The sequence below is a fragment of the Talpa europaea genome (assembly GCF_964194135.1).
Source record: "Talpa europaea genome assembly, chromosome: 14".
Classification (NCBI taxonomy): domain Eukaryota; kingdom Metazoa; phylum Chordata; class Mammalia; order Eulipotyphla; family Talpidae; genus Talpa; species Talpa europaea.
This window is the reverse complement of record NC_140082.1, coordinates 4,997,149-5,068,493: the sequence shown is the minus strand read 5'-3', so window position 1 is coordinate 5,068,493 and position 71,345 is coordinate 4,997,149. Positions and strand designations below refer to the sequence as shown.

At 47.7% G+C, this 71,345-nt stretch overlaps 2 protein-coding genes across 2 annotated transcripts; one reads left to right on the top strand and one right to left on the bottom strand.

Annotated features, from left to right (window-relative positions):
- Positions 1 to 22,326: 22,326 nt before the first annotated feature.
- Positions 22,327 to 32,254, top strand: HVCN1 (hydrogen voltage gated channel 1; the record flags this gene model as incomplete). Its single annotated transcript, XM_084254400.1, has 5 exons — positions 22,327 to 22,566; positions 27,374 to 27,478; positions 29,711 to 29,942; positions 31,797 to 31,909; positions 32,189 to 32,254. The coding sequence occupies 5 exons, from the start codon at positions 22,327 to 22,329 to the stop codon at positions 32,252 to 32,254; spliced, it is 756 nt and encodes a 251-aa protein (XP_084110526.1).
- A 1,110-nt stretch (positions 32,255 to 33,364) lies between these two features.
- TCTN1 (tectonic family member 1) lies at positions 33,365 to 57,243 on the bottom strand (the record flags this gene model as incomplete). The annotated part of the gene is made up of 14 exons (XM_084253845.1): positions 56,947 to 57,243; positions 53,548 to 53,668; positions 50,020 to 50,150; positions 48,859 to 49,010; positions 46,813 to 46,900; positions 43,313 to 43,422; positions 41,634 to 41,654; positions 39,164 to 39,298; positions 38,535 to 38,660; positions 38,070 to 38,172; positions 37,396 to 37,534; positions 36,025 to 36,187; positions 33,902 to 34,027; positions 33,365 to 33,508 (listed from the first exon to the last, which is right to left on the bottom strand). The coding sequence occupies exons 1-14, from the start codon at positions 57,164 to 57,166 to the stop codon at positions 33,365 to 33,367; spliced, it is 1,779 nt and encodes a 592-aa protein (XP_084109971.1). The 5' UTR covers positions 57,167 to 57,243.
- Between the last annotated feature and the right edge of the window lie 14,102 nt (positions 57,244 to 71,345).

The window sequence follows — 71,345 nt, the reverse complement described above, 5'->3', positions numbered from 1 at the left end:
GGGTCCTCGCCTCAGAGTCATGTTTTAAATGCACACAAATAGAATGTGTTGCATTACAAAGGACACCAGTTATCTTAAAATGCGGGCATCGAATTATTTTTTAAGTTGGGATCAAGTAACCTAGGATGTTAACCTTCTAGAACTAATAGCTGGTTTAATAACTACTGTGGTTTCGAAGCAGCGGCGGGCATAGGTTGTGAGCTGAGCTAACCACTATGACTGCGTGGTGACTTGAACATCTGTGACTTTGATTGATGACAATGTCGTGAGTACAACTGGGACTTGCTTCCTATGCTCATAATTGAAAGAAATGCTAAAATTCAATTGGAGGCTAATGGAAATGAAGGTGTCACTTCCCCCCCCCACACACACACACATTGCGGGGCCTCTTGGATGCTTTCTGTGAACCACAGGTGACTCCGCCCTAAGGATTAAGGACCTCAGCTCCAGAAAGGGCCAGTCACACCCCTGGTGTCCAATGTGGGGTTTCTTAAATTTTCTAGATAGTCACATTGATTACAGGTGAGAGTTCTTCTCTTTTCAATCTTTGACTTCAAAGATTCAATGCTCTTGTCCTTTGTCCTGGGTTACTGTATTATCTGGGCTCTTCAGTGCAACGTCGAACAGAAGGAGGACGGTCGGTACCCTTGTCTTCCTAGACACGATACTCATTTATTAATTTTTTTTAAGATTATTTATTTATTTATACAAGCAATGGGCATAGTCAGAAGCGCGGGAGGGTGAGAGAATTCACCAGAGCCAGAGCGGGGAACAGAACAGCCAGACTGACAAAGTACACTGCTGAGGGGAGCAGCGGGCGGCAGGAGAGGTCTGCGCGCCATGTGGGACCCTCGCCAGTGGCCAGGGATCGAACCGGTGCTGCAGAGGCTGCAGGCAGCTTCACAACCCAGCGCTCAACCGCTGCGCCAACAGGGGAGGCCCTCATTTATTAATTAATGCCACAGGAGCGCCTCCCTGGTGGCACAGGGGGTTAAGCACAGCACTATGAAGCTATCCGCAGCCTCTGCAGCACGAGTTCCATCCCTGCCTTGCCAGGGAGATAACCCGCATGGTGCAGCAGACCTCTCCTGACTCGCGTGCTGCTCCCCTCAGCAGTGTATTTCGTCAGTCTGCCTGTTCTGCTCCCCAGTCTGTCTCTGGTGAATCCTCTCACCTCCCTCACCTCTGGCCTGTACCCCGGTTCTTGTATGCATAAATAAGTAAATCTTTAAAATAAATAATTTATGCCATAGGAATGTAAGGCACCTACTGTGTGCTAGAACATGCTGGGGAGAAAGATGAAGTACAACTAGGTTTCTTCCTGTCTGCTGAGTAGTACCAAAGGGATTTCGGTGCAAATAGCACCACCGAGGACATCAGTGTTCCCCAGCTGGCCAGCCTGCTCCCTTAGCGCCTTGATTCCTGGAAGCACGGAGGTGGGTCCCTGCCATGGCCCCAGTCTCCAGGACATGGGAAGGCTGGCAGCTGCCGGCTTCCCCAGGACTACTGCAGCATGGAGCAAAGGGGCAGCATAGGGGGGACAAAGTGTGACCCCCAGCCTGAGTCAGCCCGAGCCCAGCCAAGGGCAGGGCTAGCATTTTGCCTTAGTAGATCCACTGAGACCCCACCTGTCTCTGCTAAGCTCATAACTACAGGCAGGAGCCCCTGTAACAACTAACAGAAAGAGGGTTCCAGCTTGGAGGGGGGCAGTTAGGTGAGGGGGTATCTGATGCCAGTTCCCTCTTCCAGCCTCAGGGAGTGAACTCAGAGGAGAGGCTATCAAGAATAGCTCATGCACCTTCCCCACTGTAAAGCTGGTTGTCTAGGGACATTTTTAATAAAATATAAGGCTGACATTTAGACGGACCAGCATAGGCCTTAGGGACCGGAATGGAGCCGTTGTAATAACAGCCTGTGACTGAGAAGTCGGATCAGCCAGAGATGCTTTTGAAGAAAGCCTGCTACGCAACAGGAGGTGGGAGACAGGTGGGAAGAACAGACGCAGCGGAATGGGTAGGCACAGTACTGCCCCCCATGGGCACCTCCTAGTCCCCAGCACCTGTGAGCATGCCCCCTGCATGGCCGCGGTAGGGAGCTAAGGAAAGCAGGTCGCCTCTGGGAGCTAGAAAGGCAAGGAACGGTCCCTCCTGCAGCCCCTCCACTCCGCTGCAGCTTCCAGAAGGAACGTGGTCTTTGATTCTTTTTTAATTGATTCATCTGTCATTTCATGCAAAATTAGGTGATACAAATATAAACATGTAAGACCTCAGACCCATTTGGTAGACATGACAAAATAGCTCTGCAGAGATGGACAACACAAGCCAGGCGAGCCTGGTATAGAGTTTGCGACCTGATTAGGAAGACATAGGACTTTTAAAAAAGATTTATTTATTTATGCATACAAGAACTGGGGTACAGGCCAGAGGTGCGGGGTGGAGAAGGGGGGGTGAGAGGATTCACCAGAGACAGAGTGGGGAGCAGAACAGGCAGATTGACTGAAATACACTGCTGAGGGGAGCAGCGGGGAGACAGGAGAGGTCTGCCGCGCCATGTGGGTAGCTCCCTGGCCAGCTGGGGATCAAACACGTGCCGTGGTGGCTGCTAATAGCTTCATAGTACTGCAACCTAACCCCTTGCGCCACCTGACACATAGGGTTTAAAAAAAAAATTGGTCCTTTTTTTTCTTTTTCCCACTTAATCTCATACTTCAATTAAACTCATTCTTTGACAAAGTGATGGAAGGAGCAGTGGTTCATAACATGCGATAAATTCCAGGGGCAGGGCACTATGTTTCAGCACGCGTGCCCCCTGCAGTAGGATCACCATCACATGTCCAGCTGCCCGGACCACAGCCCGCGCCGTCACCCAGCTTCACGAATTCCCCGATTTCCCCATTCCTTGCCTCCTCCTCCTGGCAACACCAGCCTGTTCTCTGTACCCAAGAGTTTGTTTCTGTTTTGTGTTGTTTGTTCATTTGTGCTTTTTTTTACCTCCCACGAGTACAATCATAGGGTGTTTGTCTCTGTCTGTCTCACTTATTTTAGATCACATCCTCAAGGCCCACCCGCAAGGTTTCCATCGCTGTGATAGTGGCGTGACATGACGTTGTCTCGAGGCCACATCGTCACCCTTCATCCCCGTGGCTGTGCTGTCTGCCGTGGGCCCCGGGGGGCAGAGAGCTTCCCTCTCCTCCACGCAGATGACCAGAAGTCCTTCCCGGAGTCACCGGGTTGTATCCAGCACCTTGATCTTGGTCCTGTGAGACCGACCCCACCTCTGACCTCCAGCGAGCAGACAACACGTTGGCTCAGCGCTGGGCTGGCGCCTGCTCCGCGCGGGCCTGGGAGGCAGAACTCCAGGGAGCTGAGCTTTCTCCCGCCCCAGCCCTGGCAGAGGCCGCGGGCCGGTTTCTCTCCGTGGAAGCTGGAGACCGGGGCCTCTGGGGAAGGCGGGCACGCGCGCTCCCACGGGCAGGGCTGCCCGGGCAGGGGTGCGCCTGAGCCGGAGCTGGCCGGGCCTGGCGCGCAGCCCCCGACAGGGAGACTCACCCCTGTTCCCCGACCAGCCCTGGAGCGGGCGCCGCGCTCGACCCCCAGCCTCAGTGCCCATCCCGGGGCGTCCCGCCCGCCGTCCAGCGCCCGGCAGGGAGGCTGGCAAGGCCGCTCGGGGTCCCCCGAAGTAACCCCGAGTCTGGGCCTGGGGGCGGCCGAGGCAGGCGCCCTCCCGGGGCGGGTGGGGGGTGGGTCCGCCCCTGCATCCAGCGGGAGGAAGGAAGTGGCTCCCTCCTCCCACCCTTCCCGGGCCCGCCGGGCCAGCGCCCCGTGACGCGCGGTCGGCTCCCCCGGGCGGGGCCGCTGTCGTCTGCGGGGCGCGGGGGGCCCGCGGGGCGGGAGAGGGGCCGGGGGCGCCGGGCACCCGCGGGGCGGCGGGCGGGGGAGCCGCAGGGGCCGGGGGCGGGGCGGGCGGGGGAGCCGGGGCGCGGGGGCAGGGCGGGGGGGCCGCAGGGGGCGGGGGCGGGGGCGGGCGGGCCGGGGGGCGGGGCAGGGGCGGCCGCGGGGCGCCAGTTGCTGCGGTGGCCGCGGGCGGGCGGGTGCAGGTAAGTTCTCCGTCCCGGGCGCCCCGCTCCCCGCTCCCCAGCCCGCGCCCTCGGAGGAGGACGGACCCCACCCCCGGTTGGGCCGCCGCCCCCGGTTCTAGCCACGCAGCGGGCTGTGCCTGCTCGGGACCCCCTGCCTGCCCTGGGGGTGCTGGGGGGTGTCAGGCATGGCGCCTGGCCTCGGAGATCTCCCCTTCGTATCGGGAGTGTTAACATTTGAGCTGCCCTTTGGCGCGGAGGGCTCCCCGGGGCCGGGTGCCTTCACTGCCGCGGGCGCCCTTGCAGCAGCCGCAGGTGAGGCAGGTTCCCTCATTGTCTCCCTCACAGGTGGAGAAACCAAGACTCAGAGAGACCAAGCCAGGGGCCTCGGGGCTCACAGCCAAAGGAAGCAGAGCCAGAAGCACACCCAGGTCTGCGTGAGTCCCTAAATCGTTTCCATCCCTCCTCACCCCCCCCCCCCCCCCCCGGGAAACTGCCGTAGAGGAGGCGGGCAGGGGGTGGGGGGCAGTCAAGGCACCGCCTGCATCCCAGGAGAGGCTGCAAAGAACACCTCTGGTCACTGCAGGAAGACCCCCCAAGGCAGCAAAGCCCACACCTGCAAACACTTTAAACACGCACCTCTTGGGTGCCCAGGGACAAGAACCATTTATCCCACCAGATTAAACTCTGGGACCCGGGGTGGGGGGAGCAGTGCAAGCCCCGGGAACTCCTTGGGGCTTTTTACCCAGCACCTCCCCTGGAGACAAGGGCTCCTGTGGGCTAACCACAGACCTCACCTCTCTGTGCCTCAGTTTCTTTGTCCCATGCGTTGAGCATGGAACCTGCCTTCCAAGCTTGCTGAGATTAAGTGAGACGGCTGATGTAAAGTTTAGTCCAGTGCCCGGCCCCGGGTTACTACCTGGCTGTGCCCGTCTACACCATGCCATCACTTTGGAGTCCCCAGAAGCCAGGGCAGGTCTCTGCCCCGGGCACCTTTAAGCTCAGTGGTTAGAGCTGTCAGAGAGCTGCAGTGTTTCCGGAGAGCCCCGCTGGCAGCTGGGAGCTTCTTGAGTAAGACCAAGTCTGGAGGTGCAACTTCTCCCCCTTCAGCTCCTGGGGTAAAGCTGGTAGCGCGGGGTTTTGAAAACCTCTGAGCTGAAGCTTGCACAATTCCAGAACTGCTCTGCAGCCCCCGAGCCCTTCCCCACCTCTGGTTTAGCAAGAAGGAGGGAACACAGCGTATTCTCGCTCCCGACCTACTCCTCTCGGGGCCCCTCAGACCTGACACCTGGGGGCTGTCCCCACAGCTAGCCCACAAGTTCTCCTCCTGGCAGACTGTGATTGTGGCCCCCACTCTGCACCCCAACATCCAGGCCACCACCATCTCGTCATCGTCTTTGCCACCACCCTTGACACCCAAATCCTCAGCATCATCTACCAACCCTTCTGCATACTCTGACCCTGGGGGATTCTGACTCAACTGCCACCATCCTGTGCATCCTCAGCAGCCACACGAGCCCCCTGTTCTTTCTTGGACACGCTGCTCCCTCAGGGTCTGTGCAGACGCTCTTCCTTCTCCCAGGAATGCTGTTCCCGGTGATATTGTGACTTAGCTTCCTGCAATTGAGGGACAGCTGTAAATGTCACCTACTCAGAAGCCCCACCTAACCCTCCCACCCGAGGAAGACTCGTCGCCTGCCTCCACTGCATTGCTTTTTCCTTCTTTCCTGGGCTTAGCCCAGCTGAGGTTACCTTGCTTGTATTTCCTTCATTCCTCATTTGTGTCCTGTTAGATACCAGCCCTGACCTTTTTCTCGCCTCTTCACTTTGAGTTCCCCAGAACCCAGCATGGGGCCTGGCCCGTAAAGTCCAGATGGCTTTGCACAGTTGCCAGCAGACTGGGCAACCTGCAGAGTTCTACTTTCTCCACGTTGCTTAATAGCACCAAGAGAACAGGCCTGCATTTCTACAGACCTCAGAACTGCCTTTCCTCCTGACAGCCTGCTGCCTGCATAGTATCTGTTCCAGGTATTAGCCATCATATCCAACTTAGCTTTATTTTTTTTTAAAGATTATTTATTTTTATACAAGAGCGGGGGTACAGGCCAGAGGCGCGGGAGGGTGAGAGGATTCACCACAGACAGAGCGGAGAACAGAACAGGCAGACTGAAGAAGTACACTGCTGAGGGGAGCAGTGGGCGAGGCAGGAGAGGTCTGCCGCGCCATGTGGGACCCTCCCCGGCCGGCTGGGATCGAACCCGCATTGCGGAGGTTGCAGACAGCCTCACAGCACAGCACTCAACCCACTGTACCACCGGGGAGGCCCCAACTTAGCTTTAAACATTGTTATTCAAGCTGAACTTTTTTGGCAATCAAATTATGTGAGATGTAGTTCCCAAATGAATGTGTTCAATGTGAAGATAGCATTGTGAAGCCACATGCCACTTATCCAGGTGACTAGCGAAATTATCCCTGGTGAGGAATGAGGTTTGCCTGCAGCCCCGCCAGCATCAGGATTTTTCATTTTTATTTGTTTTGTCTGTTTTCATGGGGAGGTCATGGTAGGTTTACGTATTCTGTAGCTTGAGAGAAATGAAGCTGGGTGTTGTTCTGTGTTTGGGCTACTTCTGTTTCCTGTCTTGTGAAGGAAGGAACTGTCCCGGGCACCTTAATTCTTCCCTTCACCTTCTCTTGTGATGGTTCCAGTTGAGTCCACGAGAGAACAGGGTGAGGTCCCCTAGGGAGCTGAGCTCTGGGGGTTGCAGAAGCTGCTGCCACTCAACCAGCAAGAAGCTCTCTGAGAGGCCCTGACATGCCCTGCCTGGTGCAGTGGGGAGAGAAAGTGTTCTTTTGTTTAAGTTTCTGTGAATGTTTTTTTCTAAAGTGGTGATTTTTTTTTTTTTTTTTGTTATGAAAGAACATACCGTGTGCAGGGTCACTCACTAGAACATGATGAAGTCAGTCAAGGAATACATTTGATCTAGAATGAACTGACCCACTCCTGGGATACTTCCTGAGTCTCCCATGGCCGCTGTGACAAATGACCACCGGCTTACTATCTTACAGCCCTCCAGGTCAGAAATCAAAAATCAGCCTCAGTGGGCCGACTCCAAGGTGTGGAGGGGCCGCTTTGCTCCTGGAGGCCCCAGGGGACGGATCTGTTCCCTTGCCTTTCTCGCCTTCCAGAGGCTGCCCACATTCCTGGGAACAGGACCCCTCTTCTTTGCCAAAGCCGGCAGCACAACCTCTTCACACCTCTCTGCCTCCAACCTCTGCTTTCCGGTTGCATCTTATCTCCAACTCTCCTGCTTTATTTCTAAAGACCCTTCTGATCACATTGGCGCCACCTGGAAAACCTCCTGTCTTGTGAGCCTTCATTTAATCGCATTGCAATCGCTTTTCTAATATATTCACAAGTTCTGGAGATTAGGGTGGCCCATCTTAGGGGGCCATCATTCACCCTGCCACCCGTAAAGGGAAGTAAGCACCTGAGCTGTGTAAGGGCTCAGGTTTGTCTGAGAAAACGAATGTGTCTGTGTTGGGGAAGGCACAGGATACCCTGGAGACCATGTGAGACGCCAGGAAGAGCAGGTGCTTCTGGGAAGAACAGGGGTCGAAAAGAGACTGACTTGCCACAGCACATTTTTTTGTGTTACTTAAATATTTACTACATGCGCTCACATTAGGTCACTCACATTGCAAATAATTTTTTTTTTTTTTATAAATTTTATTGTTATATTCCCCATACAATTGCAGCCCCCCATTCTGACCCCAATCCCTCCCCTCCCGCCCCCGCCCCCCTAAAAGTGTCTCTGGTTCATAGTTTTTTGTTGATTTTGATTTTCACTTTCTTATAGTTATTCATTTTCCTGGTCCCTTACATTGCAAATAATTTTCAAGAAGTAACACCATCAATATAAAAGTTCAGACCTTCTGGAAGCGAAGAGAAGGGAAACGCTCACGCACCTGTAGATCACTCTCTTTTCCCCAGCGACAACCACTGTGAAGCTTTTGGCTTCCAGTCATAGACTTTAAAAAAAAAAATGCGTATGCAGGTTTTTCACCTGGGTGGGCTGAGGAAGACACACTCAGCCAGAACGAGGTTTGGCTCGCCGTGTGGCTGCGCCTTTCCACATACACGTGTGAAGACTTTCCTCACCTCTCCAGGCTCAGACGTACCTTCGCTGACGTAGCCAGACCCTGTTGGTCCACCTTCAGATTCTCGCTGTTTTGCCAACACTAATGTATGTTTTTTAACTGGAGTGAAATCTGCATAACATAAAATGAACCATTATAAAGTGAACAGTTCCGTGGCATTTTGTACATTCCTGATGTCACCCACCTACTCTGCTAGGGCCAGAACATTTCCGTCCCCCCAAAAGGAAACCCTCACTCTCCCTGGCCACTGGTGATCTGCTCGCTCTCTGCCGAGATTTGCATATTCGGCTATTAGACATCAACGGAAGGCGTCACATCGACTTCCTTCGCCACGTCTTGAGGCTCATCCATGGTGTGGCATGGATCAGTGGTCCGTCCTGGCTGTGGCCGGGTAGTATGTAGTAGTATGTAGTATGTAGTATGTAGCTTATGCGAGGCTCGGCACAGGCACGGGGCGTTGGCGTGCTGGTGTTTGAGTTTGAGTGCCTCTTTGCAGTTTTTTGGTCTGTATCCTGCATACGCTTCAAGCTTCGTCTTCTTTTCAGACACTAAGTTAAAAATGATTTGTGGGGAGGTGCAACAGGGCACACGTTCAGGTGCGTGAGACCCTGACAGCAGATCTGGACTTGTGTTTTCTTGTTTTCCAGATCCAGAGACACCGGGAAAATGGCCACCTCGGACGGAAAGGTAAAGTGATCCTGGTGGGCTCTCCCTCCGAAGCGCTTCTGGTCCTGAGAAGGGAATTCTGTTTGGCGTTATTAACGGGATAGAGGGAAAACACCTGTTGTGTATATGGGGTGGGGGGGTTAAAGCCCCACAGGTGAAAACGCAGGAGTTTAGCAGCCTCAGGGTGCTGGCTTGAAGCAGCCCATTCCGATCCCAGCTCTGAGGCCTTCCCTCGCTGAGCCCGCGTCTCCTTCTCTGGGAAGTGGAGCAGCAGGCCGTTGACCACCTCGCTCCTGATGCATTGTCAGCAGGAGGGTATGTTGTCCTCCGACCCATCTTCTCGGAACGCGGGGCTGGCCCCCGGCTGTCAGGGGCTTTGCCTGGCCATGCGTTCTGCAGATACAGACACTCGGGTGCACAGAGTGAAGATGGTGCTCAGGCCTGCGCTGGTGGGGTGGGCCCACCTGGGACTCTCCTGGCCTGACTCCAAGGGAGAGCTTGACCCCTTGAGCGGGATAGATGAGCTCCGTCCTTGAGATCTGGGGGCAGGCTTGTTGGGGTTGGGAGGACCTCGAAAAGATGTTTGTCGAGGTGATGGGGGCAGAGTTGGAGAAGCAAATGTGGGCGGTGATGGGATGGGAGGACGGTGCTGGAATCTGTGTTTCACCCGTTGGCTGCCCCCGTCCCCGTGAGGGTGACAAGGTGGGAGGAGGGCATGGCTGTGGCATGTGGGGGGTGTCACCCGCTCTGACTTCAGACATGGTGACATAGGGGCAGTTTGTGGGGGCCAGAGGAGTAATAGTGACTCAGCCAAGGAAGCCTCGGAGAACTCCTTGAGGGGGGCTGCTGTCATCACACAGATACAAGGCGCTGACCCTGCGTGTTGGGAGCTGAGGAAGTTGGGACCAGAACCACTTGTAGCAAATAAGCCTCTGCTGACTGGAAGACATTGTTCCTTTTCATTGTCCAGCTCTCCTAGTTTCTAGAGGAAACCGCCGTCTGGGCAAGATTAGCTTTGTTACCAGCAGACCTGGGTGGCAGCGTGCAGCCAGGGCCGAGGGCCGCTGCTTACAGGGAGAGCAGGGCCTGCCTCCAGGGGCCTCGCCCCAGCGGGGCAGGAAAGGGGTGCCCGGGTCTCTTTGTACCATCCCTTCCCCAGCTGAAGTGTGGCTAAGACACGGGGTCCGGGGGTCGGGGCAGTGGCCCGGGGCTGCCTGTGCACCTGACTTAAGTTCCCAGTCGGCGTGGCTGCTGTCAGACTTGGGACAGGACCTCCGCCTCCAGGGAGGCGCCCGGGAGGCAGACGGGGCTCATCTTCCCCATCCCTGCGTCTTTCAGACTCAGGCGATTGGTGAGCCTTGAATCCGTCAGTGGCGCCATCCACCTTTTAAGCAATGAAGTCAAGGAGGCTAAAGAGGCAGGCGTGCGTGCGGCAGGGTCTTCGGAGGCGCGCTCGCGTCAGTGCCTGCGGAGAGGCGGGGTGTAAAGTGTGCTTTGCATTGAGGACCGCGGGCCTCTCGCCCCACCCCGCACTGACCCCCAGTAAGCCAGGTCCTGGGTGCTGTTCAGAGGAGGAGGGGGCTCTGGGCCCGGCAGCTGGGTGGGGACCCCAGTTCTGCTCCTTACTGTGGGACCTGGCCTCTCTGTTCCCCGTTTCCTCCCGTGTAAATGGACATGATTCGGTCCCCCCCTCATGGACGTGTCGCTGTTTTAGGGTGCTGTGCACAGAGCTTGAAAAGTAGCAGGTGTTCTGGGGATAGTTAGAATCAACGGGGCTTCCGCTGCCTCGCCCCAGCTCCACCATCCTTTTGCCGTCTGCAGACTCATCTTGTCGAGACGGGGGATCGTGGCCCCACAGGAGAAGGAGCTGAGGGTCGGAGGGACAGCTGGGGGCAGGGGAGGGGACAACTGCACTGCCGGGGGCTCCTCAGTGCACAAGCAGGTCCCCCTGCCCCAGGCTGGTCAGCCGACACTGTGGTTGTTTTCATGAACCTCAAACTTCCTCCCCACCCTAGAGAAGGAAAAGCTGCCACGCTTATTTAAAGACTTCCCTGATTTTAAAAATAGGCATTCCTCAGAACATAAATCCCCAGGGGGCGCGTGGGGGCTGGCACTGGGGCAGGTGAGCTTGCTGCTGGGGGTCCTCCTGCCTCCCCGCAAGGGGAGGTTTGCTCGAGGGTCATTCTACCCTCCAGGTGTGTTTAACAGGAACCTGCTCGCAGGTATTGAGGAGACCAGGTGGGCAGGAACCCACCTGGCCTCTGCCCTCATGGTGGCGACAGACTCAAACCATCACAATGCAGGAGGCCCTGACCCCATCGGAGAGGGGTGTGGGCCTGAGCACCCAGGGCAGTGCCCGGCCAGCTCCCTGGCTCTGGGATGCTTGAGGGAGACCTTTGGTGGAGGAAAAGGAGAAGAAGATGGGTGACAAGGCAAAAGAAGGTGGACATTCCAGACCACATGTGCAAAGGTCCTGTGGTTAAGGAACCGGTGGAGAATGGAGGGCTGGATGGAGGCCGTGTATGTGGATGGAGCAGAGTGACAGGCAAGGTCAGCCCGGCAGCCCGAGGCCCCAGTGTGCACGATCGAGGAGGCCTTCTGGAAGGCACTGGGTCTTTCTCCATAAGAACAGTAAGAAGCCGAGGAAGACTTTTAAATAAGGGAGTGTGTCAGAGGTCCCCAAGGTCCCTCCAGGTTAAGGGACTCCCTAAGAGTTTTCATAGGCCTGGGCACACAGATCCCTTTTTTTATAGCAAAAGGATATAAATTAAAATCAGCATAGAAAAAGGCACATGAGTTCAAGTCTGGAGATTCCACGCATGAGCTCCCAGAGCCTCCCCAGGGAAGCTCTATTTCTGTAGCCAGGGGTGGTGACCTGCTGAGATGCGGGGCCCAAGGTTTTTACTAGGCCTGGTCTTTACTAGGCTGGATTGTAGGCACTGTCTGCATGGCTCTCACAAAACTCCAGACTCCCTGACAGAGAACAGGTGTTCAGCACAACCCACGCTGTTTATACAAATGATCTAGGCAGAGGGAGCTGGTCCTATCAGATGTGCTGGGAGCCCTCCCCAAATCCAAGACCGCACATGCCTGCCAAGGAGCAAGCAGGCCTTTTCTGCACAGAGAGTGACATGGTTGTGTTTTGAGGCGTGCGCTCTGGCTGCTGGCAGAGACTGCAGGAGGGACGGGAGCAGCAAGTAGCTGGTGCACACACCCACCCCACACACACCCGGTGAGAGTGCAGGCTGGGCCCCAGCTGCAAGGGAGAAGTGGGTGGGTCATTTATATTTTAACATGAATGCACTGGGCTTAGTGATGGGTGGGCTCAGGGGGAGGGGATATGGGGATTCTCTGACCCTGCCTTGGTGAGTTCAAAGACCCTGAACCAAACCAAGAGACTCAGTGTGAGTCTTACAGACTGTCCAGTGATGGGGAGGTAACCATGTTGCAGGGCCTCAGTTCCCCATTTGGTAGGGCACGGAAGATGGCATCTCAGAACCTTGATGCCACCTCTTACAATATGACCCTTGTTGCTTTCCCCAAAATCAGCTTCTCTGCCACTTCCCCGCCCTTGTCATCAGAGTGTCTTGAAAAGAACAAAGCTGGCGGGCTTGAGTTCATAGGCTGGCCCAGCACTTGTGTGTCTTGGTTTTTTAAGAACTGCACGTTAACAAGTTCTCTGTAAGAAATTAAACAGGCATCTATTAGGCTGAACCACATGGCACTGTCAAATTCTACCAGTCTTGACTTATAAAAATAGTGGGTTTTTTTTTAAAGTCTTATATTTCTGGAAAGTTGTCTTGAATTACATCTTCTGCTGTTTGTTCTGTTCCATTGCTCTGGCTTGTTTGCTTAGGGATTCCAGTTATTTAAAATTCTTTCTTACCTTTTCCCTCCAAATACTTCATCCTCCACACCGTTCTCTGTGGGCTGGATCTCCCTCAAGAAAAGGCAGTTTCTTATGGTCAAACCTAATAGAATAAACATTTCCCCTTTTAGACTTCTCCCCCAAATACAACAATTTGATTTGAGGTGTTGGTTTTGTCTGGTTTTAACAAAAATGGAATTATAGAATACATTCTGGCCATCATATGTTGGTTTTCACTTAGATGTAGTTCACACAGATCAAGGACACCTTTCTGTGTCAGAGGTAAGCAGGCCTCCTGCTTCTTAACAGCTGTAGAGTAGTCCACAGTACAGCTCTACCGTAGGGTATCTGCTGATGGACTCTGAGGCTGTGTCCATAAGGACTTCAGTGAATGTCCGTGTGCTCCTGTGTGATTCCCTTCTCAGATAAATAACAGGGATGGTTTAAATTTTGATAAAATTTGGTTGAAGCCTGCCCCCCACTTTGGCCCCATGCCTGGTACTTTGGAGCAACTCAAATATTTTTTCAAAAGATGAAAAAAACTGCCTCATCACCCTCCTAAAAAGGGCCCACCCATTTACAACCCACCAGGTAGCATACAGGTGACCCACCAGGTAGCATACAGGTGACCCTTTCCCTAGGCCTCTGTCAGTTGGCTACAGTGTACCTTTAGGCAAGTTGTCTCACCTTCCCATACCTCAGTTTCCCCTTCTGCCCTCTTGTTTCTTAGGATTGTGACAGCATCGAGTGAGAGCCAGAGGGGACAAGGAGGCTTGCATGCTGTGAACAAAAAGAAGCAGTTGGGGTTAGAGCAGCTGGAGTTGGCTGCAGACAGAGGCTCTGGCCATGTGGTTTTGTGGCCTCTGAAGGAGCCAGGACAGATATGTGGCCATGAAAAGGAAGGGAGAGAAAACACAAAGTCTGTGGGCTGCCCCTCAGAGGTTGCTCAGGCACCTGCTTCTATATTAGCTTCCTGGGGCGCCATACCAGATGACCACAACCCAGGTGGCTAAAACAACAGAAATTTTCTCAGTAGTGAAGGCCTGAAATCTAAAATCAAGGCATGGGCAGGCTGGTTCCTTCTGGAGACTCTGGGAATCGATCTGTCCCAGGCTTCACCCAGCTTCTGGCAGAGGCTGCCATCACTGGTGTCCTTGGCTTGTGCATGCATCTGTGCCTCCATCTTCACACTCTGCTCCTCTTAGAAGGACACCAGTTTCATCTCAAGAACTTTCATTAATTACATCTGCAAGGATCCATATTGCAAGTAAGGGAGTCTGCTGAGTTTTTTTTTTTTTTTTTTCCTGTTCCTTTTTCTGTGATTGTTGGATGAGCTGAAATAAGGGCTTTCCCTCCTAGATGGCAGCTTCAGAGTCTGCAGAAATAGAAATGCACAAGAACATTTTTGTCCATCTCTTCAAGGTCTGTTTTTGTTGTTTCTCCCCCTCTGTCCCAGAGAGCAGCTTTTCTGGTGTAGTATCTCTTGTGTAAAAGAGAAGTAGTCACTATGTGCACCTTTCAAGGGGTAGCGCCTGCAGTTTTGTTGCTGTTAAATCCACTTATTAACTATTCATTGAGCTCCTTCCGCCCTGCGACTGAGGGAGAGTCTCTGCAGACCGGTGCAGGAAGCACAATGGGGAAACAGAGGAAGGCAGTTAAGGAAAGCCTCCCGGGGGAGCACTAGCTCTGGATGTGTGACACCTGAAGGAGAGCTGGGGTGACACAGAGAAGGGCATTCCAGCCAGTGGAAACAGACTATGCAAAGTCCTGTGAGCAAGAGTGAGCATAGTTCATTCTAGAACCAAAGGCATTAGGTGTGACCGAGGTGACACCCAGGGCCTGCGGAAACCAAGGCAGTTGTGAAGGTGGAGGGTGACAAAGGGGGGGGCGGGTCCTGTGATTCTTGGCTTGGGCAGCAGGGTCAACAAGACACCGTTGCCAAAGAGGCACCTGGAAGGAGAATGGATATGGGGGAAGCTAAATTAATTGTGACTTGCAGGCTACCAGACATCCGGGTGGATGTCTTTGTTTTGCCCCCAGTAGTGTTAAGAACACACGTGACCTCCAAAGAGGCAGAGTCATCCTGGGCCAGAGCAAAGTCAAGACAGAGGTCTCCAGGAGCCCAGAGGCATGGGGGCAGGAAAATGGCCCAGGAGGCTGAAAAGACCCGAGTTGGGAGAGAAATCAGGAAATGAAACCATCAGCCAGACTCAGTCAGCAGTGAGCGAGGACGCTGTACAGTCACGCAAGTGGGAACCACCGTCGTGAGCACTGATTCGAAAAGGTGACCCCGGAGAAGCTAGTGTGAGGTTGTAGAACAGGGGGTTACTGCGGGGGTTGTCTGATCAGGGGCTCTACTGGTCAAGATTCTCGGGATTGCCAGGGACAGAAGCAGCTCAGTGTAACTAAAGCCACATCGGGGTTGCAGAGGCAGGAGACGGGATTGTGATGCAGTCGGAGGAGTGGAGATGAGCGGAGGCGTGCAGAGCCCGAGTGGGAGAGAGCACAGATCACTTTAAAGCGTATTATCGTGTAATAATAATACTAGTAGTGCTTGCGGGGGGCTCTCGGCGCCCCCAGGTGATGCTGGGAGTAACTCTGAGTCAGTCCTTCCATCCCCCGGCAGAGTGGCGAGCCTGAGAGGAGCAGCCAGGGTGGGTGGTGAAGTAGCTGAGGCCCGCGGCATTTCTGTCATCAGCGCTATCTTTGTCCTGTTCTGGAACTTCTCTGCTTCTGGCATGACAGATTTTTGACTTAAAACCAGAGTTTTCTGCTCTGGTGGGTACCACAAATATTTCATCCCAAATTACTGAAAGTTGCTTCTTGACTGGTCGCAGGGTTTCAGAAAGAAAAGTTTCCTCTTCTATGAAATGCAATTGTGGTTTTTGCAAAGCCTGCGCCCCGGTGCTCCCACCATGCTGAGCCTGAGCACAGGCTTGCAGCCCCCAGGTGAGGTGCTTGAGGGGGAATCATGGCCAGTAGTTTCAGGTCAGCCGCAGGCCCTGGGGACCCATCATTGGAGGATCCATCCCAGGACAGGCCTAACGGGTGGGTGCAAGGGTCCCAGTGCCCTCTGACTTGATGGGCCTCTGCTCTCCGTCACAAGAGACCCTGGGAACACAGACCCTTTCTCCAGGAAGCTCAGATGCAGGTAAGGAGGGCGGCAAAATAGATAGGCAGCACGATAGATAAACACATGAAAAATTTTCTGATTAAAAGCTGTTAAGGATTCTCAAAGGAGGGCCTCCCTGGTGGCGCAGGTGCTTGAGCACAGTGCTGTGAGGCCGTCCGCAGCCTCTCTAGTGAGGGTTCAATCCCAGCCGGCAGGCAAGAATCCCACATAGCGCAGCAGACCTCTTCTGTCTCGCCCGCTGCTCCCCTCAGCAGTGTATTTCCTCAGTCTGCCTGTTCTGTTCCCCACTCTGTCTCTGGTGGGCCCTCTCACCCTCCTGCACATCTGGCCTATACTCTGGTTCTTGTATAAAAATAAATACATCTTAAAAAAAAAAAAGAATTCTCAAGGGAAAAGTGAAACAAGAGGTTCTAAAATTGAGGAGTTTGATTTAGATGTTAGAGGTGGCAGGGCCTCTCCAAGAAAGCGACATTTCCCTGAGTTTTAAAGGATGAGGACAAGGGAACCAAGCTCAGAGTAGGGAGAACATTCCAGGTTGAGGGAAAGTCCACTGGCAGCTCGGAGGGGGTGCGAGGGAGGGACAGAAGGGTGTCCTGTGTGGCTGGACCGTGGTAAGCAGGTTGTGGGGAAGGAGAGGAGGCCAACCCCACAGGGTCAAGTGCATCATGTGAGGGGGTGTGGTCAGAGGTTAGCCCGCTCAGACGCTGGGTGGAGAATGCCCTGGAAGATTCCTAGTGGAAGAAGAGAGATCTTCAAGGAAGCTAATGCAGCCTCCCTGAGTGAGCAGATGAAAGCTTGGTCTCGGGTGGAGGTGGGAAAAGCAGTAGACAGGGCAGGCAGGGAAAAAGCCGACAGGCCCCGGGGCTGTGGATGCAGAAAGGAGCAGAGGATGTGCAGCGCTTGTCAGCTCTCCCAGGGCCTCTCGGCTTCTTCGGTCAGGAGCGCCCCAGGTACCTGAACAATATGGAAGACCGGGCAAGGGAGGCAGCCTGGAGTCTAGACCCTTGGATTCCTGAAAGGGGATTTTGGAGCACCTGTACACACACCTGTCACTCATAACCTCCCCCACAGTCTGAGAAGTACCAAGGACTTCAGGGCCCCTAAAAAGAAAATACTGGGGTTCAGGAGCAGCTTGTGAATGAGGTGGTACCCTTTGACTAAATTTGGAGCTTGGAGACACAAGACACCATAGAGCAGAGGAAAGGACAGTAGAGTCGGGGACCCATTAAAGAAACTGAGCCTTTCCCCAAGTACATGGCTGCCGGCCTCCTGAGCTGGAGCAAACCCTCCTGTCTCCAAAAGTGGTGGGGAGTCAAATTAGGTTATGACTTTTGGCTCCACTAACCTTTCCTGTGCTCATGAGACCCATTAAGTAAAAAATCTGAGCATGCACCAAATTGCTTTATTTTACTTGGGAAAATGTAAAAATACAAAAGAATAAAAATATTATCAGGTATTTATATAATCATCATCCTGAATTGACAGCTATTAGCATTTTTGTCATATTCCCCTCAAATCTTTTTGTAATTTAAAAAGATGTTCAGATACTCTTCAAGTACTTCTTGATTTCCCCCACTTTTGCTCCCTGAGGCAACCACTCTCATGAATTTGCTGTTGTCTTCTAGTCCTTTCCTTTACATGTTTGTCCTCCCTGGTGTTCGTTGAGCTTCCTGGAGTGACATGTTTATATCTTCCCCATCAAATTTGGAAAACTTTTCATTGTTTGTCCAAATTTTTTTCTGCTCTAATCTCTCATTTCAGTATGGAATTCTCGGCATATGTTATCTTAGGACACTTAATATTGTCCCTGAGGCCCTGGTTTTTTCTTTGAGTATTGTGTTTGCTTTTTTCTAGCCTTTCTTTCTCTCCATGCTTCCACCGACTATTTTTTGTTGCTTTGTTTTTAAGTTCACTGGTCTTTCCCTTCTGTAGAATCTAATCAGCTGTTAAACACCTCCAGTGATTTTTTTTTTCATTTCGCTTATGTATTTTTCACTTCTAGAATATTCATTTGGGATCCTTTTATATAGTTTCCATGGAGGTTCTCTGTTCATTCCCTCATTAAATTCATGTTTTCCTTGGAGTCCTTTGATATTTTTATAATGGCTATTTTCAAGATGTTTTATTTTATTTATTTATTTATTTATTTATTTATTTATTTATTGCCAAAGACTGTCCATTTTGAATGGGCTATAATTTCTCTACTGGTTGTAGGCCATATTTTCTGCTTCTTTATGTGTCCAGTAATTTTTTATTGGATGCTAGCCATTGTGAATGCCATGTCGTTAAGAGTATTTTGTTGTCTCACCTAGTAGAGTATTGCTTTTCATTCCATTAAGCAGTTTATTTACTTGGGGATCATCTTGATTTTTTTTTTTTTTTTTTGTGGGACCCTCGCCAGCTGTCGGGGAATGAACCGGTGCTGCAGAGGCTGCGGGCAGCCTTACAGCCCAGCGCTCAACCACTCTGCCACCAGGGGAGGCCCCATCTTGATTGTTTTAATTAATTTATGCATACAAGAACTGGGGTGTAGGCCAGAGGTGCAGAGGAGATTGTTGAGGGGCCGGTGTTTGAGAGAATTCACCAGAGACAGAGTGGAGAGTAGAACAGGTGGAATGACTGAAATACACTGCTGAAGGAAGCAGTGGGCAAGTCAGGAGAGGTCTGCTGGGCCCTGTGGGTCAGCTCCCTGGCTAGGGATCCATCTTGTGCTACAGTGGCTGCGGATAGCTTCATAGTGCTGAGACTTAACCCCTTGCACCACCAGAGAGGCCCTTGAGGCTTATTTTTAAGCCTATTTTTAAGTTCGAATGGGTCTCAAGTAGTCCATACTCTAGGGCTAGATTAGTCCCAAGCATGATGTTTCATGGCTTTTCTGGAATTCCTACTGAATGTTGAGGGTATTCAATGTAATCTCTCTGTTCTTTCTGTTGAGAACTCATATATCTCCAAACATAGCTCGTGTAACCTCTGCAGTTGGTCATCCATTTAGAACTCACACAAAGCCCATTTTTTTGCCCAGAAAGCAGAAAATCAGGGTGATTGTGTGACTCATCTCATTTTTATACATTCCAATGGCAGTATAGGATATATATATATTTTGCATATATCTTAAAATATTTACGTAAGTGGTTTTGTTCATATTCTTTCATATCTTCCCTTTATACTCAATCTGTTTTATTTTTAATTTTTATTTTACGGGGGATACATTTTTGCTCTTCCCTATGTGCTTAAGTTCCACTCACCTCCACCAAACCACCCATGCCACGGGCTCTACCACCCTTCCTCCTGTTCCCTGTGGTAACCATTATGTCCTTTCACTGAGTTCAAGATTTATTCCTACTGTATCTATCATCAGTACTATATTCAAATATTTAAGTATTTTTGAGGATCTATTAGGCACAGGGTACTGGGTCTACAGTTGCATAGATGAGAAAAATCCCACTCTCATGGAGCCTAGAGTCTGGTGGGAGGCAGATAATAAACAGATAAACAAGTACATATATAATGTCAGACAGCAATAGATGCAAAAAAGAAAAATGAAGCAGAGTAAGGGGATTCAGTTGACTCAGGGAAGGTGACCAGATATGGTCTCAGAAGTCGTGTTTGAGCAGAATCCTGACCCAAGTGACTGTGTGAATGATGCAGGGGAATGTCAGGGGAAAGAAGATACCAGAAAGAGAGAATAAGTATGCTGTAAAACTAATTCAGGGTCTTAAGAAAAGACATGACAGGCTCTCATTTAATGTTTTAGAAAGTTCTTTTTGGATACTATTTGGAGAATAGATATTTGGAAGAGGCTGGGAGGCTGCTGCAGTAATCCAGGCAAGAGATGCCAAGAAATGATTGGCTTGGAAATTACAATGGAGATAAAAGAAGTAGTCTTACTTGGAATATATTTCAAAGGTAGAGCCAAGAAAATCTACATTTAGGCAAATATTGCATGCAAGAGAAAGAAGGATCAAGAAAGATGCCAAAGTTAATGGCCTAAGGAATGTCATGAATTGAGATGGGGAAGTGTTTGAAGAAAGGAGTGATAGAGACATAGTTCACTCATTTTAACTGCTATATTGTATTCCATTATGAGTAGAGAAGATCCACTGTCTCCCAGCATTAGGGTGAACGTTCAGAGTGAACATTCTTTAACATGTCACTAATTTGACCAAATGTAAATGAGTTTCTCTTTGAAGACTATCTAGGGATGGAATCACTTGATCATAAGAGAGACACAACTTCAACTTGACAGAACAATGCCAGTTTATTTTCCAAAATGGTGGTGTATCTATTCCTATAATCAGTGTAAAAGAGATGCCATTGCTTCACACCTTCATCAGCATTTGCTATTATAGACTATGAAAAAACCTTGTCAGTCTGAATGAAAAGGTGTGTGATTGTTACTTCAAGTTGCATTTTCCTGAGTACTGTTGAGGTCGAGTATATTGGCCATTTGAGTTTCCTCTTACAAGACCTGCCTTTTAATATCCATTACCTAGTTTTCCATGGAGTTGTCTTTTTTGAGGGAGTAGAGATACAGATTTCTTTATATATTCTGGAGACTAAATTTTTGTCTGTTAAATACATTGCAAATATTTACTTCAAGTCTGTGGTGTGCCTTAACTTCATAGGGTTGTGTATGTGTGTTATGTGTAATATAAAAACATAGTTTTGATAAGTCAAATGCATTCATTATTTTGTGTATTGTAATTTTTTTTTATTAAAGATTTATTTTTATTTATTTATATAAGCACTGGGTACAGTCAGAAGCACGGGGGTGAGAGAATTCACCAGAGCCAGAGCAGGGAGCGGAGCAGGCAGAAAGACCAAAGCACACTGCTGAGGGGAGCAGCGGGCGGTAGGAGAGGTCTGTGTGCCATGTGGGACCCTCCTCTGGTGGCCGGGGAGCAGCCGGGGATCGAACCAGCGCTGCAGAGGCTGCAGACAGCTTCGCAACCCAGCGCTCAACCGCTGCACCACCGGGGAGGCCCTATTGTGACTTATTGAAGCAATCTTTTCCTATATCCTAACATCATCAAGATTCTTGCCTATATTTTGTCCTAAGAGTTTTACTTTTTTCTATGCATTTATGTATTTATGTTACTATATCTGAAAGATCTATTCCATGTGTGGTGTGAGGTAGGGATGTCCCCCCACCCCGCATTGGGAAAGCCAGTTGTCTAACCTCTCCAGCCTTTCCCACTGAGCTGGGACTGCCAACACCAGCTTTCCATGGGGACCTGGGTCTATTTGGGCTCTCTTTTCCTGTTCTACTGATTATTTCCTCTATTCTGGTCCTCATACCCAAAAGTTTTCATTATTGAACTTTATAAAGAAATGGATAGGGCCTCCCCTGGTGGCGCAGGCGGTTGAGCGCCACACTGTGAAGCTGTCCGCAGCCTCTGCAGTGCCGGTTCAATCCTGGCCAGCTGGCGAGGGTCCCACATGGTGCGGCAGACCTCTCCTGTCTCGCCCACTGCTCCCGTCAGCAGTGTATTTCAGTCAGTCTGCCTGTTCTGTTCCCCACTCTGTCTCTGGTGAATCCTTTCATCCTCCCGCGCATCTGGCCTGTACCCCAGTTCTTGTATAAATAAATAAATAAATAAATAAATAAAAGAAATGGGTATATGGTAGGATGAGTTGATTATTTGCTTTTTGCTTTAGTCTTCTGTGTCTTCAAACTGTCCATGTATTTAAAATGGCACTCAGGGAACTTAGGAAAGATCCATTTGCCACTCACCTTTCAGTAACTGATCTGTCACATGAAGTCCCCAAAAGGAGCTATTCTGGAGACGATACTGCAAATAAACCCCCCCCCCAACCAAAATAAACCAGTTCCTCCCTGGAAACAGAGAGAAGTGCTTGCTTCTCCCATCACTGATTTTGTTCTGGGGTAAAATAGGAAAAAAAAAAGTTTTATTTTGGCCTTCACTCTTCTGTGACACTCTGGGTACTTTTACTTTTGACTTCCCCCCTCCCCCACCTGCCAGCGCTCACCTTGGGTTTTCAGGTTGTGATGTCTCTGAACCGTGGGCCCGTCTTCCGGTTCTCACACGTGGGCCTGTAGTGGGTATTTTGTGACTGGGCTGCAGTACCAATTCCGTTGGTTACTGCCAACCAGACCACAGTGACAGGTCTGCTGGGGTCTGGGGTTTCCTGTTGCCTCACAGGCCCTAGGACCCTGGATTCCAAAAATAAAAGCACAAGAAACCACCGTGACCCGGCAGTCTCCAGCTTGCTCGGTGCCCTGAGCACTAAGACTGCCTCCGCCCCTGTGGCCCGGCCCAGCGGGGGGCCCTGCTCCCCACCAGAGCAGCGTGGGGTCGGAGTGGGCCAGACGGGCTGGGCTGGCCGCCCTGCCTGAGCGCTGGCCGTCTGTCCCCTCCCCTTCAGGCTGTCACCCGCCGGCCCAGGGTGGCTCCTGCTGAGAGGATGAGCAAGTTCTTGAAGCACTTCACTGTCGTTGGAGATGACTACCACTCCTGGAACATCAACTACAAGAAATGGGAGAACGAAGAGGAGGAGGAGGAGGAGGAGCAGCCATCACCCATGCCCGCCTCTGGCGAGGAGGGCAGGGCCCCCGACCCAGCTGCCACCCCCGTGCCGGCTCCCAGGCCCCTCCTTGACTTCAGGACCACGCTGAGGAAGCTCTTCAGCTCCCACCGGTTTCAGGTAGGTGGGCAGAAGCCCGAGATGCCGGGGTGGGGCAGGCATTCAGCTGAGAGTCACATGGCGGGTGGGGCTGTCCCTGCACCGGCTCGCTCACTGGGCACATGTCTGTCCAGCACCGACCATGTGCCAGGCACCCCGTGTAGAGCCCTGCATCAGAGCCTCTGTCATCAGAGGTCAAATAAATCACAATCCAAACACCAATGAAATGGCCGCCTGATAAATGATGTACAGAATGTGGTGTGTCCACACCGAGCCTTAAAAGGGAATGAGGCCCTGCCCCTGGCTGGGTGGTGGAGGGACCTTGGCAGCATGAAGGAGCAGGTATCACGTGTGGGTCCATGGATACCGAGTGTCCAGCGTAGGTGAATCCCTGGAGACAGGAAGCAGCTTGGTGGTTACCACACACGGGAGGGAGGGAAGAATCTGGAGAGTGACCGCCTAATGGACATGGGTTTCCCTTTGGGGTGATAAAGTGTTCTGGAACTAGATGGGGGGGGCAGTGTCGTGAATGTGCTTCCTGCCACCAAACTTTCTGCCAATTTTAAAATGGTTCAATGGTAAATTTTATGTTATGCAAATTTCCTCACTCACCCATAGGCGTATACACAAAGAAAGTAAAGGGTAAAGTGAGGCGGAAAAAAGATCCATGTGTTTGTTCAGCCAACACCGAGTGTCTGCCTGGAGCTGCCCAAGGCCAGGCGGGACCGTGCTGTGGGCTTCAGGCTCCTCTTTCCTGGAGTGATGCCAAAAAGATCTGCTTGGCTTAACCCACTGCCAGCCTCCAGGTGTGTCTGTGGGGAGACCCTGGGAGGATGACGTGGCTTCAGAGAAAAGCAGAGAGTGGAACTTTCTTCCTTTCACTGTTCTTTCTTTTCTTTAGAGTAAGGGCAACAGTTTTATTCAGAGATGCCACTCTCTGCAAGGTTCATCTGTCATGAAATCTTACAATGTTGAAGGACAAGTCCAGGCTTGGAGTCCTTCTGAGAGGGCAGGCAGGTGTCTGGGAGCAAGTTCCAAGGCCCAGGAGAACGCAGGAAGCCCAGGACATGAGGGAAGCGCACAGCATCCCCTCATCAGCCCAGTTCCCAAGTGGAATCATGTGGAGCCATTTGGGGGGGGCTCTGCTGCAAGTGACATTTTCTACCGAAATAAACCAGTTCCTCCTGGAAGCAGAGGGAAGCAGCCCTTGCCTCTGCCATCACTGACTTTGTTCCAGGGTAAAATAGGAAAAAAAATATTTTGGTCGTTTATTCATTCTCTGGTGGCTTCGAGAAGCAGAGCAAGCCTAGCAGGCCAGCCCTCCCTCAGCTCCGCTCTTCCCCGCGGCTGTGACATGAAAGGAAACGTGGTATTAAGTTGTTGAGGTTGAAATCCCAAACCCTCAATTTCAGGAGCAGAAGGAAGAAACCAGCTTCCTTCCAGCTGCAAGGGGAGCCCTGGACCCCCCTCAAGGAGGACCCCCTCTTCTGACTGGGTCACGTGGCTCGGGAGGCCCTTCTGAGCCCTCCCCCACCCCAAGGGACGTCTACTGGGGAAAAAAGAAAATGCTAGTAAAATAAGTAGAGGAATTTATTCCTTCACTCAACAATGGCTTCGTAGTAGCTACAGCGTGGACAAGGCCCAGGAGAACGCAGGAGGCCCAGGACACGAGGGAAGCGCACAGCATCCCCTCATCAGCCCAGTTCCAAGTAGAATCACGTGGAGCCATTTGTGGGGGGCGCTGCTGCAAGTGACATTTTCTACCAAAATAAACCAGTTCCTCCTGGAAGCAGAGGGAAGCAGCCCTTGCCTCTCCCATCACTGACTTTGTTCCAGGGGTGAACAGGCCCTCAAAGAGGATCTGTGGTTCTTGGTGGATACTGGGCCTCCCAGCAGCCAGATGCTGCTACAGGGGGGCAGGGAAACAGAGGGGCCCTAAAGAACCGGGGATTGGAAGTTGGAGGAGGTGGCATTTCACCTGACACCTGCAGGCTGGGCATGAGAGACCTGTGTGGATGGAGAGGAAGGAATTTTCCAGGTGCAGGGCCCAAGGTTGAATTGAGAGGGCGCCTGTGTAGCAGGTGGAGGGATTGCTTGGCAAGAGAGAAGGCCCTGGAAGGTTCTGAGTGTGTGTGTGTGCAGTGGTGGGCGGCGGGGGAGGTATGTGACCAGATTTGTAGGGTTGGAAGCAGGAAGGCCGTATTGGAGCAGGTGCTGCTGGTTCAGAGCCGTTGAGTTTTGCCAGTGAATCAGCATACCAGAAGATTCTGGAATCCCTTTCTTGGATGCAGTCTCCACCTGTTCCTGTGGTTGGAGGCAGCCAGAGTGTCGAGATCTACAGTTACTGCTGTCATCTCTTACAGAGGGTGGCCCAGCCCAGGAGAGAGAATGTGGGGTGTGTCAGTCTCTGCGGGAGCCATGGACGGACTGGGGTGCTGCGCTAGGGAGGACAGTGTAGAGGTCCAGGGACCTTCCTTCTGTTACCTGCTCACAGGCTGGGCCTCTGTGCTTTTCACGCACAACTTCCTGCAGCACTCCCGTTGTTGCTCCAGGGTAGAGAATGCCCTGGGGGGCAACCAGCTTGGGATTAGTGTCCAGGCCCGGCAGTACTGCGAGGTGTGTGTGGTCCAGGCTAACAGGCTGCTGGGAGCTGGCCCAGGGCCTGCACTCTGCACCACTCTGTGCTGCCAGCTCAGGATTTGGAATTAACGAAGTTTCCCTGAATTCTCTGCATTTTCCCTGGTGACATGACTCCCCTTAGAAATAGTTCTGCCTTGATTCAGGGCCGTGGAGATTAATGTTCATAGAGGTGAGGGTTGGGGCTGGGCCTCATGGTTTTGTGACCTTGGATCTTGCCTTTTTCCTTTTTTCAGTGAGATTCACATAAAAGAGTTAATCATTTTATTTTATTACTTTTTACATTTTAAAAGGACGGGTTTATTAGGCAAAGGAGAAAGAAAAAGAGAGGCACAGTCACCTGCACAGTCACAGGCAGGCAGGAGGACTCTAGAGTTACTCGTTTTAAAGTGATTTATCAATCAGTGGCATTTATTGGCACATGCACAATGTGGTGTGGCCATCAGCACGGTCTGGTTCCAGAACATTCCATCCCCCCAGAAGGAGATCCTGTGCCCATTACAAAATAATTCCCCCGCCCTCCTCCCTGCCCCCAACAGCCACTAATCTATTTTCTGTCTCCAGATTTGCCTATTCTGGACTTTTCCTATAACGGCCCCAGACAATCTGGGGGCTTCAGTGACTGGCTTCGGTCACAGCCTCATATCTTCTGGGTTCGTCCACATGGCAGCAGGTGCCGGCACTTCGCTCCTTTTTATGGCTGAAATATTTGGTTTGTGTTTAATATCCCTGTGTCTTGGGTTCAAACCAGAGGAGTGCTCAGACCCCTGTAGCTCGCAAAACTGAGGGTGAAGAAAAAACCCACCAGACTGTTGAACCTTCATTAAGCTGCTGAATTTGGAGACATGGAAAAACTTCATCACAAAGCAGTTCACCATGTGTTTCACAGCAGCCCACATCAAGTCCTCTAATTACCGATATAATTAGTCACAAGTTGAAGTGGTCAGAAGGCTTAATAGTTCCTTCTTACATCGACCTGAACTTGTTTAATTTCAACTTAAAACACCAAGATAATGGCAGGTGACTTTTCAGAGGTCAAATCTGTCTCCCTGAGCACATGACAGGCAAGGCCCTGGGAAGCAGGGGGTGGTCCGGATGGCCAAGGTAGAGAGGGCTCACATAGTGTCCTTTGGGGTTCCTCCCATTGCCACCACTCCCATCACCCCAACTCAGCCCCCCGGTCTCCAAAGGCCATTCCCTCCCTCCCCCCACCCCCCACCCCCCGCCATCAGTGCCCTTGCTGTTGTCACCACCTGTCATCTCACCACCGCCCCCTCGCCCTCCATGAGATTACCCACCCTGCCACCAGGCCCCAGTGTCCTGCTTCCAGCTCGTCTTTCCCATGGCAGTGTGAGGTGCTTTGGAAACCCAGGACCACACCTCCTTCCGCCCCAGCATGCATGTGGCGGTTGGGGCAGGTACTTCAGGTTTCTGAACAGAAGCTGGTTTTGTTCACAGTCGACATCAATGAGACCCAAGTTCTGCGGTAGCCAGTCCCTGCAGGTCCTTCCACGACTCATCGCTGAGGCTGGATTTTTTGTTGAGCATCTGTCCTGGGCTTACTCTGGGAAGAACAATCCCCAGAAAAATTCAAACTTCTAGAAACTTATTTTCTGTCATCTTGGAATTAGTAGTTTGGTTTAAGAGATGCTAGGAAATGGTGAATGGATAGGAAAAGGCAAGCTATGGGGGCCTGCCTGGTGGTACAAGGGGCTAAGTCTCAGCACTATGAAGCTGTTCGCAGCCTCTGCAGCATGAGTTCAATCCCCAGCCAGGGGCTGACCCATGTAGGATGTAGCAGACCTCTCCTGTCTCCCCCTGCTCCCCTTAGCAGTGTATTTCAGGCCTGCTCTGTTCCCCACTCTGTCTCTGGTGAATCCTCTCACCCCCACACCTCTGGCCTGCACCCCAGTTCTTGCATGCATTAAATAAAAATTTTTTTTTTTAAAAACTAGCTGTGACTGAGCTTCAGGACTTGAGCCATTCAGAGGCCTCAGGAGGGCAACACTGCCAGAATTGACAGGCTGGAGGGGGCTTCTGTCCAGGGAGCTGGCCCCCTCTGCCCTCCTGAGGGTGGGGCAGTGGCTTCCCAGCTTTGGCACCTTGACCCAGTGATCTCAACTGCCAAACCAGTCCTAACGTTGAAAGGTCTGGCTGAGGCCTGATTCTTGCTCCTTCTCTTGGTCTGCAGGTGATCATCATTTGCCTGGTGGTTCTGGATGCCCTCCTGGTGCTCGCTGAGCTCATCCTGGACCTGAAGATCATCCAGCCCGACGAGAATAAGTACGCCGTCCAGGTAGGTGCCAGCAGCCGCTGCGTGCTTTATTAACAGTTCCCGTTACTGGCACTGAGGATGGCAGAGTCAGGCAGGTGGCACCCCCTTGGGTCTCGTCTTCCTTTCCAAACTATCAATGAGGCTTTACTACCAGCAGCCATCCTCATTTCCCAGGACTGGGGCACCTCCCCGACTCGAGAGGGAGGCTCTGACCGGAGGGTGACACTTTCCCCACGCCCAGAAGCAGGAGAGCCAGGCTCCTGCACCCTCCTGATGTGGGCCCTCTGCTGTGGCCAGCTGGGGACCTTGCCCCTCCTTTACCCCCTGATGCACAGTAACTGAGCCATGCAGCCATTTGCCTGAGAGCTGGGGACCCACCTCAAAGGGCCCCTGGGGCCCATCCTCACCCCTTTCCTAAAAAGGCAATTGATAATGCATCAGCGTCCTTCCAAGTGCTGTTAAAGGGTGAGAAGAAAACATTCAACCTCCTGTCCTGCATCGCCCCTGCCCAGGCAGCCTGACATTCGCAGCTGTGGCCGGCCCGCGGCTGCCCGTCTCGTGCCTCTGTTTTTCTCGACTTTGTATTATGAAAAATGGAAACACACATTTGGCTATATTTGCTGCACCCACAAACACCCATATATTTTTGTCTATTTAAGAGAAATCCCTAAATACTTCATCATGTTGAAGATCTTTCTCCTCCAGAACCAGGATTGCATTCTCATATCTTAAGAAATTATCGATGATTCATAATAACCAGTTTGTACTGTACCTTCTTCGTTTGTCCCAATAATGTCTTTTTTTTAAAAGATTTATTTATTTATGCATACAAGCGCTGAGGTAGAGGCCAGAGGTACCGGGGATGAGAGGATTCACCAGAGACAGAGTGGGGAACAGAACAGGCAGACTGACTGAAACACACTGCTGAGGGGAGCAGCGGGTGAGACAGGAGGGGTCTGCTGCAACATGTGGGTTGCTCCCTGGCCCACCGGGGATCGAACCCATGCTGCAGAGGCTGCGGACAGCTTCATAGTGCTGTGCTTAATCCCTTGCGCCACCAGGGAGCTCCCTGTACCAATAATGTCTTTGTAGTCCTTGATGGTTGCCTGAGTCGGTGAATACCCAGGGGGCTACAAATTGGTGATTTCTTTCCCTCTTTCCTTTGCGTCTAGTGGTTGATATTCTTTTTATAAGAGACTTTCCTTTCTTTCCTCTATGTGCGCTTGTGTGTACGTAGCACTATGGACTTGGGAAGGTTTTTGTGTTCAGCGTATTTCACCATAATCATTCCTTTCAGTGCTCAGATTGTCCTGCTGTGGTCACTGTGAGTCTCTTCAGTCTCCACAGTCTTTGAGCATTTCCTTGCTTTCTGGCCCACCATGTCCCCTCCCAGTGCCCTTTCCCTGCCCCAGAACGGAAATGGCTACTTTAGTTAAGACTAGTACTTATAGGGCCTCCCTGGTGGCGCAAGGGGTTAAGTACCACACTGTGAAGCAATCCCCAGCCTCTGCAGCATGAGTTCAAACCCCCAGCTGGCCAGGGAGCAACACATATGGTGCAGCAGACCTCTCCTGTCTCGCCTGCTGCACCCTTCAGCAGTGTATTTTGTCAGTCTGCCTGTTATGTTCCCCACTCTGTCTCTGGTGAATCCTCTCACCCTCTGCACATCTGGCCTGTACCCCAGTTCTTGTATGCATTAATAAATAAATCTTTAAAAAAAAAAGACTAGTACTTATAGATTAAGATGTGGGCACTCTCTCCATTTACCTCTGCCTGGATGATGATTTTTAATACAGTCAGCCTTGGTCTTTTTAACAGTTGCATAGTGTTCCACATGGAGGTACCATCATGCATTTGACAAGTGCCTTCTGACGGGTATTTCTATCTACAAACACTGTGAAGAGTGCTTGGTTCTGCATACAGTGCTGCCACCGATCACCTTCAAGGTGTCTTTGGGCCCGTGTGAGCTTAGCTGTAGGGTGTATCCCTAGGCGTGGACCCTCACACGCCTGGTGAATAATCCTGCCACTTCAGATGTGGCCATGGCCCTTCAAAGAGCAGAGCAGACCCTTGTCAGCGGCGCTCCCAGCTGTATGCCCAGCCGAGAACAGCGACGGGTACCAGTGGGGGTGTGAGATGGGTGAGCGGACAGGTGCCCTCAAGGCAGCTTGTCTGTGCAGCCTGCCACAGCACATGACGAGCAGCATGTGATGAGCCTGGCTCTTCCCTCCCATGGCCTGTTGTCCCCTTCAGGTATTCCACTACTTGAGCATTGTCATCTTGACCTTTTTCATGATGGAGATTTTCTTCAAAATATTTGTCTTCCGCCTGGAGTTCTTCCACCACAAGTTTGAAATCCTGGATGCCATCGTGGTGGTGGTGTCTTTTGTCCTCGACATTGTCCTCCTGTTCCGGAAGCATGAGTTTGAGGCTCTTGGCCTGTTGATTCTGCTCCGGCTGTGGCGGGTGGCCCGGATCATCAATGGTACGTCCCTGCACTCCCAGGTTGGGGAGGGGTAGGGGGAGGACAGAAGGGGCAGAGAGGCGGCGGTCATGCTTTTTCTTTTGGAGCAGAGAGAACAGTGGTCTGACCCACTATCTGTGTGGTCTGGCCCACTATCTATGTGGCTACCAGCCGACATGGAGTCACATGCTCTGCAAGGCTTTATGTTCTCCTTGAGGCCACACTTCTGTGATTATTGAGAGGTTTGTGGAGAGGGTTGACTGATCCCTGATTAGTCCCTCCCAGCTTGGCCCTCAAAGTGCCTTTGCTTTTAAATTTGTGTTCCCTGAAGTGTGCCCCCTTGGAAGGGGCACCATCCGGAAGGGGTGCAGATAGGCTGAGAAATGAAATGCTGGGCACTAGTCCTGCCCTTGGAGAAGGTCACGGCATGCCTTAGTGTGTTAAAAGCTCCAAGAACTTCAAGAGTTTTCCAAGTTGATCATTTGACACTTCTTTGTGGGAAATAACAGCTGTTAACATGCTATGCTGGGGACTGTGGCTCTGGAGCACATTTGGGGAAATGCTGCCTCGCCATACTCTGGGTAAACCTGTTCCTCACGCACGCCCTGCTGTGCAGGACCTGTGTGTAGGCTGATGTCAGGGGCCCGCTGCCTGGCTCATTGTTCTGCTGGCAGAGAACGTGTCCGAGTTGCCCACGTCTGTCTGCAGGCTGCTGCATCAGTCACCTTCAAATCTGGTTTTATTAAATGGAGAGTGATGCAGAGGTCTGGGGGTATCTTTCGGAGCGCTCTCAGGTGCTTCAGGACTCCCTAGACTGGGGGCCAGAACCACAGGCGCTGTGGGTTGTTATAAGGAAGGCCCATCCTGAGGCCCAGACCACCTCTTCCCTGTGCCCCAGACAGCAGTAACCTGGCAGGTGAGGAGCATGTCTGCTAGGATGCAGGACTGTGTGGGCCCTACCTGCAGGGTGTCAGGCCCAGATTGGAGATGGTGATTAAAATCAAGCTCATTAAGAACATTCTCTGCTGTCACTGTTGAAGATGCTTCCGCTAATTGCTTCATTAATAGAACAGAAAACGACTCTGTGCACAGGTTATGCACAGGGGAGGTAGGCGAGCTAGGACTGATGATGACTCATCAACACCCATTTACTCCTGCCTCTCACCTCTGTGAGGTTGGCTTTTACAGGGGCAACAGAGGGTGAGTTAGCTATTTTCCTTGTCTAAATAGAGCACAGGACTGGCAATGCCTGTTACTCTTCCTCTCAACGTCAGTAGCATGACATGAAGGCTGAGGAGGTGCTCAGGGGCTGCTGCCCCAGGCACCAGGGCTGGGCACCAAGTCCAGACATGGTCTCTTCCTGGGAAGGGGCCAGAGCATCCCCGGCTACAGCACGCATCGCCTTTTGAGGCATCATCCCCTCTGGTGTGGCTTTTGGGAACCATCCATGAGGCTGATGACCTATTAGCACCTGGCAGCCAAATTGGCCACGGCTGGGGAGGCAGTCAGGGCAGCGACCGTCTCAGCCTCTTGTGTGAGCTCGTCTGGCCCAGCACTCCCGCGGCCTCTGTGTCCACATCTGCTAAGCAGCGTTACCTCTTGAGCAAGCTGCGTGTTGAGGAGCTCACCGCTCATCTGGCCCGTTGTTATTTTTAAGAATTTCCCAGCCCATACCAGAGAAAAGTACCTCACAGCTGAGTACCGCGTCGCTCAGAAATGGAAAATCTGACCCTCCGAGCACCGATGCCTTTAAGCAGTGACCTTTCATCTTGTCTGGCTCCCCAGCTCTTCCAACTTAGGAGGAAGAGAGGGGGATTATTTTTCAAGTGATTAAATCACAAACCAATATCACTGGGACCCTCAATTATTTTTCAGGGATAATTATCTCTGTTAAGACACGTTCCGAACGGCAACTGTTGAGGTTAAAACAGATAAATATGCAACTGGCCGCCAAGATCCAACACCTGGAGTTCAGCTGCACGGAGAAGGTAAGAGGCGACGCTTGGGAACACGCTCCGGGCCGCTCTGCGTGCCTCGGCCCCCTGCCGCTCAGCCCGCAGCGCTGTCCTTGTCGTCGGGCTGAGGCTGTCCCCTCAGATTCAGCTTGGGCCTCCTGGCTACACCAGCAGCCTCTCCCCTCGGCCCCGGGACCCCCGCTGCCTGAAGAGTCTCCCTCAGCTGTGTCCTGGGGCTCCCGGAATGATCATCACGTGCCCGGGGAGGCTCACAAGGTAAATTCAGGTATCTGTCTGCTTTTGTAATAACAGGAACAAGAAATTGAAAGACTTAACAAGCTGTTGAGACAGCATGGACTTCTCGGTGACGTGAACTAGACCCGGAGCTGCAGAGCCTTGTGCCCGTGGCAGCGAGACCGCGGTCCTCCTGCGCGGCCGGGGGAGAGGGCTGGCTGCGCCTCTGCCTCCCTCCCGGCCTCTTCCCTGACAGGAAGCGCGCTGGGAACCGCGAGCTGGTCCAGCCTGGCCCCGCCCCACGCCGTGTAACAAATGTATCATAAACTCTAAACTCTATTTTCTCATGTTAAAACATTTTACTCTTGCTTGAAGATGAACAGGAAAACTGGACAGATATCAGTTGTATATAAAATGTCATTTCATCTGTAATTTGCAAATTTTGCGTGTGCATTGAGGAGCCAGTGCATTCCTGAAACACACAAGAAAAAAGTTGCCAGCCCATTCTAGAGAAGTCTTTCATATTGCAGAACTGTTCTAAACAGCTTCTCAGTTTCCCCCAGGAAGGTTGTTCTCAGTTTCCCAGGCCTCTCCTCTGCCTCAGCCAGCAGAGCTGGCTCCACCTAGCTCTGCCACCTGACAGCATTTTTCTCAATTACTGTACAATTAATGTATAAAATAAACTCTCGCCTTCCCTCGGGCCCTCCCACTATATTCTTTCCAGCTTCAGCTGCTCTGCGGCATCGCAGCCCGGCCCACTAGTTGGAAAGTGAGCTCCAGCGCCTGGCACAGAAATGGCAATTAGAGCGGGACCCACTGTAATTAACACGACACTGGGGAAGCGCCCCTCACGAGGGCCTATCCATGTGTGATTTTGTGCGATATCTTGCTATTCTTGTACTCATTTCAGAAAATCCTGAAAAGAAAACCTGAACTAAAAACATTATTTTTTGAGTACCTTGCATTAAAGCGGGGAATGAGGAGACTGGATACACTTCAAGACCAGCCCCTTTCCTGCCCCTGTCACGTCACCATGAGACGCCACATACAGCCCAGGCATCGAGGGCGCTGCATGACCAGGACCAGATGCTGCCCCTTCTACGTCAAATCAAGTAGAAGAACATTTCTCAAAGGACAACGGGGAGGAGGGAGGGGAGGTGTACTGTCAGGGGGCTACCTCTTCCGGTGATATCTCCAGGGGCCCCGGGGCTACACTCGCACTCCCTTCTAGAGACATAGCACCAGGGACTTACCTCAAACAAACGGGAAGAAGAAGTTAAAGGGCAGCTTGGCGTTGATGGTCGGCCGAGCTCTGAAGCCGGGCTCCGCAGGCGCAGACACATCCGTAAAAGTAACCGCCGTGGAAATAAGAACCATCCTCTCCTTTCCTGAGTCGGTCTGAAACAAGGTCATTGGCACAGGGTCGCAGAAGCCAGATCAGCTTTCATTCTCCTCGACCACTGCCACCCTGTGAAGCCCATCAGCTCCTCTGCCATTAACTCGCATGAGAGAGATGGTTTTTACCCTGTTTTCCTACTGCGTCACTAGCAACCACAACTCAGTTTTCCCAAGGATTTGAAAGATCAGATCTAAACGAGAATGTTCATGTGAATAAAACCATTGTCAGGGAGATTTTTTCCTCTGAAGATAATGACTGCTAACTTTTTGAAAGAATCCAGATTGTTTATCTTTTAATTCTCTTTCACAACATAATAAATTTTACCTGTCACACCTGAGTTTTATCTGGACTTGTATCTCAGCCTATTCCTTTAAACCAGAGTTAGACCTCACCTCAGGCAATGAGGATGAAATCAGATTCGCAGTCACGTTCACGATCTTAGCCTGTGGGTTCAGTAAGGACCCATATTTAGTCCACTTCACCTCTATCACCAAAGCCACTGGGAGCTGGCAGTAACCCTGCAAAATGAAATGCCATTAATCAATTTGAAAATTACACAATCGCAAGTCAAACTTAAGCTGCAGTTCAGAGTTTTAATTATAAAATGTTTTACTTATTACAAAATGTTCTGAACAAGAGAATGAATAGACTCTAGAAGTTTGGATAAAAACAGCTTAGACAAAGCACATAGTTTCAAGTAGTCAAGGCTCCAAAAATATTTTAACACCTAAAGCCTCATTTTCCATCCCCTCCTGTTTCTAAAGGGGGTCAGCATGACCTTGCACACCCAGCTGTGCCAGCTTCAGGGGCGTAACGGCACTGACTTCATCTAGTTTACATCTAGCTCGAGCTACTTCAGGAGGGGAACTGGAGCTGGATGGGGGGAGAGAGAGAAGATGGTATAGACAGACGGAAATTAAACCTGCCTGCATGCCATGTGAAAATGCACCGAGGAGAAAAGGGCATTTCAGTGCTCTCTTTTCACTTGCGCCTTCATCGGGGGCAGTGGAGCTGTTGTTACATGGGGTGTAGAGTCTGAAAGTCCTCAAAGATGCTGTCCTAGCAGAGAGCTCTGGCAGAGGGCAACGCAACTGAGTTCAGGTTGGATGCTGTGGGAGCTGAGTCCAACGCCCGCCCAGGACCTTGGTTTGGTTGTCCCCAAGGGCAGAAAGGGCAAGTGGACGCTCAGTCTCTTGGGTAACCGCAGTGGTGAGTTTCTTAGCATGTCTCAGGTTGGCAGACGTGCTAACTGCTTCAGCTACTGCACTATCGGTCAGTGGGTCTTGTTCTACTTTTGTGTATGTTTGAAATTTTCCCACAATATCAAACATGCACAGTACATCTCTTCAGGACGTGAAGAGCTAGCAGGCCTGCTAAATTTAATGCCTGCCAAATGGCACTGATGGAATCTCTGTTGAGAAATTTGCAGGTTGAAAATCCCTGAGACTCTCCAGGTATCAGGAGAAGGTACAATACGCAGCTGGTGTGACCTGAGCTTGGCAGATGCTCTCAAGGCCAACTTCTCCCTGGATTTCCTGGAAGGTGGGTTCAGAACCCACCCCAGGCTCTCTGAGCTCCCTGGACCAGCACAGAGGCTGGCAACGCTCATGTTCTCACCGCCATCTCTCCTCCCAGCCTATGTTTTTCCTTTCTGAGGGGCAAGTAATAACAGGATGTCTTAACTCATGTCCGAGAAGCCAGAAGCAATCTCCCTGGTTCACTGAGACTTAGCAACTGAGCAGCAGGGGCTGAGTAATCATGGGTCTCTGCTGGGGACTCTGTGGGGAGGGCAGGATCAGAGCTAGTGAGCTAGTCTTCACCCCCATTATCCCCGGCTATAAATATGCTAAGCAGATAATGAGAGGCCTGAAGAACTGTGACAAGAAAAAGCCGGGCAATTAAAGGATAAGCTGGAGCGCACGCCTCCAGCGAAGGGGGCCGGCCCACACTCTGACGGCTAAGACAAAAGAAGAAGGTGGGCAGAAGAATCACATGGGATCAGGAACCTATTTGTAGGATGTCAACTTCATTCAACTCTTGGGAACTTTAGAATTGAAAGCTCTCACATGTGGGCTGCCTTTCCAGACCAGGGAACAAGGGAGCAGCGGCTGTGTGGAAGGGAGGGCGCCTCAGTTTTTTGGAGACAGTCTTCACACTTGTTTATCAGATCACAGGGCCTAGAGGCCTGGCGTCTCACCCACAGTGACAGTAGTGACGGCGGTCACCTTGATGGAGTGACCACGCAGCACGAGCCTCGATGGGGGTGACTGTGACTGTCAGTCCCATTTCATAGATGAGGAAAGAGACAAGCCCATAAAAATCCCCAGGGAAGGCTAACAGTGCTAATAAGAGGCAAAGCCAGCAGTCAGGATCCTGGCCTGGTGCAAGGCAAAGCTGGAGCTCCTGGCCACAGCCACCACCTCCCGGAAAGGCTCCTCCCCCAGCTGCCTCGATCTCCCCACTGGGAGGAGGCGCTCCTGCGGGGAGGAGAGGCCAGCATCTCCTCCCCATTTACCTTCACGTTGGATGTCTGGGTGACGAAGTGGACAGGCACCCAGTCCAGCACATCCTGAGCCCGGGTATTTCCAAAAGGGGCCACATAATCTGGGAAGCCCTGGCCCCTCAGCAGGCTTTTCATCTTCTGTTCTACCAATCGGCACGTGACAGCTCTGGTCAGCCTTTGGGACGGAAAAGAGGTCACTCATGTGAAGCTACTGTTCAGAGCAGCAGTTTTTACAGGCCCAATGCCTCCCAGGCTCACTCTAGTTTCTTTTCCCTCACTCTCCAAAAAGGGCATCTAGAAGGAGCCAAAAATATGTCTAAATGTGAAATTTTGGTTGTCCAGGGAGGTGCATTCAAAACAGTATTTTTCCTGAACTGATCCATCGAAAGGCTCTGTGCCCAAAGGCCAGAAGACAGCCCTGCTCCCCCAGAGCACAGTGGCCCTCAGAGAGGCCCGACAGTAAAGCATCACGTTTGTTTATTTCTCAAACATACTAGAGCAGGGACCTAGCCCTGCTGACATCCGGGGGCCCCATGTTCCATGGAACCCCCTTTGAGAATGACGGTCAGAATGTTGTCAACGGCGAATACTATCTAAGCGCCAGGGTGACAAGACCACCCCGAGGATGTGCTGGTTGAGGAGTCAGCAGGTAGTGGGGAACAGGATGGAGGGGAAACAGCAAGCCTTCACCTTCCACAGGGGGACGTCAATAAATAAGTCATAAAACCAAGAATTCAAGAAGTAGAATTGTATGTTGGTTATTTCAAGATTTGGGGAAATCTTCCAGACAATCAGCTGTGAGAGTTGAAAGTGATGGCTCCCAGGGTGGGGAAGGGAGGGCAGCACGGCCCGTCTTTATACCAAATCATGCAAAGCTCCCGACACTGTCCATGCCGTCCAGGCCTGGTCTACAAAGACCCACTGAAAACATCCCCTTCAGGGCTCTCTCACCGGCCTGCGTGCTATGTGTGTTAAAATTCAGAAATAGAAGAAAGAATTATATTATACCAGGAGATCCTATCAGGAGAATTATATCAGGAGAAATATTCTTGCTGTGAACTCAAGTGCTGTGGCGCCTTAAGAACAGGACATACAAAGCCTAGGGATTTCCACTCTCCCGTATCTGATAAGAAAGATGGCTGTCATTGTATCCCTCTGAATTAGGACAAATAGTACACTGCTGATGAGAATAAAAATTAGAAGACAAGAAGTGACATGATAAGTATTGTTACTACTGCTACCATCCACTAGTAAAGAAAGAGAAGAAGCTGCCTGTGATTTTCCTCGCACCCCTTAGCTGATGCGGAGGTTGTTGGGGGCGGGGAATGCCAAGGAGAGCAGGGGTGCTTTGCTTCCTAGTGGGAACAAACAATGTACTCTTACCTTAGTGTACAGCCAGACTGCGTATCGTAACCAAATAATACTGGGGTCCGGATCCCCTCCACTGCTAAGCAGTCTTGCTCAGTTGTGCTACGAAGAATAGTAAGTTGTCCGTATCTATTCGTGGTCTGAATAATCCCAGACATTCATGGGAAGTTAAGGGACAACCACCTGGTGGAGAACAGCCTGATTCTCAGGAGACAGTGTGACAAGTGTGGCACGAGACAGGAGTGTGATTCCCAAGATCCCTTTCTCTGGGCCTCTGGGATTTTGACACTAATTTCCCAGGAGAGGACAAAACACAGTTATAATTATTTTCCTTGATCCTCAGAAGAAAAATCCTCAACACTAGCCGTTCCAATTTTCAAAACCAGTAACTTTGTTTAGGAATCTCTAAGTGTGAAATTAAATACATCTAGTGTCTGTCAACTTTTCCATCTTCAATTTTCATTTTAAAACACTGACATTTCCCAGGCCATGTTCTTTCACCCCCAGCTGCCAGTCTCCACACAGCCCGACTTGCGATGCCATTAGCCCCCGGCCCCCCTCCCCTCCCCTCATCCACGCAGAGGAAGCTCGGGCTCAGACTGCTGCCTCCAGCCCACGACAGCCCACGGAACCCTCAGCAGCCGCAAAGCGTGGCCCACACACCCCGGCAAAGAAGTGAGCTTCTCTACAGAACCAGAAAGGATATCCCTTGTGAGGCCGAAATCCAGCTACTAAGGGGAGCCCCAGCACATACCCCGGGTTCCCGCTGAGAGGGGCTGGCGTGGTGTTGTGCTGGAAGACAGTGCGGACACGGCCCGTCAGTCGTGTTCATAAATGGCAGGGAGAATGGAAATGCTTTTCACAATAAAACTTGGGATCACCAATAAAAGAATTTCTCCCCCTACTCAGAGCTATAAATATCCCCGCGGAGTGTAGGAGTACATCCTACCAAAAGAACAAGCTCACGCAGAAACCATCCATCCCCAAGCGGGAAAAGGCCCAAGGACGCCGCTCGTTCCCCGCCGAGCCCCGCGTGCTCCAGGCAAGCCCTGTGCTCAGTGAGAGCTTTACATGTAATACTGAGACATCACATTGCTGAGACATCACAGTTATTCTTGGCCATTACCTACCTGCACACAATTGAGCAAACTTACTTGAAAAAAATGAATCTCAAACTTCTGCTGAAGCGGGAGCGCCGCGCTGCTCACTGCCCCCAGGAGGAGAGAGAGGCCTGCTGCCGCGACCTCCCCCGCCGCTGTGTATGTGAGGCTGTACTTCGCCTGGAAACAAAAGGAAGCTCCGAATACACCTGTCCTCATCACGCCTCTGCATTAGAAAACTCAGAATGCCCCCAGGAGGCAAGGCGCTGCGCTTCTCCAACTTGCCGAAGCTTTTCGCTCCTGTCCAGTGGGGTTCCGGGAGGCCGCTCAGCCTCACGCCAGCTGGCAGACGTCGTGTGAGCCTCTGTGCCTGACTACATGGGTGCAAAGTGGGATGGAGTCTTGGAGTGGAGTTGTCCTAGCGCTAAACGTGATGGAACAAAACAATAGCAACCACAAAGGTTGACTTTTTTGGTATGTCGCTAGGTTTGTGGAGAAAAATCACCCGTGATTATTTCTGAGACAAAGAAGTGTCCTCTGATAAGACAGCATAAAGGCAAGCACAAGGCCAGGTCCAGCGAGGCAACACCACAGAATGGACCAGAGCCCTCTCTGGGGTATACAGGTGCCCTTTTAATCTGCCATAAAGAGCCCAGGGCTTTCCAAGCCAGACAGGGACCTACCTCCAGAACCACGTTTGTGCAGATTTTATCATCTCCGGCCTCCACAAGAGCCTGGTGCAGCACCCCAGGGGCTTGCAGCCGGGTGAGCGTTTTATTTAGAGACTGAACGACAACCGACTGCACGGCAATAGGGACCTGCAAAGCAAAGAGGACTGGGTCACTGAAGGCTACAGCAGAAGTGAAAGGGTTAAAATAACAAAAAAATTGAAACAAACCTCCACGATATGCTGCCAGTAGGGAAAAGCATGCTACACAGTAATATATGTTTGCAAAAATAGAGTTGCTGTAGAAATCATATACACATCCACACGAAAAATTCCTGAGAAAGAGATCACCAACACGCTGAACGATTCCTAAGCCAAACACTAAAAACCCAATGGCCGTCAACTGATGAATGGACAAAACGTGGCCTGGCCATCCAAAATTTACTCTTCATCCATGAGAGAGAACAATGCATGACACGTGCCCCAAATGCACGAGATCTGAAAACAACCGATGAAGAAGCCAGATATATGCAGCACGGCGAGGAGATGTCAGGTCAGGGAAACCCATCAAGGCAGAAAGCAGCTTAGTGGCTGCCAGGGGCAGATGGAGAGGGTTGACAGATGAAGAGTGAAGCTTTCTTCTGGAGCACTGAAAATGTTTGGAACTAGGTAACAGCGATGGTTGCCCAACTTAGTGAATCTGCTTAACTCGATGGAGTTGCATACTTGAGACAGTGTGTCTTACACGTTGGGGCTTCTCTGTCTCACACACACAGGGTGGTGGCATCATGGGTAGAAGAAAACAGACACAGACAAAACTTTTAAGCAGAATCAAGAAGCCCTGGTTAGCCCAGTGCTATTCGGGAATACTTTTCATTTACGATCCCGCCAGCAGTGACAAAAGCACAGGCAATTCTTGAAATGGCTTGAAACTCTCGAGAACAAGCCTCTTCGGACCATCCCATAAAGCATGTGCTCTAAGTGTCAGCTCTTAGAAACCGCTGTTCAGGAAGGAACCGACTTGTTTCTGTTGATTTGAACTTCGTCCTCAGTCACGTACCAAGCTGCTCCTCATTCAAGATCACTAAGCACTTAAGCCGTCATTTTATAAATGTTCTTATGTGTCTGCTCCAAAGACCTGCCACCGTCCTCACAAGTCACAGCACTCTCAGGAAGGGCATGATGAGGTTTGGAAGCAGAGATGAGCCATCACGCGACAGTGGCCAAAGGGCAACACCAGTCACCCCAAGGCCCATGGTGCCACAGCCCACGAGTGGGGCTCAGGGTTATGTAGGCGTCCCATGCTTCCAATTAATTTGCTCCTAAGTTTAACTCATCAAAAGACAACCCTGAACATACTGATCCCTGACTCAGCAATGGTTCTAGATTCCAAGAAGTGCACGCCATTCCCTGCCGGCCTCTGATGGAGCCATCCACGTGGCATGTGGGTGTGGTTGGCAGAAACCAAAGCTCCAGTTTAAACAAGTGGAAAGCCTGATGCACTAGTGTTAGTGATAACAAACCGCCCCATCTATCAACAGCCATTGGAAGAGGCAGAAGAACGTAATGGTAAGGCTGTTCTGGTCCATCGAGCCCCACCCCCACAGGCTCCCAGGAAAGAACTAAAGCACATTTACAATGAAACTTTAGGGCGAGGACCTGATCTTCATTGATGGGTCAACACATATTAACAATGATTCCAGGCATCATACCTGGCTTTGCTTAGTGGGGAAAAGGACTTAATTTTTAGATTCCTGACTCTAACAGACCTTAGAAGTTGTTTTTTTAAAAAATGTCAGTCTCCGCTGTTGGCTGATATGCCTGTCCCTGAGAACCCAAGCTTTGTGTCACACAGACCTTTGCGGGAGGCTTGGTCTGCTACTTCCTGGGTGCATGGCCCCAGGGTGCAAAAAAAGAAGTGGGTGGAGCCTTTAATAACTCAAGACCTGGCAAAGTAGACCTAGCCCACTCTGCTGAGTGGCTGAGAAGGGGTCTGGCCCCGAGAATGAGGCCTTCTCTGATATGACTGCCAAGTGACCCTGGCTCCTGACCACTGCCAGACAGAGTCCCTCAGCTGGGGGCAGCAAGGTCTCAACAGAACCTACTGGAAGCTCCAGCCGTGAAACTACACGGATCTGGATGTTCACTGGACAGAGGGCATCCCGGGAACCCCCAGCTCTCCTGACAAGATCAAGAAGCTGTCAAGGACGCCCTAAAAGCACAGAAGCTACACATACTTGTCAGTCAGGACAGCTATGATTTAAACACGAAAACATACAGACACCGAAGTGAAGGGAAGTGGAAAATCTGAAGTGTGATTAAAAGAGGCTCCTCTGCGAAGGTGTCCCTATTTCATTTCTGCTTTTTGGCATATGTTTTTGTTATTGGCAGAAAGGTACACTCCCAGTCACAAGTGTGTTCATTTCAAAGGGCTTGGACATAAGAGTATTATAAACTATCGTACTTTCATTAAGAAATACTCTTACCTCTGCTGTTGAATTAGGCACCTAGACAAAACAAAACAAAACAAACATTTCATTAAGTACAGCAAGAAGCAGCATTTTTACTGCTTTTTTCCAGATCCGGGTTAAAGGAAGGATTCATCTCATTAAAGATTTCACAAAGAGAAAACAGAATTTCCTTAATCAAGATTTGCCATCTCCCTATATTTGTGTATGACGTAATCAGAGATACGTTCCTTTCCTTCAGCCTGGAAGCCCAAGAGACCAGCCCAACAACACCAGGGTCCGGGAGCCTCTGTGCTTCCGGCAAATTACTCAGGATTTCCCACAATGACAGCACCGTGGCAAGACCGGGCTCCTATCCTCTAGTCATTCTCCTTGCGCCTGTCCCCACCGCAAGTAGGACGTGGCTTGCCCAGGTGATGTCTGCAGCCTCCTAATGGGTCAAGCCCCCTCAGTGGCAAGTGCCTGCATCCCTTTTTGAAGGTCTCCCCTCTCTTTAATTTCCATTCCCCTCCCCCAGTCACAACAGTGGCAGCAGGGGGCTCTGGAAGCTGGTGAACAGACATGGATGGGGAGGCCTGTGCCCAAAGAGAACCGTGCCCACCCGTCAGGGGACCTGCTTCCAGGACAAGTGGAGAAGGCAGCTATGCTGGAAGAATGCTTGGCCAAGAGGGTGACTTGGGAGAAGGCAGGGAAAGGGAAGGGGGGTGAAAAAGGTTCAACTTGATTCTGAAAACTGAAGCCCAGATGAACACTGGTGCCAGGAACCATCTACTCTCCCTCCGCCCCACACCCACAAAATCAGGTGTGGGGCCTGTTACAATAATCACATGTTTTTTGATCATTGAGAAGCCTCCATGCACCCCTCCGTGTCACTGCCCAGTGGGCCCATGGACCTTGGACCTTGCTCGTTCATTCCCTTCAGGCTTCATCCTGCAACCAGAGACAGGGCCTTGCCACCCCTGTGACCCCTCTCCCTCCTCCAGCAACTCCATCTCCTCTCCTTTCCTACTTGCCTATTTGATGCGCCAACAAGAAAATGGATTTTCTCTTCTTTTCTGGTCTGGTCTTCAGAGAAATATCTTTTTGGTGCTAATACAACTGTTTCTATCACAGACATTACGATGTCTTTTAATTTGGACCTCCCTGGTGGCGCAAGGGTTTAAGCACCACTATGAAGCAGTTCGCAGCTTCTGCAGCACGAGTTTGATCCCCAGCTGGCCAGGGAGCAACCCACATGGCGAAGCAGACCACTCCTATCTCGCCCGCTGCTCCCCTCAGCAGTGTACTTTGGTCAGTCTGCCTGTTCTGCTCCCCACTCTGTCTCTGGGGGGGTCCTCTCACCCCCTGTATCTCTGGCCTGTACCCCAACTCTTGTATGCATAAATAAATCTTTTTTAAAAATGTCTTTTAAAATTATTTTAGTTATTAAAGATTTTTTTTTTATTTAGGAGACAGACATTATCAGTTACCATCAGAATAAATGAAAGCAAAATATGAGCAAACCCTATAAAAATAAAAATTATTTTTAAGTGATTAGCTCAATAACCGGTATTAATATGATAAAGAACTGGAGAAGAGAAATTTAAACTTGAGTGTCAATCATGTAGTGAAATTATTCTTACTTGATATATTTTAAAAGGGTACAAAGAAAGGAAAATATACCTAATGAATCAGTTCCACTTCAAAATCATGCTTACCCTCAAAATTTTAGGGCTGCTATAATAAGCCATGCTCAGGGCATCAATGTCTTCACATTGCTCCAAACGTATCCTTCTGGTGCACTTAACAGCTTGGTTCACCAGAAATGCTGGAAAGCATAACATTCCCCAAAAGAAACAATATCAGGAAAGAAAAAAATTTTCAGCTGTTTGGTGGTAACAAAAAAACTGTAATCCAGGTAAAATTGTAAAATTAGCTGTGACAGATACAAAACATACTTAAAATAGGTTTTAAAAACTTTTTCCAGTAGGTGGTAATGGTCACAAAATTCAGACCCCAAAGCACAAGGTATTGAGTGAAGTCTCTCTCAACCCTTGTCCCCCGGCCCCCAGCAACCACTGGGTCCCTTCCCCAGAAACAATCAGCATGAAGTTTCTAGTATCTTTGTGGAAATATTTTATGCAAATAAAAGCTTGTGCATATGTATTTTTGTATTTCTTTCCCCTTCTACAAACAAATGCCCTTTTTTTTTTTTTTTTTTTTCCCACTGAACAATGTATCCTAGACTTCAGGGCATGAAAAGTTTCCTCCTTTTCTTCAGGATATGCAGTATTCTATTGTAGACATGCCAAAATTTACTCATCCAGCTCCCCATTAATGGGCACTTCAGTGGTCTCTTGCTGTGCTGTCACTATGCTGTGATGTACTATTTTGCAAGTGGGCCAGCGTTTCTGTAGGACCAACTCCTAGCATTAGAAGAGCTGGGTCAGGAAGGCCTTAGTCAATGGACAGTTCATCTACAACAAAGGACCCAAGAGTGCACAATGGAAAAGGAAAGTCTCTTCAACAAACGGTGTTGGGAAACTGGAGAGCCACATGCAAAAGAATGAAACTAGGCCACTCTTCCACACCCTACCCCACACCCTACACAAAGTTAATTCAAAATGGACTGAAGACTTGGATATAAGACTAAAAACATAAAATACATAGAAGAAAACATAGGCAACCCCCTGTGCCACTGGCATGACTGGCTTCAGTGATGTCACTGGGGACTCAACTACAATGGCAAGGGGGAAAAAAAGCAAAAGATAAATAAATAAATGGGACTACCTCAAACTAAACAGTTTCTTCAGAGCAAAGGAAATTCTCATTAAAATGAAAGGATGGGGCCTCCCCGGTGGCACAGCGGTTGAGCGCTGGGTTGCGAAGTTTCCCGCAGCGTCTGCGGCGCCGGTTCGATCCCCGGCTGCTCCCCGGCCACCGGAGGAGGGTCCCACATGGCGCGCAGACCTCTCCTGCCGCCCGCTGCTCCCCTCAGCAGTGTGCTTCGGTCCTTCTGCCTGCTCTGCTCCCCGCTCTGGCTCTGGTGAATTCTCTCACCCTCCCGTGCTTCTGACTGTACCCAGTGCATGTATAAACAAAAAAAACAAACAAACAAATAAATAAATAAATAAGCATGCCTCTATAAAAAAAATAATAAAATAAAAAAAAATAAAATGAAAGGATGCCGTATTGAGTGGAAGAAAATGTCTGCACATCATACATCTAATCAGGGGCTAATATCCAAGCTCCAACTCAACAAGAAAACAACCTAATCAAAAGAATGGGCAGAAAATCTAAATGGACACTTTCCCAAAGAAGACAGATGGCCAATAGGCAATTGAAAAAAATGTTCATCATCGCTAATCATCAGAGAGACACAAAGCAAAGCCATGAGATAACACCTCCCAGAAGGGAGACTGGCCATATTACAAAGACCAGAGACAATAAGTGCTGGCAGAGTGGGAGAAAAGGAATCCTCACACTCACTGTTGGTGGAACAGTAAACTGGTCTAGGTCTGATGGAAAACAGGATGAGGTTTCTCAAAATATTAAAAATGTAACTACCCCATGAACCAGCAATTCCACTCTGAAGAAACAACAACATTCCCATGTTTTTTACATTACATTAGCCAAGCTGTGGAACAACCTAAGTCCGCAACAACAGACAAGCAGATAAAGAAGGTGTGAAGTGGACACACAGTGGAATAGGACTCAGCTATACAAAAAAAGATGAAATCTCAATTACCTGAGTAGACCTTCAGGGGCTTATGTTAAGCAAAATAAACCAGAAGGAGAAAGCCAAACACAGGGTGATTTTACTCATATGCATAATATAAAGAAACAACACAAAGGAACAGACAAAATTAAGCAAAACCAACCCCAGAAACCTGACTGCAGAACTGAGGTTGCCAGAGACCGAGGAGGACAGGGCCTAATGCACTGTGGTGGAGGGTCATGGGTGCTTTGGAGGTAGGCTTTGGGTGGTAACGTACATTTGAAGAGGTATTACTCAGAACCTTTGAAGTGCTGTAAACCAGAGTTACCTTAAAAATCGATATTAAAGTTTAAAGAAGACATTCACTTATAATTCTGACATACTGCTGAGTGGTTCATCACAGAGACTACCAATTTACAGTCCCACCAGTGATGTAAGTGAGGGCCTACCTCCCCACAGCCTTACGTTCTCAAGCTTTGCCAATCCAGTAGACGAGAATGCATCTCAATTTGCTCTTAATGCCCACAGTTCCTACTGGGGAACTGTGTTAAGTTCCAGGTTAAGTGTCCTCTCAACAGAATATGGTTTCCATTGCCTATCAAATGAGGCTTCATTAAGCCATGTGCTATCATCGTTACTTGGCTAGTGTCTTCAGAAGAGGCTGATTTAAGGCTTGGAGAACTGTGGCTTCCACTGCCAAGAAGGCTTCTCCCTGGACTTAACAGCGCCCCTAAGAGGAAAAGCAGGACTTGGGTAGGCCACTGTCGGGGCTGCATCCCTGCTCCCCACATTGTTTCTCGGCTTCCACATCTCCAAAGTGGAGATAAAAACCCTCCCTTAGAGATCACAGTGAAGAGTTAAAGGACAAACACAAGTCAGTGCTAACACAGCCCACAGCCTGAGAGATGTTAGCCCCTGACAAATGGTAGCTCCAGGGAGGAAAATCCTTCCAATTGGAAGCCTTCACCAATTGAGGGGGCTGGCCACAGGCAGTGAGTTCCCTATCACTGCCAGTGCTCAAGCACCACAGTACACTAGAAAAGATTCAGCACTGGGTGCAAAAGTGAACCACATAACCTGCGAGGCCCTTTGCCATTCTAAGGGTGTTTCTAGGGATGAAGTCTGTTTATTGTGACTTCTATAAATTTAAAGTCAGAACAAACTGTTTTCAAGAGAAAGAAAAATGCCCACTTTCTTGGGCCTCCCTAGTGGCGCAGGCAGTTGAGCGCAGCACTGTGAAGCTGTCCGCAGCCTCTGCAGCACAGGTTTGATCCCAGCAGGGGAGATACCCACATGGCATGGCAGACCTCTCCTGTCATGCCCGCTACTTCCCTCAGCAGTGTATTTCAGTCAATCTTCCTGTTCTGCTCCCCGCTTTGTCTCTGGTGAATCCTCTCACCCTCCTGCACATCTGGCCTGCACCCTAGTTCTTGTATGCATGAATATATAAATCTTTAAAAAAAAAAAAAAAAAGGAAAAGAAAAGAGCCCACTCTCTTACCTGCGGGGTTATCATCAGTGCATAAAGATGACGTTAGGGGAGAAGGAAACCTCAAAAATGAATGTGATGTCTGCAGACGTGCCCCGTACTGTAAGGAGAGTGAGCAACCACTGTTAAGGCGTAGGAAGGCGTCCACTCAGCAAACATTTGCTGGATATGGACTATGTGCAGGCAGCACTGCTGCCATCCGGAACTCAGCGATGAACTCCATCTGGCCACCCACCCTTTTCTCTGAAGGGGTGTGTGTGTGTGTGTGTGTGCGCATTGTAGTACATGGCAGCCTTCTTTATTAAAGACTTCTTCGGGACCAGTAGATGAGAAACCGACAGACGTGCCTATCTCTGCAGACAGCTGGGGTATTGGAGAGGGATTTTCCACTTACAAAAATTATTTAAATGATGGATAGAGTATGCATGAAAATCCTAACATTGATATGCCTTCTTTCCCCAAAAATTTCCCATGAAATTTTCCCCCATTATTCAAAACAAAATCTATAGCTATTGGGCATACAGTTTTTATTATTATTATTATTATTATTACTATTATTTAAAAGTTTATCCAAATGCCTCAGTGCCATAAGGGTTTGGGGAAACACGTTCTCCCTTTCACTAGAACTGGGAGTGTAAACACCTGCAATCTTTCTAGAGGCCAATCTGGTATCAATGTTTTGAATTTCCATTCGTTTTGACCAAGGTAACTCATTTGTGGGAACATGTCCTAAGGATTTAATCAGACAGAGATCTGTGGGCCTATAAGGATGTTAATCGTGGATTATTTCTAACAGCAAAAACCAGAACGAACGTCTGGTAGTAGTGGAATGTCAGTAACAGATGGTGACAATGTCCACAGGGGGACATGGCGCTCTCCAAAAATCTAACTCCACCCCGCAGCTCTGGCTAAGTACTGTCCTACAGGGACCTAAGTCTTCTCTCCAGCGAAGCGGGAACGGACATGGCCCCAGGGCTGTGTGCATGACGCTGGGAGTACAGAAAATGATCAAGAAACGGTAGCTTTATCCTGACGTGGGAATATGCCCAAGATTTACCACTGAATAAAAAAGGTTACAGATCAGGTGGCTAACAAAAAAATCATATCTTTGTGCAATACTGTATTTTTATAGCTGCTTTTAAAAATCAGGAATATGGGCCTCCCCGCTGGCGCAGCGGTTGAGCACTGGGTTGCGAAGCTGCCCGTGGCCTCTGCGGCGCCGGTTCGATCCCCGGCTGCTCCCCGGCCATCGGAGGAGGTCCCACATGGCGCGCAGACCTCCCCTGCCGCCCGCTGCTCCCCTCAGCAGTGTACCTCGGTCCTTCTGCCTGCTCTGCTCCCCGCTCTGGCTCTGGTGAATTCTCTCACCCTCCCGCACTTCTGACTGTACCCAGTGCTTGTATAAATAAATAAATAAATAAATATTAATCTTAAAAAATATATATATAAAAAAAATTTTTTTTAATAAATAAATAAAAATCAGGAATATACACCAGACTGTGAAGAGGGCCTGCCTCTCCATTTTTCCTTACGGACCCTATTGAAAGTTGTAACTTTTAAAACCAGTTCATGTGCTTTCATGCTTCTTTTTAAAAGATGCTTGTGAAAAACTTGAAGTTTATTCTAAGCTGATGGATATCACATTTTAAAATTTACTAATGAATACGTATAAAATGCCACACATGCCCCCAAAGTCTGTAAAGCTAATCAACAAATACAACTTGGAGAGGAAGAACAAGCATGCAGCCGGCCACTCCATGTTCCCAGCGGCTTGCCTTGAGCATTTTGTTGCATCTTTTTAAGTGTAAAAGAGCAAATAATTTGGCAGAAACAAATGCAAGCTTACCATGGGATGAATGACTTTTAAACCTCACGTTAGAATTCAGCTACTTAGTTTTAATGCTTATGATCTCTGAGTTACAGGCATGAACATTAATTTTTTTGTCAGTAGTATGAATTCTATGTCTCAGTGTTGCTGGAAATACTGAAAAATTGACAAGGACAAGTAGCTGGGGATGTAGGACAAGCAGAGTGGATTTAATCAGATTCCTGACCCACCTCATATTTAGCAGCATTTGGAGAGTCCGGTATGTTCGGGAAAGAATCATCTGCTTCTGCATTTGATGAAAAACCATCTGATGCTTTTATCAACTTATCAAAATTGTTTTCATCAGGCACTTCTGGATTAATAAAGGATAATGCAGGTTTATCTGTTTTCAGAAAAGGTATTTTAAATTAATAAACATAGAATGTCTATCATATATAACACATATTTGAAAGTAGTATACTTTCAGTTAGTACTTGTTCATATTAAATAAACAGAACTTGGCCTCTAACAGTGTAGAAACCATGCTTCCTACAGCCCACAGGTAAACAGCACAATAGAAGTCAATGCCAATCTTTCTCCAGCCCACGGACTGAGGGTCTGCAGCATGAGCCCCTGAGGGGAAGCTTTCTCCAGATGGCTATGGAAGGAAAGATCCCATCCTACCCTCACACAGCCACTCCACAGCCGGGGAGGACAGCATGCTGTGATGGAGGAGGGAGGAGGGCCAAGCAGGTATGCACACTGGCTGGCATCCTGGCAGAGACTGCGACAATGACTGAGTGGGCATAATTTGGGCTACAAATCACAGAGCATTCTCCTAAGTTTTCAATTGCAAGAGAACAAGCCCCAAATGTAAAGATATTCTGAAAAGATGATGAAATTTGATCAATAAAGCCACACACATATCTCTGATCTTGGAGAGCTTGCTAACATTTTGTACTTTGGATGTAGTCACCTATTCGAGCCATTTGCTCAGATAAAAATAAAGATCCTGTTTTCATGCAAATATTCTTAGTAAAAATAAAAGAGAAAAAAGGAAATTGAAACCAAAGTTAACCTGATTCTCCACCATTATACCAGGAGGAAATAAAAAACCCATACACGCCTAAATAAATCTAAGTTCCTAGGCATGTCTACACCATGACCACCTTTGAAAAAGAGCATGAGATTTCAAAAGACAACGACATAAGCACAGTTACTTTTAAAGAAAATGTGCATCCCCAGAAGTCGACCAAGTGACTGGCAGTTGCCTATGAAATGCTCTAAGATTCAACTTAGTTAAACCATAGAATGATTACTTTCAATCTCACTGAATGGAACATTTTTCCATAAAGGAACTTGCCAAAGAAATATTTTTCAGAGTTTCTCATTTATTACCATCAAATACTTACAGTTTGTAATGTGAATGCAAAAAATAGATGGATTGATCTGGTCAACAAGTTTAAATATCCTTTGAGGTGGGTTTGCTGTAAAATTCAATGAATAGATGGCTGCTTTTTGACTACAAAACTGACTGTCACCCCTGAAAATTGAGAAAATAACAAAGTAGAAAGTTTTGAGGCATATGCACACAATCTTAGCAAGATTATTTTAAAACTGTCAGATGCTTGTACCGTACTATGTTAACAACGACATAGAAGATATTTATGAAGGTGTGATGTTAGAATTGAATCATTTTTATTTAGTTTATTCAGTGTCAAAATGTTTGATATTTGAAACTTTTTCCTCTATTAGGGAAAAATTAAGACAAGTAAAATAACCTTGAAGGAAATCTTGTCAAGTAGAGAATACAGATCAGGGTACAGTTTTGTTTTTTTTTTTAATTTTTTTTTTTAATAGAGGCATGCTTTATTTATTTGTTTGCTGGTTTGTTTGTTTTTCTTGTTTATATATGCACTGGGTACAGTCAGAAGTGCGGGAGGGTGAGAGAATTCACCAGAGCCAGAGCGGGGAGCAGAGCAGGCAGAAGGACCGAAGTACACTGCTGAGGGGAGTGGTGGGCGGCAGGAGAGGTCTGCACGCCATGTGGGATCCTCCTCCGGTGGCCGGGGAGCAGCCGGGGATCGAACCGGCGCCGCAGAGGCCGCGGGCAGCCTCGCAACCCAGCGCTCAACCGCTGCGCCACCGGGGAGGCCCCAGATCAGGGTACAGTTTTGATGAACCTTGTAAATTCTGACAGAATCAATTATATAAATTTTTGCAGAACTTCAGACTGTTTCTAGTTACGCAGAATGGATCCAAAATTCCTTATCTTTAGAATAAAGCTGTCTTCAAAGGTTGGTTAAAAGGAGAAAAGAGGACGTTGGGTAGAAGTTCCGGGGCTCAGAACTTTTGGTTAAGTCTTCAATCCCAGATTTGACAAACCCTAATCAAACTGCTTGCTGAGGGCCCTTTCACACATAATATATATTGTTCACTATTTTCCATGTCACTGTATCCCAACTTACTAATTTTTTTTTCCAACTTATTAATTTTTTAAATCAATCTTCTACTGTTGGTTTGGGTTGTTTCTAATTTTCCTGAGTTAAACGCAACACTATAATGACATACATCTTTAGGAATGTCTCCAGTTATTTCCTTAGGCCATATTCTCTGAATGGAATTGCTGGGTTAAAAGGCAGGTCCGAGGTTTAAGGCTTTTGGAACAGCCTCCTACCAGGCTGTCCTCCAGGAAGGCAAGCGGCATCCTCACCAACACTATAATTAACTGCCGATTAACTCTGGCCAAGATTGGTATCATCATTCAATTCTAAAACTCTGCCAATTTCATGGGCAAAAATCTGTTATCTCATTGTCTTAATTTGAATTTTCTCATTTGCTAGTGCAATTAAACATTTTTCCATGTGGTTATTGCTTACTGGTATTTCCTCTTCAGTAAGCTCCTTATTTATATCGGCTGACCATTTCTTGTTAATTAGTATGTTTGTCTTCTTGATATGTGAGAACCCATGTTTTTAAGAATCTCCTTTGAGTGTCACTGTTGCAAATGTTTTTTTCCAGTTTGTTACAATTTTAATTTTCCAGTCATATGTTTTGTTCAACAGTGGTAGAGTTGAAAAATTGCAACAGGATCAGATGGCCTATGAACCTTAAAATACTTACTGTGTGGCCCTTTATAGAAAAATCGTGCTGACCTTCATTCTAAATAGCCCATATGTAAAACAGTCCACATGTAGAAAGACTTTCCAGATATACAAAAATGTGTTCCATTTAACAATTGGAAAAAGCAAACAACCTAATTAATAAACAGGCAGCAGATCTGAATAAGCAGTCCACCAAAGAGCATACCCAGAAGATTGATACATGGAAAAATGTTTATCGTTGCTTTTAATGCGATAACATCTCACACCCCTGAGAATGGTACATATTAAAAAGAATCCCAACAAGTGCTGGAGAGAATGCAAAGAAAGAGGAATCCTAATTACACTGTTGGTGGAAATATAAACTGGTACAGTCATTTGGAAAGCCATCTGGATTTATCTTTATTTTTTTAAGATTTATTTATTTATGCATACAAGAACTGGGGTACAGGCCAGAGGTGTGGGAGTGAGAGGATTCACCAGAGACAAGAGTGGGGAGCAAAACAGGGGGATCCACTGAAATACACTGCTGAGGGGAGCAGCGGGGAGACAGGAGAGGTCTGCTACACCATGTAGGTCAGCTCCCTGGCAGGGGATCAAACTCATGCTGCAGAGGCTACTGATAGCTTCACTGTGCTGTGCTTAACCCCTTGTGCCACCACAGAGGCCCTGGATTTATCTTTAAAAACAAAAAATGGAAATACCATAGGACTCAGCAATCCCATTGTTGGGCATCTCTCCAAAGAACATGAAACCATCAATTCAAAAACCTGTACGCTCTACAATGTTCACTGCAGCATTATTTACAATAGTTAGACACATGGAAATAGCCTAAGTGCCCACTGATAAAGAACTGGAGCAAGAAGATGTGGTCTATGCACACTATGGGTAATATTCAGCCACAAGGAAGACAAAATGCTGCCATTTACAGCAATATGGAACAAGTTTGAGAGAATTATATGCGATAAAGCAAGTCAGAATGACAAAGGCAAATAATGGCAGCAGACAATTGGACAAAAATATTTATAAAAGCTAGTGAACAATAATGAACAAAGTGAGATTCTGAGGCTAAAAGGGAGGGGGTGAAAGGGCTGTGGTGGGGAAAAGATAAAACAATAAAACAAAAGTATTGGTTAATTCAAAAAAATAACATTCTCAACAACGAGTTCAAGAATAAGGAACCTCATCCGCAGGCTCCTGGTACTTACTAAGGCAGAATGATTTTCAAACAAGGCTGAGCTACAAAGCAGTGCACGCAGCCTATTATATTATAGCCTGTAATACCCTATTCTCTGAGCATTTTTACATAAGAAGGAGATTCTAACTTCCCAGTGGTCAGTAAAATAGTTTCTCATGGGAAAACCACATTGTACTTCCAAAGAACATTCAAGCTATTAAGTATCAATTGCTTCAACTCAATAAGTCTGAATTTAAATCAGCTATCTCCAAATAAGTGCTTCTATTTTTCCAAAAAGCTTTGAATCTTAATTACTAGAAACAGATCATTCAGAGGAGATTATTCCTTCACCTTGTGATCCACTGACAATGCCATTTTCCATTATTCTGCTTTACAATGTGAACTGTGGGGATCCCTATTAATTTACATACCAGAAAATCATAAACAAAGCCTCCCTATTTAATTTTTTGTTACAAGTTCTATATCCCTAACAAAAGCTATAAAAGTAAACTGCACTTTCACCCTCACTATCCATGAGACTAACTCGCTGATATCAAAATGTGACACAATACCTGTTTACAGAGCAGAGTGAAATGTAATGCAAGCTCTGAACACAGATTTCATTATACTCTTCATCAAAACCGCGTTTGTCATAAACTTACGTGACAACTGGAACTGAGCAGGCAGAAAAGACACTGAAGTCGCTGGCGCTGCAGTCAGGATCACAACAGCAGTTGACATCACACTGTGCTGGAGACAAGTCACAGACACACAGAGCAGCAACTACAGAAACAAGCAGGGGTCATGGTCAGCAGGTAGTGACTGTCCCCTGTCACAGCAATGTACCAAAAACCCATTCCATGCAAAAGGTCCATTTTATTTTTCCTACTGCACTTTGGGGAAAATGTGCGAAATGAAAATGAGTGGGTTTGAACACCCCTCAATCCCAGATTCTCTACAGCAGCTAAGCATGGCTCACTTGGAGAGTTGTTTGTGTTCTACCTACAAGGACTGACGGGGTGAGCTGGCTATGGACTAGACATAAGAGTTTGTGAGATCGTTCCAGTTGATGCTAATAATTAAAACAGGCTTAAGTGCAAGCACACTAAATCACCTCTCCGGCCTTAAGATCCACTGTTTTAATATTGCCCAGACCCAGACCCTTTCTCTGCAGATTCTGACACAGGGGAAGGGCCCCCTGAGGCCACAAAGAACCGAGGTTCTCAAGCTTGGTCCCCCTCCTAGGGCGTAAACATCAATTTTGATGTTGAACCCATCTTCATGTGTTATTTGGCAAGATACAAACTGGTTAAGGTGGGGATTACATGGGATTCGTGGGCTCCATAGTGGCCCAAACATTGAGTTTTTAGGGGTACAACCTCTGCAGCCCGTTCATCGTGGTGTTAACCTGCTACCGTTGGCTCAGAGGAGTGAGCTAGAGGCCACTCTGGGACTCTCAGAGTCTTGAGTTCTTACTGGGTTGATGAAGATTCTGTGTGCAAATTCTGAGGTTACCCTCAGATCCATTCCATAAAGCCATCAGGAGAAATCCTGACACCCAGGGGATCACCAAACCAGCCCCCACACACAGTGGAGCTGTGAGGGCCCACACTCTCCAGCCCCACTGTGACTGCTAATAAGAAACGTCTGTAAAATGCTTACCTAATACACAACTTAGATTTCAAAAATCTCAAGCTAATTCTGGTAGAGTCCATACAATATTCTTATTTATATGTCTGAGTTACTTCACTGAACTGTAGCTCAAAAAAAGTACAGTTAACATACTCTAGAAAAGTATAAGGAAATGGGAATGACTTTTTGAATAAATACTAAATTCTTACCATGGGATACAGAAGTTTCCCCCGTAAGTTCAACACTTCTCTCGAGCCAAGGGCTACTCTATGAACTTAGTAAAATGATAACACAACTCGGAACACACCAATATAAGAAAAAAGAAAAAAAAAAAACAAAACAGTGTACAGGCTCCCTGCCATGTGTTTTTAAAATTACGATCCTGATCTGTTTTTCAAAGCTTAAAACTTTTGTAGGTAACTATAAGACTACTAAGGAAAAAGCTGTAGCTTTTAATAACTCCACTTGAATGAAAAGGTCTCGCTCTGGGATGAGTATACTTAATCAACCTGCAAGTGTGGGCTAAGAACTCGAAGGGTCTAGGCAGCAGTCAGCTGCTCTTTCCACCTCTTCGTATGTACATGCCTGGCTTGTGGCCAGGGTACTCATGAACACATCTCAGATTCAGGATGAAAGGTATGACTCTTCTCTTCCACCTGTAACCCAGGCCACAAATGTCTGACCATTCCTCCATGCTTAGTCAGCCCGCTGCTCCAGCAGGTACCAAGGGTGACCTAAAATCAGGCAAATAACTCACCTACCTGAAAATGAGAATAACTCAATCATAGGGTTGTTATGAGAATTAACTGAGATATGCCACAGTGCCTATCAGACAGTAAGCAGTTAGGAAATGCCAGTGCTGTTTGTTATCACTGTTTTCACTGTTTGTTATCACTGTTTTCACAGGTCTAAAGAGGGCCCCTTCAAAATATGAAGATAAGAGCAAATACATCCCCCATATTAGAAAAACAGTCCTGACCAACCACGTGCCCTAATAATGATGTTTCAAGAACAGCTTCATTTGGGGGAGAAAGTGCATTAACAGATAAATACTTACATAGACGAGAAACAATCAGATCCAAAAACCTTCGGGAATTTCAGGCATTGAGTAGTTTGTTGTATGTTTCAATTAATCACTGATTTAACCTTCCTACTCATTCATTAAGTTTCAGTATAAAACTTTTGATTACATATATTGAAATAACAAATATATTTTTGTGTATGTTTTCTTACAAATGACTCATAATTTATAAAGAAATTATAATCTTTTTAAAAGATTTATTTATTTATTTAAGCACTGGGTACAGTCAGAAGCGCAGAAGGGTGAGAGAATTCACCAGAGCCAGAGCGGGGAGCAGAGCAGGCAGAAGGACCGAAGTACACTACTGAGGGGAGCAGCGGGCGGCAGGAGAGGTCTGCGCGCCATGTGGGACCCTCCTCCGGCGGCCGGGGAGCAGCCGGGGATCGAACCGGCGCTGCAGAGGCTGCGGGCAGCTTCGCAACCCAGAGCTCAACCGCTGCGCCACCAGGGAGGCCCAAGAAATTATAATTTTTTTAGAAGAAATATTGGCTCAGTAACTGAAGTCCTAGAGTTAAGGTTGTCGGTCAGCGATGAGTTTTCTATTTATTAATTCTAAGCCTTACTCAACTTAAGATCTTACTCTCTTAAGTGAGGGAAAATACTTCATACCTGTTGAGGTCACACAGCATAAAAATTTTTTTTGAGATCACAAACTCTTGAGAAACTATTTGTGTCTATGAACCCTCATCCTGGAAAAATGAATAAATACAAAATCGTGCCTTCAGTCTCAGAGTCACAGACATCCCTGAAGTCATCCAAATTAAATTAGGTTGTAAAAGATTCGCTGAATGTGTAACTCCAGTAGTAAGAGCACTTTCTGGGAAATATGTTGATTATCTCTAATGATGAATACTAAGAAGTGGGCATAACCCCTGTACCCCAGAACTTCCCACCTCCCACTCTGCACAGGAGGAATTCTGGGTGTTAATGATCTAAGTAAACAATGGCTTTGACCTAGTCACATTTAATAAGCTAGGCTTCTGGCGTCTCTTTTGAAAAGGCCAATGCATCCTAAGCGTTTAATTCCCATATCTGTACAAAGTTTTGATGTAATTTCGACTCGGGATGCAAAGCTGCAAGGATTCCTCCATTATTACCTTTGGCATTAATGCTATTTAGGCCAACTGCAAGGACGTTCACAGACTGATCCCACTTACGCCTCGACTTTCTCATCTGCAGAAGGGAATAAGAACGCCTGCCTCCCAGGGCCGCAGAGAGGGTGAAAATGCCTTTGCAACTAATGCCTCCGTGTTCAGCAAACGTTAACTATCATTATTATTTATCCTCGCCGCGCCACCCTCCAGGTTGGATTCCTGTGGACCCCCGGGCGTTGGCACTTGGTACCCACCGTCCGTGACCGGGGTGGGCCTGGGGCCGGAGGAAGGTTTGGGAGTCTCGGGGGCCCCCGGGGGCGCAGACGACAAGGAGGGTCGTGGAGTCATCGGGACCGCCTCCGTAGAGCTCGGGCCCTCCGTCGTCACCGCCGGAGTGGCCCCGGCCCGGGCGCTCACAGAGGCCCAGCAATCCAGGAGCACCAGCAGCAGCGGCGGGACGCCTCGGGGTCCCATGGTCCAGCCCAACCCCGCGCGGCCGGCGGCAGGGACCGCGCGTTGCCTAGCAACCACGGCGGCCGGCCGCGGGGCATTACGGGAAAAGGCCGCGAGGCCGCGCGAGAGCGCAAGGGCGGAAGGCGGGGCCTGGGCGTGACGCTCCGCGGAGGGCGGGCGGGGGGCGGGGCGAAGCCAGGGACGGGGCGGGGCAAGTGCCGAATGGGAGGAGCCTGCGCGTCCCACCTGTGCGTTCCCTGCGGGGCGGGGCCCTGGCTTTAAAGGGTGGCTTTGTAGGTACCATCCCAGGGCGTTTCGGCTCAGTAAGTCTAGGGCTGGGCTCAGGAATCAGTATTTTTGACAAATGCCCTGACGCAGCGGCTTGAGGACAGGTACTTGGAAACCGCCCTCCTGGAGTTGCTAGTGGGGTGCTTGGGCGGAGCCCCAAGATAGCGTCCTGGTCCCAGCTTTTCTCCATCCCGCGCCCCAGTTTGTCTTAGACTCGTGGGAGATGGTCTCCAGGTAATTTCTGTTCACTGTGTTGTGATAAAGGGGCAAGTGGACTTTGCATAACTTTAAAGACAGAAAACATGGACAGAAATTAAATAGAATGATTTGTAAGTCTTGAAAAGGAAAAACAAGGCAAATCTCGGGAACTCTCCAAAATGGCCTGGTCTTGGGGAAACCCTTCCATTCTAAACTAGCTTATTTAGGGCGGTGTTGGCTATATCTTCGACACTTAATCTGTTTACAACTCAACAAGTCGATGCCAGAATACTAAACATATCATGGCATTTATTCAAAAAATGCACACCCGTTCAGAAGTGTCAAGCAGTATCTATACACCTACTTTATTACATTTATATAGCAGAGTTAAATCGTCAGTGACACCTTTAGCACCTTCCTGTGTCATTCCAGAGAAATTGCATAAAAATATAATTGTATCAAATCTGTAATACCGATATTTCAATTTTTTGTGTGCAAAGGATTAAAGTCTGACTGAAATTCTGGGCCACTTTTAATAACTGATATGAAGCTTCCTATTTATTAAAAAACAAAACAAAAAAAAAAACCCACCACTGTATTTTCCAAACCTTTATCTCATAATTTCTAAATCCAGTAATAGCATTGTTGTTTTTTTTAACCTTTTTATTTCCAGGTCTCTATTTCCTTTTCTATTCCTTAATGTGAATCACTTTGTTCAATTTTGTTTTGAAATTTTGGGTTGTTGGATTAAATTTTGATAAAGTGCCTTCGGCTCTAACATTTTTGTTTTATGGTTAATGTGACCTCTGAGGTCCTTTTCAAGTGTGATAGCCCAGGTTTGGAATCCTGTGACATGGTTTGGGAAATGATCCCACCACCCCTTTTTGTTCAATCTTGTAGTAGATAGCCCAAAAATGAACTGTATGACGTCTTACAATGTCAACAAGAGGGTACCATTAACTCGGATCAACTTTGCAAACCTTGGAAACACTGCAATTTTTCATTCCACAGATGACATAATTCTCCCAGCCATTTTTTTTTTTCATCTTTCAACCTAGAGGATTCTTTCTTCCCTGGCCTTGGCAAGTTACCTCATTAGAATGGAAGGACACAAAAAGGGACTGAGATATATTTCCATATCTTGTTCCGAACTGCAGCATTTGGGTTGTACGTGAATGTTTGTGATTAAAACTGCCCATCTGTTTCTCTAGGATTAGCAGCATTCTCAATTCCTTATACTCTGTGCCAATGTTGGGAGGAATCAATACAATTCAACGTTTTGGAATTCTGCACTTGGAGGCTGCCGCATCTAAGGAGTCTGAAAAAACAAAGACAGAAGTAGCTAGTTGGAGGAAAAAGAAACAACTGAGGATGACTTTCCAAGATAGTGTTAACCACTCTGTCTTGGTCTTTGGTGGTTTGGGGTGAATTGGTTATTACTGTGGTTGTTATTTTTATTACTAACATCATGACTGCTAATCTGTCTAAAATTAGGTATTTATTTTTTCTTATGGCTAAGTATATCCATCTTTACTCACCTGAACCCTTTATCTTACAAAGAGGGACACAGAATCATCAAGCTCTATAAAGAGATTGCTGAGAACCACAGTGAGATCCAGGCTGGGTAAGAACTGACTGCAGTCCTGATTGTAGTGAGAAATCTAGGGATGGATTTCTAAATCAACACTCCAAAGAAAATAATCCTCAACTCCTCTCCACCTCCCATTCCCCACCAGCCTACTCAGTCACCAGGTACTGTTCTCATTCTTTAAATGTTTCCTGAAGCATTATGGAGGCGGAAGGGCTCTCTGAGCAGACCTTACATTCTTGAAAGGTCTCAAATTGACATGTTGACCTTTTCTGAAAATGAAATAGTAAATGTGGTCACAGACATACACTGACAGTAATGAAATAAGAATTCCTGGCTTACTATACAACTTAAAATTTGCATCGTGTTACCACACCATACTGCAGTTTGAATAAACAAGTTGGCTTTTTAGGAATCATTTTTGTTTGTACTAATATCAGATTGAAACATTCCAATTACAATAAAAAGGATGAGAAAGAACACTGCTATGCAGATGTTGACATTTTTTTTTTAAAGTGATTTTATTTATTTATTTGCTTGTTTGTTTTTGTTTATACAAGCACTGGGTACAGTCAGAAAGCGCGGGAGGGTGAGAGAATTCACCAGAGCCAGAGCGGGGAGCAGAGCAGGCAGAAGGACCGAAGTACACTGCTGAGGGGAGCAGCGGGCGGCAGGGGAGGTCTGCGCGCCATGTGGGACCCTCGCCCAGTGGCCAGGGATCAAACCAGCGCTGCAGAGGCCGCGGGCAGCTTCACAACCCAGCGCTCAACCGCCGCGCCACCGGGGAGGCCCCCAGATGTTGACATTTTGCTGCATTTGTTCTCCATTTCTTTTTAGTCAGGTTCATTGAAGGATAATTTATATAGAGTATATGTTTTTTGGTGCACAGTTTTTTATATGCACATAGCCACACATTTCTTGATATACAGGTTTTTCTTTTTTTTAATGACTTATTTATTTTTATTTTTCCATAGAAGAACTGGGGTGTAGCCAGAGGTGCATGGTGGGGGGGGGGGGTGAGAGGAGTCACCAGAGACAGAGTGGGTAGCAGAACTGGTGGATTTAATGAAATACACTGCTGAGGGGAATAGTGGGCGAGAAAAGAGAGGCCAGCTCCACCATGTGGGTCAGCTCCCTGGCAGAGAATCAAACTCAAACCATAGCAGTGAGAGCGCTGACTTAACCCCTAGGCCCCTATACAGGTTTTTCTTATGATTCCATGTAAATAAAGGTTTGGGCACAGTATTATGAGTTTTAAACAAAACATACAATCGTGTCATCACAATCACAGTCAAGGCACAGAACAAAGTTACCACCCCAGAAAGTACCCTCCTGCCCTTTATAGTCAACTCCTCCCACCATCTCTGCCCCTAAAGACAGTGATTTTTTAACTAGTTCTGGCCTTGATCTCTAAGCCTATGATAGGCCTAGCTTCTTTCACTTAACTCAGTGCCTTTGAGATTCATTCAGGTTGTATCAACAGTCAATTCCTTTTACAATTATTATGACTGTGGCAAACAACTAGTAACATTAAACATACCATGTTAATCATTTTTAAGTGCATAGTTCAGTAGCATTGTTTTCACGCTGTTGTAGGACAGATCTCTAGAACTTTTTCATCTTAATCTTTATTTTTTTAAAGATTTAGTATTTATACAAGAACTGGGGTACAGTCAGAGGCACGGGAGGGTGAGAGAATTCACCAGAGACAGAGTGGGGAGCAGAACAGGCAGATGGACCAAATACACTGCTGAGGGGAGCAGTGGGCGAGGCAGGAGAGGTCTGCCTCGCCAACTTTTTCATCTTAAAATAGTGACACATACCCACTAAGCAATAATACCTCCCTCTCCCCAGTCCTTAGTAGTCACCCTTCTATCTTCTGTTTCTGATTAACTATTTAGATATTTCATGAGTGGAGTCACATGGTATTTGTCCTTTAGTGACTGGTTTATTTCACTTAACATAATGTCCTCAAGGTTCACGTGATAAGATTCCTTCCTTTATATGGCTGCCTAATACTCCATTGTGTGTATACATCCTATTTTCTTTATCCATTCATCTGCTGATAGACCCAGATTGCTTTCACCTTTTTTGCCCTTGTGAGTGATGCTGCCAGGAACATGAGTGTGCAAATTGCTCTTCACAGACCCTGCTTTGAAATTTTGGAGATACATACTAGAAATGGGATTTCTGGATCATATCATGTATGATTCTATTTTAAGCTATTTAGGAAGCTCCAGACTGTTTCCCATAATGGCTACACCATTTTTACATTCCCATCAACAGTGCACAAGAGATCCAGCTTCTGCACATCTTCACCAACACTTGTTATTGTCTGTTCTTTTGATAGTGGCCATCTTGGTGGGTATGAAGTTTCGATTTGCATTTTACTAGTGATTAGTGATAGTGAGCATCTTCTGCTTATTGGCCATTTTTTTATCTTCTTTGGAGAAATGTCTATTCAAATTCTTTGCCCATTTTTCTAGTTGGGATTCTTTTTGGTGGTGTTCCTGAGTAGAAGTTCCTTATGTATTCTGGATAAGCTATATGAATTTCAGTTATTTTCCGCTGTTCCATAGGTTGCCTTATCACTCTGCTGATTGTTTCCTTTGACACACAGAAGTTTTAAAGTTTGATAGAACCCTTTTGTTGTCTGTGCATTTTGGTTCATATCCAAGAACTCACTGCCAAAGCCAATGTCCTGACACTTTCCTCCCAAGTTTTTTTTCTAGGACCTTAACAGATTTAGGTCTTTATCCATTTTGAGTTAATTTTTGTATGTGGCATAAGGGAACGGTCCAGCTTTATTCCTTTGCTGTGTTTATCTGGTTTTCCCAGCACCATTTGTTAAAGAGACTGTCCTTTCCCCTAGTGTGTCAGCTTTGCACCCTTGTCAAAAATCATGTGGCCATTTATGCAAAATCATGTGACTATATATGCAAGGTTTGTTATATTTCACAAGTTTATTCCATTCTATTGCTTATGAATATTTCATAATGTTAATACATGATTTCTTCATCTGTTTACCAGTTGAAGTAATTTGGGTATCTCCAGGTTTTGACAATTACACATAAAGTCAGCATCAACAGTCACATGCAGGCTTTGTGTGAACACACAGCTTCATTTCAAATCTCATGTCCACGAATGAGATATGGTGGATATATGCTGAATTTTATAAGAAACTGCCCAACTTTTTTCTGCACATTTTATCCATTTTGCTTTCCTACCAGCCACACACGAAACAAAGTTCAGTTGTTTGCATGCTTATGAGAAATGGCCGTGCTCAGTTTTATTTTCATTTTCATTTTCAGCTATTCTAATGACAATGTGGTGGGAGCTTGTGGTGGTTTTATTAGTTGGCTTTTGATCAATCTAATCACCTTGTAATGGCACATTTACCTTGCACTTTAATCTTGGGGGTACCAAAAGCATTTTAAGTGAAAAATCATTCATTTTTCTGTAAACAAGTCACCTCAAAAAAATGGAAGTGAGCAGCCCGCTTGCTCCCAGCAAGAGGCACTGCCCTTTCCTCCCTCACTTCTGTTTCTGTGGTGGTGTCATAAACATGTTTTCACCGTGTCCTCGAGAACTGTAGGTAGTTCCGCTTTTAGTCACCCAGTATTGGCAGCCTGGCAGTGAATTCTTCTTGAGGCCCAAACCTGCTTCATTCAGCCCTGTCACCGGTCAAGCATTTTTGTGACATCTGGTTTCAAAGCATATAAGGTTTGTTAATCCAGATTTCTTGGAAGGAATGTGAACACAGAAAAGCACACACAAAGGAGGGTAAGCCTAGGTCAAAAGCATCAACCTCACAGCTTAAAACATGTCTGCTGGTGGCGCAGGCAGTTGAGCCCTGCACTGTGAAGCTGTCCGCAGCCTCTGCAGTGCAGGTTCAATCCTGGCCGGCCGGCGAGAATCCCACCAGCGTGGCAGACCTCTCCTGTCTTGCCCACTGCTCCCCTCAGCAGCGTATTTCATCAGTCTGCCTATTCTGTTCCCCACTCTGTCTCTGGTGAATCCTCTCACCCTCCTGCACCTCTGGCCTGCACCCCAGCACTTGCATATATAAAAAATAAATCTTAAAAAATTGTCTCCTGGGTCACAATTCGAGCCCTTGGCCTGATACAGTTAGGAAGACAGTGAAAAACCTGGAATGTCCTGGAAACTTCAGAATTAGTATTGTAGCCATTGTTATGGAAATTCTGGGTGGAATGGACCCTCATCCAAACCTCCAAAGTCCGAAAGTCTCTACATTATTGTCAATGTATTGGAGCTTAGGGGTAGATGACCCAAGGAGAAAAGATGAAATTTATCTTGTTCTGTTGGGACAGAGACTCAAACTGATACTTCCTTTTATTTATTTTTTTTAAGATAATTTCTAAATTCCTTAAAACATACAATGAAAGTTCTTTCTCTCTGAAGCCATCTACAGGTTCTTCCTCAGAAGGAAGCTATGAAATTATGATATATTTTAACTTCTGTCCTTACCCCAGGAGAATCAGCCAAAATGCTGTCCCTTAACATATTTCCTACAGGAAACAAGCAACTGGTAATTTTAAGAGTTTCTGGGGAGGAAGTAGAAAGGAGTCACTCATCAGTGAATGGTACAGGCATTACTTTTCCATTAAAAGTTATTTTTCAGGGCCTTCCTGGTGGTGCAAGGGGTTAAGCACAGCACTATGAAGCTATCTACAGCCTCTGCAGCACGAGTTCGATCCCCAGCCAGGGAGCTGACCCACATGGCGCAGCAGACCTCTCCTGACTCGCCCGCTGCTCCCCTCAGCAGTGTATTTCAGTCAGTCTGCCTGTTCTGCTCCCCACTCTGTCTCTGGTGAATCCCCTCACCCTCCACACCTCTGGTCTGTATCCCAGTTCTTGTATGAATAAATAAAATAAATGATTTTAAAAAAGTTATTTTTCAACTGTAATCACCATTTTAAAATTATCATTGAGACATTTTACATACTTTTCCTTCCCCTAAGTCGTTGTGATCGTGGCTGACACTTAGAGCACATCTCAATTTGGACAGACATTTCCAGAGCTCAGTAACCACAAGTGGCCAACGGGTCCTCTGCTGGACAGTGCAGGCCTAGATCCACTGATTCATTGGAGCTGTGAATGGTCATAGTTTGCAGCTATCACTCTTCATCTATTAATTGAATGGTGACAATGAAACAGATTTATCCCAGATTAGTCTTTTTTCAAAATTTGTCTGCCTCCTGGATGGGATCAGAACAGAAAGAGAAACTTCTGCATCAATTATTTGTTTGCCCAGAGGACAATTGGTATGGTAAAGCCTCGATAAATACTTGGAGTTTTCATTTATTTACCAAGTTTCAGAATAATTAGTTGGTTCCTTAGCATTCTGGAAAAGTGCCTGGTGAGAAGGGTTTTTTAAGTGCCATTATAAACCTAAGGCTTTAAATTTATTTGATAAGTTTCAATTTACTGCCTTTTTTTAAAAGATTGATTTATTTATGCACATAAGAACTGGGGTACAGGCCAGAGGTGTGGGGGGCGGGTGTGTGAGAGGATTCACCAGAGACAGAGTGGGGAACAAAACAGGCAGATTGACTGAAATACAATGCTGAGGGGAGCAGCAGGTAAGTCAAGTGTGCTGTTCCATATGGGTAGCTCTCTGGCCAGGGATTGAACTTGTGCTGCAGTGGCTGTGGATAGCTTCACAGGTTGCATCTTAACCCCTTGCACCACCAGGGAGGCCCGATTTACTGCCTTTTAAAAAAATCTTTATTTATGCTCACCTCGTCCAATGTTTGGCCAATTGGAGTTTTTTCACATTGATTCATGAGACCTTTAAATATAATCCTAGCAATTTTTTAAAACAGCATCCTTGATGTCTGGTGTGGAAAAAAAAAAAAAAAAACGATTCCATGATCACCTCCTATATTTCTTACCTGGACTCAACCATTTCTCCTAGGAGTCCTATTCCCTTTCATTGGAAAGGATATCGGAGACCACAATCTGGGCACTACAGATAATCTTTGCTCCTAGTTTACTGATGAAATTCAAGATGTCCCATTCAATTTGAATTTTGGGCAATTTTTTTTAGTGTAAGTCTCAATGTGTGGGGCAAGTTACACTAAAACATTTCTTTTGCTTATCTGACATTCAGATTTAACTGGATAACCTCTATTTTTAGTTGCAAAATCTGACAGATACTTAGTTATTTCTAGGATGTTTTAGTGGCTAGAACTAAGAAATATGTATTCTTTAAAAGTAAAGTCTACTACCCTGAGACTGGCAATTAAAAATCAGGATGATAGTAGTTTACTTAACTATGTTGATCTTATATATGTATCTCCTTTCTCCCAAACCATAAATATTGATGTTCAACAACTCCCACACATTTATTTGCTTTATCCTAAAATACACATTTACCATAGTGCTAAATCCCAGAATAACAATACCAATTCCACTAGCAAATGTGATTATTAAAACAAAAATTAACCATATGGGGCCTCCCCGGTGGCACAGCGGATGAACGTTGGGTTGCGAAGCTGCCCACTGCCTCTGCAGCGCCGGTTCGATCCCCAGCTGCTCCCCGGCTGATCCCTGGCCACCGGAGGAGGGTCCCACATGGCGCGCAGACCTCTCCTGCCACCTGCTGCTCCCCTCAGCAGTGTACTTCGGTCCTTCTGCCTGTTCTGCTCCCCGCTCTGGCTCTGGTGAATTCTCTCACCCTCCCGCGCTTCTGACTGTACCCAGTGCTTGTATCAATAAATAAAAATAAATCTTTAAAAAAAATTAGCCATATGCTTTCATTGAATTCCTCTGCTGTTAGTAACAGCCCTACCTCCACTCTTTTCTCTGACTTTTATGTCTAAACCACCTGGAGTTGGTTGCTTCAACTTCTCTGAAGAATAAACATCTAATCTCCTGCAGGGATTGAGGTACGGAGTCATAGGAGAGGCATTTGGTGTTAACAACTCTTAGTGTTTCATTAATGTTTCATTAATGATCTGCTTTGGGCCCCACCTACTCAAAGGTACAGGGATCTTGGGCTGCTGCTCCTTTGTGGGCACCCATGTACTTGCTACACCCTTCTCCTCCTGCAAGTTCTAGGGTTTCTCCACTGAGTTAAATCATCCATCCACTTCTGTCTTAAGGATCTGACAACTCTACACAGCAATAATCTTCTCTTCCATCCTCTGGGATTATACAGTTTTGATTATTTGTGTAGCAGTTCAGTAGTGTTTCAGGAGCAAGAAGAGATGGCTGCGTGGGTACAGTCTGCCAAGCATCTATTTCATTTTCAAGCATCCTCCACCTCAGATAGAGAGAGACAGGATAGCGGGATGATTGAAAGGACACGTTCTGGTATCAAGTGTTTGGGTTCAAATCACTATTCTGCCACTTGCTAGCTACGTAACCTCCATCATGTCTTCTGTTCTCAGACTCCTCATTTATAAAATGGGGATGCCCATCATCAAATTGTGTGTGTGGCATGGCACTGGGTGCTTAAGAAACATGGCAAAGGCTGAAAATGCTATTAAAGAAAGGGTGCAGGATACCTTAGTTAGAAATAACAAAAAGATATTCTGTCTAAAGTTAAAAGAGAAAAATTAATTCCCTTAAGCTGTTTTCCTGAGGGCTGTGCTGTTCAGACTCTTGCAGTTTTACTTTTTTCCGGCAGGTGGCAGCCTTTGTCACCAAAACTTTGTTCCTCACTTGGAACTGACCCTGAGAAGGAGGGGGAAAAAACCCTCTGTTCTTTCCTGGTTCCTTACTGAGCACCAACTTTGTGCCAGGGGAGTAGCAGTGCTCAATCCTACAGTCTCTGAATTTACAATTTGCAACAGCTCTGGAATGTAGTTCAAATAAATTGAGAGGGCCTCCCCAGAAAACCTCCAGGCGAAGGTACTACTGTAGTATGGGACGCAAGCTCCGGCCAGAGTCCTCACCCTAAGCAAAAATGATGCTGCAAAAGACATTACTTAAGGGCAAACTCTTTTTCAAGTCTGTTTGCAATTTAAAGCAGGTTTTCACAAACTATACTCTTACAGAAAAGGATAGGGAGGCCTGGGGCTTTGAGATTGTCTCCAATGCAGAAGGGGGTATTGGGTGTTAGCGTGAGGTGAAAGGAGGGATATAAGATGTAGGATTTATAGGCCAGCAATAGTAGCTCTCAAAATATTTCCCAATTTTTAAGTGAAACAGCTCCTTTTTAAGAAAGATCATGCAAAATTTGGTAACAAGACCAAGAGAGGGTGGCGTAGTTCTTTTATGTCACCTAGGACACTGTTTAACAGCCACACCCAATGAATCATTCTCCAGCAGGGGTCGGTCCAGATAATATTATCTGTAAAGGTCCAGATAGTAAATAGTTTGGTCTTTCAGGCTATTTGCTGTCAACCATTCGACTGTGTCGTCCCAGGACTCTGACACAGTAGAACAAGAGCCACCTTAGACCATGTGTAAACACATGGATGTGGTCACGTTCCCAGTAAAACTTTATTGTAAACACAAACAGCAGGGCTGATTAGGTCCACTGGCCATAAGGGTAGGCGGGGAGTTATAACTTTGCCCAGCTATTCCCTATTGAATAAAGGCTCAAATTTTTGTCCTTTAGAATAAGTTTTGATTTCTCTCTTTTCAGTGCCAAAGAGAACCCAAAAGTTGACAGCTTTTATTACCCCATGGAGATTAACCAGTTTTTTAATCTCACCAAGTTTCCTACTTCCTCAAATATGTGCTTCCTCAAAACACTCTCTGAACCTTCTTGCTTTACCATCCTGTTATTTCCTCTTTAACAGGTTGAACAAATTTTTGATGTGCTCATTTTGTCTTTGAATGAGTCATGTTTTAACTTAGGACATTGTTGCTGGTTATGCTTTTGTTGTTTAGCACCCACTCCCATACCCATGGTTTCCTTAATTACCTCTTCGTATATCTGCTGGACACTTGGATTTTCTTATCTGACTGTGACTTGTCAAAAGATAAAGTGAGGCATATGAAAAATTTTAAACATTTATTTGAGCAACAATCAATTCAAATCTGGCAGAGTCTACTGGAAGTGGTAAGGAGGGCTTCCCTGACAGGAGCTGGGACAAGATTATTACAGAGAAGACAAGAAAGAAAGCAAGGAAATGATTTTGATTGGCGAGAGCTTAAATGGCTGCCTTGGGATAGCCTCAGTGGCTGTTCCTGAAGGATTGTCGTTGGGTTTCTATTTCTTTTTTTAAAAAAGATTTATTTATTTATGCATACAAGAACTGGGGTGTAAGCCAGAGTTGCAGGGGGTGAGGGGATTCACCAGAGAGTGGGGAGCAGAACAGGCAGATCTATTGAAATACACTGCTGAGGGGAGCAGCAGGCAGACAGGAGATGTCTGCTGCACCATGTGGGTAGCTCCCTGGCTGAGGATGGAACTCATGCTGCAGTGGCTGCGCATAACTTCATGGTGCTGTGCTCAACCCCCTGTGCCACCAGAGAGGCCCCCGGTTTCCATTTCTTAACCTTGAGGCATTTATAGGCTTAGGTTTTGGTTTATTTACAGAGACTGTTAAGACATTCAATCATCTCAAGTCTATTGGTATTTTTTAAAAAATATGTTTCCTTCTTTTTTCTTTCCTATCAAGTTGTTTATTTTTCTTTATTAACATGAAGGTGTTCTTTATATACTTTGGATACTAATCCTTTCTTGGCTTTCTGCATTATAAATACCTTCTCCCGGCTGTGGCTTATCTATGTATTTTTTAATGCTGTCTTTTGTTGTGCAAATGATCTAGCCTGAAAAATTAATTGTGGTAAAATATGCATACCATTTCAAACACCATGTTTAAGTGTATGGTTCAGTGACACTAGGTGAATCCACACTGTTGTACAACCATCACCACAATCCATCTCCACAACTCTTCATCTTGCCAAACTGAAGCCTGGACACATTAAACAGTAACTCCCTCTTCCCTCCACCCTCCAGCCTCTGGCAACCACCATCTTACTTTCTATCTCTGAATTTGACTCAGCCTGAACCACTAAGTATCTCATGTAAGCACAATCATAAAGTCTTTGTTTTTTGGTGTCTATCACATTTCACTTAGTATTGTGTCTGCAAGATTCATTTACATTGTAGCATGTGTCAGAGTTTCCTTTTTTTAGGCTGAATAGTATTCCACTGCATGAACACTGCACACTTTGTTTATAAATTCATCAAAGGACACTTGGGTTGTTTCTACCTTTAGGCTACTGTGAATAATGTTCTATGACAATGGGTGTGCAAATATCTTTTCTGGTAGCATGACAGAAGCATATTAAAAAAAAAAAAACAACCTAGTTCCTCCTTGACTTCCTGAGCAAACCTGTTTCCCAGAGACAAAGGCACAAAGCTTAATTACTGCTGTCTTAGCTTTGGGGTTTCAATAGCTTTCTCTATCTCAATCCACAAAGAAACATATCTCTTAGATTATAAGGATCTTGTTTTGTTTTTTGTTGTTTTTTTTTGGTTTTGTTTTCATTAATAAAATATACTTTCATGGGTAAAGTCAGAATGAAGCCTCCTCAAATCTAAAGTCATAGGTGAGGCTTATGCAATTAACAAATCAGAGCCAACCTGGGATTCAGGAGCAGGGTGAACCCTACAAGTATGTACAAGTTGAATGGAATCAGGAGGCCAGTCCCTCCAGGAGTCCTTTCCTCTCTCAGCTCTGAACCCCCTAAAGAAAACAGGTTTGGGGCTGCTAACTTGGAGGCATCCACCTACCCTGTGTTCACACTGTAAAAAGGCTACGATCTCGAAAGGTCCCTCTGTCAACACTGTAGAATTTAGCTGTGTTTGCTCTTTCGAGTCCAACCAAAACCTTTGCTTAAAGATGTAAAACAAAAAGCAAAACTTCTACCCACAAAGGCTACACATTTGTAAGCTAAAGCTCTGCCCTCTTTAAGGGGAACATTTCCTGGGACAGAAAGGTTTTTCCCCCAATAATCTAATCCCTGTCCCAGCCACCTGTGGAGGTCAAAGCTGTGCTCGCTTGGGTAGGGTCAAGGCCAGCCCCAGAGGCCCTTGGACCCAAGCTCCTGCCAGTTAAAATCTTGCTGAACAACTGTAGCTGTCATCAACTGCCCAGGTCAAGAATCCACTTGACTCACAACTACTTTTAAGCCTAGAGCCCTGAGGGCACCAGACACTTGCTCTCCAGTGGTGTGATGTTAGCCTCCAAATACAAGTCCTGGCGCCTGCCCCTCAAAGCTTCTAAAGAGAAAATGGACATGTTGGTGGTGGTGGGGTGATCATCAGTGACCCCCTCTCAGACTTCTCAATTCTAAACCCACTGAGAAGCAGTTATGGGAGCTCACAAGATGTAGAAAACACTGCCCTGCTGTGCACAGACGTCTCCTTGGGACTGCAAGGAGCCAGTCACGGGCTGGGGTGCTGCAAGTCTCCTCCAGAGGGACAGGCTCCCCACGCTGGCTGGGGAAACAGGAGTCCAATGCGCAGGCCACAGAGAGGGGGTGGGGAGAAAGGGACTGGGCCACATGCTCAGCACTCACCCATCACACCCACTCTCCCCTTGGGAGGTACAAAAGGAAGCCTTCACAAGTTTTCCTGCAGCGGTTTTGCTGCTGAGCAGAGGCGGTTCCTTTGCTATGTAAATAAGCAGAGGATATATTATAACCATTGCCTATGTTTTGGGGCTTTATTTTTGATTCAATAGCGGTAGCCATGGTACCTGGATCACATGATGTGTCTGTCAGGATCCACTGCCTTGCAAGTCAAATTCAAAGTGACTTAAAAACAATAGTGTCCCAAGCAAATTGACATGCGTTGGCAGGTTGATCCTCACTTCAGGCAAAACTGAATCCAGAGGCTTGAGCGATGTCACTAGGCCTCTGGTTCTTACCATCTCTCGGCTCAGCTTCTCCCAGAGTTACCTTCATTCTCAGGCTAGATCAGCCCCGAAGTGAGCCACCTCCAGCTCCAAGCTTGTGTTCTACCAGCTTAGAAATGTGGGTGAAAATTTCTCTTTCTTTATACTTACAGCAAAATTCCATAGTGGAGTTGCTTGCCTTCTCTATGGGCCACTTGTGACCAGAGAATGCAATGCACTGATTGGCAGGCCTTGCGTCACGTGTCCATCATCAGTCCAGTTCCACCCAAACTGCAATTAC